This window comes from Tachysurus fulvidraco, chromosome 17 (genome assembly GCF_022655615.1).
Source record: "Tachysurus fulvidraco isolate hzauxx_2018 chromosome 17, HZAU_PFXX_2.0, whole genome shotgun sequence".
NCBI lineage: Eukaryota > Metazoa > Chordata > Actinopteri > Siluriformes > Bagridae > Tachysurus > Tachysurus fulvidraco.
In genome coordinates this window covers 17,478,951-17,551,039 of record NC_062534.1, presented here as the reverse complement: position 1 = coordinate 17,551,039, position 72,089 = coordinate 17,478,951, and the positions used below count along the sequence as shown (strand labels likewise).

General features: G+C 36.3%; 1 protein-coding gene across 2 annotated transcripts; it reads left to right on the top strand.

Annotated features, from left to right (window-relative positions):
- The first annotated feature begins 23,557 nt into the window (after positions 1-23,557).
- Positions 23,558-69,561, top strand: glra1 (glycine receptor, alpha 1). Of its 2 annotated transcripts, XM_027135870.2 has the most exons (10): positions 23,558-24,434; positions 31,147-31,271; positions 38,426-38,464; positions 45,108-45,175; positions 48,136-48,359; positions 51,619-51,701; positions 52,024-52,161; positions 55,683-55,897; positions 57,753-57,899; positions 68,533-69,561. In XM_027135870.2, the coding sequence occupies exons 1-10, from the start codon at positions 24,379-24,381 to the stop codon at positions 68,815-68,817; spliced, it is 1,380 nt and encodes a 459-aa protein (XP_026991671.1). In that variant the 5' UTR covers positions 23,558-24,378; the 3' UTR covers positions 68,818-69,561. The 2 variants fall into 2 exon arrangements, with proteins under 2 accessions (XP_026991671.1, XP_026991672.1); XM_027135871.2 differs by lacking the exon at positions 38,426-38,464 and having other exon boundaries at positions 23,560-24,434.
- The last annotated feature ends 2,528 nt before the right edge of the window (positions 69,562-72,089 follow it).

Sequence of the window (72,089 nt, the reverse complement as noted above, 5' to 3'; positions counted from 1 at the left end):
GAAAAACAGTGAGGAGGCAGCTGAAGGCTTCAGCGTGTGCAAATCTCCACAATCATCGATGTGCACTGCAGTACCTTCACTCATATCAGAAAATATAGATGTAATACCTGTCATTTCTATGTGCACAGTAGGCAGACCTACACACACACACACACAGTCACATATACACATAGCTCAATGTATGCATAAAAGAGAATGTGCCTGTTAGCCTTCTTTAATAAGTGGATTTTTTTAGACTTTAATGGACTAAAATAGCAAAACATCAATTTTATGTGAATTATTTGAATTAATGTAAATTCATATTACTTTTTAATTACTGTAGACAATAAGTAAATAAGGCAACTAAGTAAATAAAAATAAATAAAAAATAAAAGAAAATAAAAGAATGAAAGTTAATTCCCTTCAAGTGGCAATATGTAATGTGCTTAGAGAAATTATTATATACTTGTATCAAAATATTTGTTTGGTTGAGTAATACTGTTTTTACTACACAAGTTTCTATGTTTACATTATCCAGACAGCACATAGGCAGGTCTTTTTAATAACACCTTGCAGTTTGATACATACTATGGTAATTGGTGGCGTGTCCTTCTTTGTTAATTATGTACAACAACAAAAATATCTCCCCAATAAAAACCTCATTGGTAATCAGCTCCATTAAATGTAATTTATTGTAATTTATTGCTTAAATAGAATTAAATAGATGTTTATTTATTATCAAATTGGGCAAATTATCTATGGTGCAGTTAAGGCTGTAGGCTGTTGATCGGAGGACCGGGGTTCAAGCCAAGGTATATGTAACAAAATAAAGGCTTCTTCTTCTAAACTGGTTCATGAGAGAAACTCACAATCTCCTTTTTTGTTTCATTCATTTATTTATTAATAAAATAAGAAATACTGACTAAGAAATAGATTATTTGTGCTAATATTTTAAAACATTACTGGGCGTCAAATTCAGACAAGTCACATTAAAATAAATAAGATATGTGCTATTTTAGTCTTTTACCCGGATACACTGTACTTGCATAGTTCTGCAAAATGGCAAAAAATCCTCCTCGGCTAAATTTAGCATTGTGTCTCGAATGACACACTAATGTACTATTGCAGTTCGTAAGGTAGTAATAATAAGCACCAGCTTTCCTATAACCGCATAACAGTCTCTGTTTGAATTTTAAAAATCTGTTTTGTCTGTTTTGCATACCTGTCTTATATTACTAAATGCTTTTGAATGTACAGTCACGGTTTTCGATTTGAGACACAGCTCATGAGAGTAATAACGATGGTGGCAGAAAGTTTACAAGAGAGACAAAGCTCACCAGTGTGTTTAACATCACTGTGCATGAAATTGCTAAACATTTTACAGATGGATTTGAAAACTTGATGGACAGGGGTGCTTTGGCTCCGACATGCCATCGAGTGAATGTCACATTTAATCCTATGTGAACAATGCTGCTCATGTTGCTGCGGCTTCAGTAAATGCACACAAAGTCAAGTCTCAAGTATAAACCAGACGACACTGCTTCACATCAGGTCAGAATAATTACAAAACAATAATAGTAATAGTAGAGTATAATAATAGTACAACAATAATACAATAATCAGGTCAGATTATTTTCCTTGTAATAACATAACTTTTTTCATTAGTAACCAATATAATAATAATAATAATAATAATAATAATAATAATAATAATAATAATAATAATAATAATAATAATAATAAATCAGTCCAACATTCTGATTCCATGTAGACTAATCAAAGCTTGGGGTCACTGAAAAGGCCTAATATTTATTTGGGTACATTTGCTTAAAATAAAAAGAGAATCCCTGCTTTCAACAGTTTGAATTGAGTCTTTCGGTGTTACTCTGAAATCATACAATATCACACTTTTGTTGTGGTTTTCCATCTTTCCATCTAAAGAAAGCTAATTAGCTTAAGAACACATCATGTTAGTCATGCATTTACAAAGAAATTAGAAGAACCATACCATCTTCTGTCTTTGTCGATGATAGAATTTATTAGCAAATACAACTGAAGATACAGTGCTGTGTAAAGCCATGAAAAAAAATCTACTTTATTTCAATAAATAAAACAAGTAACAACTGACAGGATCTCAGGCTTTACTTGATGTTTTATCTTTGTTTTTCCTGCCCATAAAAAGAAAGGCTGCACTCAAAATCAAAAAATCAAAAGGCTCTGGTATCCCACTTTTTGAGGATTGGATGAACCCAAAGTCATGCATAAGATTCAGTTACTGTCACAGCCAATCAAATTATTTCTTGTCTTCTACCTGGCAAAGAATCCTATTTGTTCCAAACAGAGATTGATGTCCTGCACTTCATACTTACTACAGTATGTGCAGAAGTGTGTGTATTGTATCAGTGTGTACACATGTAAATGAGTGGGAATGTATGTAGTTGTGTACAGCTATAAACTTATAGATCTGGTCATGTAGGGCTGAGAAATCATAAAGAAAATGCTTTCTGTTGCATTTACCACCCGGAGAGGAAGGGTACATTGCACATATGTGTTAAGAAATTAAATAAAAATAAGAACCTATAGCATCTTACTAAGGTGTCAGAACAACTTTAGTGTATCCTTGACATACAGTAGAGTCTAGAAATATTTGGAACTGTAAAAAAGAAGTAAAAAAGATATTCCCTCAGTTGCTGTTTCAATGATGAACAAGAGAACTATCTAAAAGAATGTTCGGCTGGGTTGAGAGTTTACAGCATTTTTGGGGACACTGTCATCCTGAAAGACACCAGTCCCATTAAGATTGGAATGTTCCAGTGTAGGACATGGAAGGTGATCAATCAGAAGAACTGTTTGCAAAGACCTTTTTTTAATTCTAAATAAAAATTAAAATGTATAAAACAGTCACTGAATTTTCCTCAAATGTCTCACCCATCTTGTATGTATACACAAATCTTACAGTGATGCAGGTCTTTGGAAAAAATTTGAAATTCAGTTAAAAAAATATATGGTATGTTCTGAAATGCAGACAAATATCCAGAGGCAGAAACGGCTTCTGTTTGAGCTTGTGTATTTTTCCGGGGTGTATAAAAGAGATCCTGTTGGGATTTTTCCCTGCTGTAGATAGAACTTATGCTTATGCTTATACTGAAGCATTCGGGCCCTCACGACCAGACTGTCTAACAGTTTCTTTCCACAAGCCATCAGACTTCTCAATAACTGAAACTGAACTGTACTGAGCACAACATACACATGCACATCACCTGTATGGAGTGCACAGACCTACACTAAATACACACACTTCCAATATACATCCATCAACCTGTTTACATGCTGTTTTCATCCATCAAAGTGTTTACATGCTGTTTTTGCACACTTTTTTGCTTTTTGTACATACTGTCTCACATTTCAGTAATTTGCTGTTTTGTATGATTCTTTACATTATCTCAGGGACCTACTGCAATGAAACTGTGTTCATTATACTGTAGTATTACTGCAGGCAATATTGTTTGAACATACAGTATTTACATTGGTCGGTGCTGTTTCTGTTTATTGTCTTTTGTGTATTGTCTTTTTTGTATTGTCTTGTAGTTTTTTGTTTGCACTGTCTTTTGTCCTGCACTGTCTTGCCTGCCTTGAATGTCCTGTCCTGCACTGTTTGCACCAGGTTGCACAGTTGCACTCTATGTGGCTAGAACTACTTACTAAGTCCTAAGCCCTTTCTTTGTTTTATGTAGCACCATGGTCCTGGAGAAACGTTGACTCATTTCACTGTGTACTGCATCAGTTACATATGGTTGAAATGACATTAAAAAGCTTCTTGACTTGACTTGAACTTCTGGACCACTAGGTATTGCCTCATTGTATACGACTCATCTAAGCATGGGGTTCTCTTTAAGAGGCTACAAAATTTTTGAACATTTGACTTGGATGAGCAAGGAAATAAATAAATAGCTAATTATTACTAATAGGATTTTGACATGCTTCCTAATCATTGTCTCTAATCAAGGTTACAGTATGAGGACTCAAGCAAGTAAATTGTCTTGATGTTCTTACAGTCCCTTGTAGATGGTACCAGTGCAAATTAAAATTCAGGAGGTGTTTCTGTTCATCTGAACTCTGGCCACAGGCCACTAGCCACAAACTGCCTTAGTAAGAAATCTTCATGTATCTTAATGAGAAATATGTATAGCCTAATATGCCTATACAGTATTACACCTTGAGTAGTTGTTTTGCTTTGGAGAATTCTCCCTTAATTTAGCTATTTACATCTGGGTTAAAGACATGGTTGGGAATGCCCAATGAGTCACCATGGTACTGAGCTCAGGGAAGATTTATATTTAGTTGTGTATGAAGCATAATTGTTCTACACTCCATCATTTAGGGTCTAATTTAACCAAATTGCCATGAGACCAGCCATTTCCACTGTACATGTACCATATAATAAATATTCTCTTATACTCTTCTATATGAGTTCACATCACGTTTTCTTTTTCTTCAGAACAAACATGTATTAACACATTTGAGTATTTTCCCAGCTATATTAACCATCTGCTATTTCTTATTATCAAACTGGAGCCTCCCACGCTGCTGTAGGCAGGAATATAACAATTTCATCTGGTTGGCCATGTGTTTGGGATCCGTTTTAGGTTGTAGCTTTGCCACAATCAAGTATAAAATGTATTCCAACATGGAAAAAGCTTAGAGATTGTGACTGTGTTGATCAAGTAGTGTGACATTGGTAAGACCATTAGCGCTGGTGAGCCAAATGAATGAGCATGCACCGAGCAAATGTGGCTTCAAGCTAATGATGATGATCCTCCCTCAGCCTCAAGGGCAGAATATCACTCTCCTCAAATCCAAATTAAAGGTAGGGTAACAAATATCAGAGGCAAACTAGTGCAAAAAAAAAAAAGAACGTGCAGAAAAAGGAGCCATAATATTCAATGTTCTTCACACAGATTGTTTTGTGAATGTTAAATTCTACAGAAGCAAAGACCAAGGGAGGGGAATTGAATGTGTAGAGATGAAATGGCAGGGGGTAACTTTCCCTTTGGTTATTTTCTTACTTGTTTATATCATCTAAGACAATTTCTTTGGCATGTCTATGTCTACTTTATCAGGGGTCTCGGTTTGACCTCCCTATAGTAGTCTACAGACAAACAGAATCAGCATTGTAGTGAGCTCCTGCTGGCAAATTTACTAGTAGTAGACTTAAGTAGAGCTAAAATTTCAAAGCCATTCTAAATGTTTAGGCATAAATGGCATTCAAATGGCATTTCACTTCGAAAACACAAATGGACACCTGTACGGACAAGTGAAAAGAAATATGCCATATTATTACAGATAATTCCTTTTTTGCTTGATGAAATAGGAATAGTACAGCACCCCAGCTTGTTACAAATCACTTTCAGAAAATCCATGCATTTGAATGGATTTTGGTCCATTTTTTAACTTAGGCATGGTGAATACTGCTGCATTCAGATACCACAAAGACAAACGTTGACGTTTGACAGCACTGCTGTATAAAAAGCTGAATCATGCACAATGACTCCATCACTGAATCTCCAGTAAAGTGACATTGCCTTAAGCTTCCTACATCACTGCAGTCAGGGAAGCAAGGATGTATAGCGGTATGGCAATTCACTACAGCCCCTACCACTGCTTAGTGTTCTCCAACCCCATGGGTGTGATGCCAAAATACTTTGACATCTAATCCAAAGGTGTGCCTTCACTCTCTGCAGGGCATTGTCAAGTGGGATCTTTGTACTGAGACCAAGCTGTTCCCTGCACAGAAATCACCAGGCTGCTCTCATGACATTTTACACATCAACCTGTCTGTATGAGTTCATTAGCAGGGTAATTAACAGGCACTTGCACAGCAGCTGCAGTAACATTTGTCTATCATTGGTGAAATTGTAGGAAGGCAGACATAGATGTGGCCCATGAGAAGAGAGTGAATGTTGGTGAGAGTGAATTGTCTTTCTACGTTTGACTCAGGAGAGCAGAAGTGGAGCGCGGCGTGGAGCAATAAATCATCCCCCCAACCCTGTGCTTTGTGCTCTGTTGTGCTTTTTTTTCTCAGCAGGACCCATGATAAATAACCACCCTCCAAAAAAGGAGCATATAAAAACGGGAAAATGAAAGCAATAAAATAAAACAAGAGGGGTTTCCTGCGATTGCCAGCAGGGACAGAAATATGCCTCCTGAATTGCAGAGCAAAACCAATATGGGAGCCATGGCTGGACTGCAAGTTTACGAGCCATTAGGTGTTTTCAGGAGGCTTCAGCACTCCCGACTCCAACAATGTCTGGGAGATGTGTGGGCTCTCTTTGAGCATTCATCACCCAGCCTTGGGGCTTCACGGGGCACATTCCAATTAAAATCACACTGCTTAAGGCCATATTGGCCCACTCACCCTCCCTCTGATAGTGCTTTCACGATCGCTCTGTTTCTAATTCTCTTCCTTTCACTGTGTAAGAAGAAACAGGACATAAGTTACTACTATCATACAGCAAACAGATGGCCTTAGGGTGTGTTGCAAGTGCAATTTCCTCGTTTACCTTTTACACAAGTGATTGAGTGACACAGAGATACATTGTGAAGTTGTATCACCTGTCCATGCTGAATCTGAAACACAAATAGTGATAAAACGCTTTGTCTAAAAAGCAAACAGAGAGTGCATCCACATTTACAGCCTATATAGACTCAGGTAAACATTGCCTCTGGTAGAATGCACTTAAGTGTGAGCACACACTTCTATACACATGTTCTCTAAAGGATACTGTACTGTATGCACACTGTTGACTAAGACTGCTCTGAATCTATACCTGGGGAATATGCTGATGCCTTGTTTGAGCCTTGAGTGTGTACAGCTTGAATGGGTTTGTGCCAGCCTAAACAGAGGTATGAGTGATAGCACAGCATGCACCACTCTCTTTCCGATGGGGTGCTGTGCTGTGGCAGTACTCCCATTGGGACATTAGCCTGTAATACTTTACATTACAGAACACCTTTATAATAAAAAATGACTTTCATGCTTTTACCATTAGTAGAGCCACACCGTGTTTGAGTTATAGCTGGCAGTGTCCTGTTTGCTTTATGGCCAAAAGAACAGAGTCTTTCAATCGCAGCTTGTGTAGCCGAAACATCTTCATCCTATAATGAAGCCATTAAAAATGCTTGGCTGCTGCCAGATGGCTTGTCGGTGAGGAGTGGGAGAGCAAGCCAGTCAGGCTGCATTTGAGGCCTGTGCACCAGTGATGCCTTTAAAGGTTGTTGTTATGCTATTTTGAAAGCAATATACCAGGGAGATTTGGAGCGATACATGAATGGTACCTTTTTGGCACGCTTGTTCTCACTCCATTTTCTTTGTTCATTCTCTCACATGGGAATAAAGAAGAATATGTGACTGGGTCGATCTGGTGATACTGTGCCTGGATTTACTTATGGCAAACACTCACAAACAAACATGCACTTGTTTGATGGTGATGGACCATCAGACCATTAATCTAAAAGAAGACCTTTTTAAAGAGCGTAGTTTGGTGGATCACCAAATTCACTGACGTTAGTTTGTAGGTGGAAATGACGTCAACATTAAAAGTTCTTGCATTTACAGGAAATTTTTAATTCTCTCTCATTTGTCACCTGCTTGCTGAGTCTCTCTCACTGCATGTCAGCACTGATCATACTGTATAGACCCATATGTCTTCTCACCATACCTAGTGAGCAGGGCCAATTATTCTATCTTGGATACCTGTCACCATATGGCTATATCAGAGCTCAAATTTGAGATTTTCTGACAACAAGGTGGACACTCATATCTTGTGTCATTTTGAGCCTGCAGAAATATTTTGTGTATGCTATATCGTGTAATGGAATTAAAAGCCATGTTTTGCGTTGACTCCTTCAAATTAAGGCAATTTGAAATGTCTTGTACTGTCTAGTGCTGGAATTAAATCGAGGGAGCGCTAGAAATTTATGTGCCCTATAAATGTCAGTTAAATGTTACACTGGCTATTATTATGTGGGTCACACTTTGGCCCAATCACTGCTCATCTATTAGCAGAGCTCATTGATGCTTCAATGTTGGCAAATTAAAAATGATTCCTTGCTGTAGCCAAATGAAAGGCATGATTCCATTTCTGTTACTGAACCTCCAACTCCAAATATTGGTCATAAGTGAGGCATTTTAACTGAAATGAAATAAATTGTGTTAATAGAAAAATAATGTGGAAAGTAGAGCACTCATTTGTCCATATTCCAGTATAAAGTTCTGTTCTCATGGGATAGAGAGAGACCTAGTGTTTAACCTTCAGTTTAACATTGCCCCTGTCTGTGCTTTTTTCCACTCATAGAACGCCTGAATTTATTTACTGCACTCTGTCTGTAAGGGAACTTGAAAATTGTGGTTATTGATTTTAGACGATTTATACTTACTGCCTGAGGGCAAGTGTAGGATATATGAAAATCTTTGGTGTGGGCAATAATCCAAGGTATAATCACAGATTTATGTGTGCATAAAGCTTGATTCTTGGATTTCTGTTAACTGGTATTTCACAGAATGTCCACCATAAAATCCATAAAACATTTTCATCACTTTTTTGGACATTTCTGTGGGTGTTAGATACTCCCACTATATTCACACAAAATGAAGAGAGCAAGAAGGCTTCAAGATTAATCCTATTTTGAAAATATCAAGATGTTTTGTTTCCTTAATTAATAAAAAAATTATTAGCTGCAATTGTGCAATAACTGATTGTTTCATTTTCATTCAAGAATAAATATTAATATTCCATCACAAAGTATAATGTCTATTCTTTGGGAGTGACAAGATTGGACAGGATCAGGAACGAGTACAACAGAGGGACAGCTCATGTTGGATGTTTTGGGGACAAAGTTAGTGAGGACAGATTAAGATGGTTTGCAGAAAATAAGCAGCAAAATAGCAGCAAAGATTTTTTTTGCTAATCTTCTAATTTGGTAGAATCAGTATACTACTACTACTACTCCTACTACTATATACGATATTGAGCAAAGTCTTCTTGATGTATATTTTAGCCATCATCATGCAGCTAAACTTCTATTCTACCTTAATTAATAAATGACTTAAGAAATTACTCCTACCAAAAAAGCCCAAACCCTTCTAATGCATTGGGCATCACACTCTTCAGCATTTCACATAAGAGTCCACAGAATAATGGGAAAAAACAGCTTCATAAGGCTGTATTAACAAGAAGGAATTGTAGCACCTACAGTATAATCACTGGGTCATGATGAAAAACATTTTCCAATTCAAATATGACCCACCATGTCACTGCATGTTGGAATAGATATCCTGTACTTCAGAGTGACATCTCTGGGATGAAGCTGTCACTGCAACTCCAGATTCATATGCAGGCAAATTGCATTAAAAAGTGTGAAGCCTTAGCTCGGTCTCTAGTGGCTGTGGGGTCACATTATACTGAGCCATTGCGCTATTAAAGATGAGAGAGTGAAAGAGAGAGAGAGAGAGAGAGAGAGAGAGAGAGAGAGAGAGAGAGAGAGAGAGAGAGAGAGAGAGAGAGAGAGGAATAGATACAGTATATTAGGCAGAGACAGTGTTGTAGCGGCACTGAGACTGAATTAGTAATTTACTCCAGGCATATTGTCAGGGTTTCACATAAGGACATGACCTCCACTGTTACCAGAATTGAGTAATTTCTTTTGCCCAGCCACTGTATGGAATTCCCCACGAACATGTGCCATCCAGAACTGCTTCCCTTGGGACTTGGCAGCATGTAAATAATTACACCCAACCTATAGCTTTAGGAGCCCTTTTACACACCTCTCTAACAGCGTTGCAGAAGCTGAGCAAGAAATCCCCACTAAATATATGCCTTTAGATACAACAGTGTAGAAACACAAGGCTTGGTTATTTGACAGGATGATTAATTACCCAGGTGGGTGCAGCACAGAAGTCTGTGCACTGATAAAATGATTAATATGGAGCACTGTGGGAACTCACACCAACTATGATAAATATGATAAATTTTGTAAAGAAATTTACTAAGAACATTCAAATGTAAATGTGCAAAAATGTGTCTGTGTTTCAGTAAACTATATGAGAGAAAGATTTTGGAGATTGTGTGAACAGAGAATAGTGACTAGATTTGCTGTGAAAGGTGTGAAAAGCCACCAGAATAAAAAAAAAAAACATCTATCAAACACTTGTGTAACCCAAAAAGGAAATAGGAATAAGGAATATGAACCCTGATGAATAAGTAAAACTTCACAAAATTGTTTTATTTTCATCATGAAAAAATGTTTTCATATGGAGTATAGCTGTTCATGCAGTTTTCCATGGGTCAGTGGATAGATTTTTTGGAACAACACTTTTTATCACTCCAGAAAAGACAGAGCTCCTCCACAACCTTATGCTTAGTCAGCAACCATATGCTGCCTTAGCTTCCAAACTGACACACACACACACACACACACACACACACACACACACACACACACACACACACACACACACACACACACATATATATATATATATATATATATATATATATATATATATATATATATATAGATATATAGATATAGATAGATAGATAGATAGATAGATAGATAGATAGATAGATAGATAGATAGATAGACTGAAACAGTTAGAACTGGAAACTCTCTGTATTTATTATTTATTATTATTTACTATTGCTCACTCTAACTTCAATGGCACATGCATGTTTAATTTCACTGATTTGCACTGTTGCTTTTAAATCAAGTCTTTGTTTGAATATTCAAGTTATTTAATGTTACATGGTGTAAGATGTATTAGAAAAAGGAAAAGGAAAGAAAAGTGGTTGCTGCATTGCCCATACATTGATGTGATTGTAGGGTCTTTCCCTGGGGGCTGATAGCTATAGACTTCTAAGTCCAGTTAACTAGGTGAAATATTGTGCAGTGAAAAACTGTATTTTGTGTTCCAGTCTGGCAAAAACCACACTAGCTACAAGCCACACCAGAAGATGAAAAGACACCCATCACGCATGTCCCTCTCTCTTGCTCTATATTATCAAGTTCAACAACATTTAACTAAACTATGATATACAGTACATTTCATCATGAATATGACTAGTCTAGTCACTTCCTAGAAAATTATGTTTCTGCAAGAATAAAACCTGAAACTCCACAATCATTTTTCAGCTCATAGTCTTGCAGTCAGTCTCATTCAAACAGATTCACATTGGTTTACACTCTTTCACTCCCTTTACTGATTGGCTGCAGCTTCTTCCAAACACAGTGCCACTTGTTCCATTCATGAAATATGTTAAATCAAATGAGACAGTCCTGATTGTGAATTATTATTATTATTAGATTAGCAGAACTATTTTTCTCCTGACTCTAAACTAAAATAAATGCATATTAAAATAATTTTTTTATTCAATGACTCTATTTCTGGTTTGTCTACCAACAGAAAATGGTGTTGAGGCTGTAAGTCACTTAAACTGTTAATTGAAACGATGTTTTCTCTAAATTGATCTTGATTACAGCATATTTAAATGAAAGAAAATATATAGTGTTACAGACAGATTTAGTCTGATCTATAGCCAAGAGATAAGCCAGACTATTTGTGTATTCTGACCACTATAATCAGTAACCTGCAAAAAGAAACACATTGTTGCTTTAAGGTATGACCTGAAAAAGACCTGTGTTATATTTGACCAAAATATGCAAGCTGCAGGGTAGCATTTCTATGTCTGACAAACTTGTGGAATTATATTTCTTTTGTTTATTGATTTCTACAACATCCAGAGCAAAGCTGTGCTCATGGTAGTAGTGCTGACTAAATTGCAGAGTACATCCTGACTGCATCATGGAGAAGATGTAAAATAAACATATATCATAAAGTTTGACTTACGTTTACTTTGCGACACATGACTAATAAATGTCTTCAGACACCCCCAAGTTACTACAGCATGAACATTATCGATTAAATGCTATCAAATCAGATGAGCATAAATATGACTAATAACTAGATAACTTCATCTGAAAAAAAAAATGCAAAAATGGCCTTTTGTATGTTTAATAATCTTTGATAGCTCATATAAAGCTATTCAAAATAGACTGCCACCGCAGATTGGTATATGTTGTTTATGTTTTTATCTTCACAAATATCTAACCACAAATAAAACCTATTAACATGGATCCAAATATGGATAAGTGTCTGACTACTCTAAAATTGCATTAGATTGGTTACCAGTGACTACAGATACTGGTGCCCTAAAAGACCTGCTAATTTCAAGTACTTTCTTTAAGCAGAGCACTTTAAACAGGCTTCTGAGTGTTACAAACTTGTTAGACATGCGAATCAGAGAGAGGTGCTGTTTCCTTTGGTAAGGCTTAGCATTAGCCTCGGTTTTTGTAATGTTTGAGTCGTCACACATGTGCACCACTGTGAGGGCTCTACTGCCAGACTTTGACGTGGCTAACACAAACAGCCCCAAAGCATGCCGTAATCCAGTACTTCTGCTCTTCATTGTATACATTCATCTTACATAGCCAATTTTAATGAAGCGCTTGTCAAAAAACATTTTTGGTCACATCTAAAGTTCAGGGGAGGCAAACGGTTTGTTGTCAAGAAGTAGCAACAATAACAGTGCACACCATCATCTTTAGTATTTGTTGTATTGTATGTGAATAGAAGTTGGCTTATATAAAACAAAAACTGCTATAGGACTGTTAAATAACGATTTCACTTCCTTAATATTATTTTTCTTATTTAACAGCTTAGCTTTCTATGGCATAAACATCTTTGAATGAATGATTACACGCTCAATTGTGATCATGCTACGATTTTATTACTTGTAATTAGTGGTGCAAATATTAAATGTCAAATATTAAAATGTATCTTTTTTCCAATAATTTGAAAATGATATTTGTCCTGAGGTAAGAATATAGACCGAGTGGGCAGAAAAGAGGTCAAATAAGTGGTAAAAGTCTGGGAAAAAATAAGTAAGAATATTCCTCATTCAGGTTTTTACATGTCATTGCCTACTCAAACTAAGACAATGAATATTGTAGATTTTTAAAAGAAATTTCTAAAAAGACTGAAAAATTAAAAGACCCACGTTTTACTTTTTTGATTGTGTATGGCACATTACCACATTAAATAGAGATAAGTACAGTTGTTATTATTATTATTATTATTATTAGTAGTAGTAGTGGTAGTAGTAGTAGTAGTAGTAGTAGTAGTAGTAGTAGTAGTAGTAGTAGTAGTAGTAGCAGTAGTAGTAGTAGTAGTAGTAGTAGTAGTAGTAGTAGTAGTAGTAGTAGTAGTAGTAGTAGTAGTAGCAGTAGTAGTAGTAGTAGTAGTAGTAGTAGTAGTAGTAGTAGTAGTAGTAGTAGTAGCAGTAGTAGTAGTAGTAGTAGTAGTAGTAGTAGTAGTAGTAGTAGTAGTAGTAGTAGTAGTAGTAGTAGTAGTAGTAGTAGTAGTAGTAGTAGTAGTAGTAGTGGTAGTAGATTACTATAAAGTTGACATGGGCAAACTGTGCTTTTCTTTAAATCTGAAAATCAATATTCAGAGGTACAGTAGTAGATAACATTATTATAAAGTGCTGTTGTATGGTACTGGGAAACCTGCCATTTGTTTTCTAAAGCCACAGTGATCTAATGTAATGTCATTCAAATGCATATGGCAGTTTTTGCTCACTGGGGCATCATTAGCACACAAATGTTCCTAAAAGCTCTCCACAGCGATGTAGAATCATTAATGCCTTAGCCAAGAGGAAATACAATGTAGGCCTACGCATTTTTTGCCTAAATGCAATTTAATAGACTCTGATATGTAACCTACACACACATTAGTTTTAAGAGAGCCACGTTTCATATTTGAAAATAGAGATCCTTTTACGGGCAAATAAAGATTAAAATATCTTATAGAAATTCCACCAAAATTCTAGAGCAATTTGTTACTGTATCATCATGTAATTTGAATAATGATGGGTTTATTATTAAACTACTATGTAATTACATACGTAATTCAGAAAACCTACATGGAGTTTGCTGGATTTTGCATAAATTTCTGCGATTGCAAAAGTGGAAAATATTGGAGGGACTGAACAACTGAAACAATTTGCATTGACAATAATAGATAAATAAACAAAACATGAAATATATAGAGTGCACATGTAGCCTACAGGACATGTTAAATACTACACAACTTAAATGTGCAATTTTTTAAAATTTTACACCAGATACAGGGAATAGATGTAGGGAGGTAATCAGTACAGGTAATAGTGTAACACAGAGCTTTATAGAATTCACACTGCAGTACAGCAGTCTTTACAAATCTTTACAGCTATGAACCATTACTTTGTATTGCTTTCCAAACTTTAGTAATATATATCCTTCAACTCTTAGTTACAGCAGCTGTACGCACTAGCATCCTTCACATTGACAATATCTTGTACACCTTTTTTTCAGCATTCTAGCCTTGGTTGCAAAACTAATGTGGGCATAGTAGATGCCCAAGATGATAAAGGAATAATTCAGGCTAGGTCCTTGATATTGATAAGAGGCTCTACAGCAAAAAGCTGTTGAGCAAATTGCATTAATCTTGCCTCGCAATATATCACTGCTCATCATGATCAGACACAGGATACGGCCAGCAAGACAAGCCTGTCCCTGAAGAAATGAAACCATAAAATACACGTCTCTGTGTTCCAAGAGCCTTGCTCATGCCCTCCCCCATCCACCGTCTTCTTAAAGGCACTGGCTTCCCAGAAAATCTTTAAGCCGAGTGCTGCTATTTTTCTAGTCAATTCCTGGTATTCCCAAATGTCACACACTTAAACATAATAAGCTTTTAATAAGACACTGTGCCATTCAGAACTTTTTCTTCTGCCTAGGAGAAGAAAGAAATGATTGATAACAACATCTCACTAATAAAAGATTATTCATTGTGCCTCCGAGCAGTGTTCTTCTGAACTCGAAGAATAATGCTGTCATCCAATTGCTCAAAATACAGGTGATCAAACCCTATACATTCTCGTGCTTCTATCTGATCTTTGGCCCATACCACTTGCATCACCGGATGTGTCGAATTTGTAATCAAGATGCGTTCTGTGTTGCTGGCACCGAAAATCCATCATTCTCAAACTGCTATTGATGTGAATGTCAAGATCACCGAGAAACTGTCTCACAGTCCAGTGCAGAATGCACAACACAGCACTCACTATAATTAGCAGAGAAACTCCAGACTGCATCGTGTGAGATCACCATTATGGGACTGGACAGAGCTGTGAATCTTTTCATGGTGCAGTGATCTTGAGAACTGATCAAGCACAAAATGAATACATTAATTAGCACGGAATATAAGAGGCATTTTTGAGATATTGTTTACATGTGGATTCATTGCAGGTGGGCAGCTGCAGTTTACATTTACAATTATTGCATTTAGCAGATGTCCTTAACCAGAGCAACTTACATTTCTCTCATTATATAACTGCGCAGCTGAGGGTTAAAGGCATTGCTCAAGATTCCAACAGTTGCAGCTTGGTGATCCTGAGATTTGAACTGACAACCTTCCGACTGAGATTCCAGTTCCCTAGTTTGAAAATTTGATCTAAATCATCTCAGTAGTCTTAATGTCAGAGCAATGCAGCACAAAATTGAGTCTATCATTGTATTGGGAAAAAAATACCTTTCTCATTTACTGTTACCATTATAAATCAGACTGTTTACCAGCCTGTAGAATTAATCTAAAATTAAGAAATATTCTGACTCTCATTAGAGGCCTTACTGAGACATAAACACTGCAAAAGTGGAAAATGAGAGTACACCTATCAGAATTTGCGGGGCTTACATATGATTCTCAGGCTTTCTGAATGATATTTATCTCAAAACTGTCATTGAAGAAATAATAATATAAAGACTAATTTTAGATATACCCTACAGCAATGCATTGTGCTCTTTGCCAACCCTTCAGGAAGCTTAGTTTTTAATCTTTCAGTGATTTCACAGTAGGTATCCTAATAAAGTTCTTAATTCATAATAGGATGGCTGCAAAAATCAAAGAGCAAGAAAAACAGGGAGTATGTCTTTCAGCTGTAAAGATGGGCTAGGTGTTGTGTTATCACCACACACGTCCTGGTAATAGGAAGAAAGCTTACCTGCTGTTGTCAAACAGAGGTAGCTGGAGCTGTCAAAACAAAACCCCATGACCTACCTTATGATTCAGTGTTTTTTCTTTCCCTCAGAAATCAACAGTTGCCAGAAGCGCACATTTCACCATTGTATTAAGATGCATGTATAGGAACAGCCTTTTTTTACTTAGCTTTTGGCTAAATCTTGCTAGCTAACTAACTGTTTGTGACTAGCTACCTATTCATTTTAATTAATTGCAATATTGCGGATTCTGAATGAAGCTAGCATGTTGGAGAAGATCATGTTTTTTTTTTTACTGTAGGTCTACAAACCACAGCCTTTCCATTTATAAGAGGTTTCACTATCTATTTGGTTGCATACTGTGGCATGTTTATTTAAATGTTTGATTCTTGCAGAATTTTTAAGCATGGTAGTGTAGACTGAATTAAATAGAGGCTTATACAAAACAATATATTGACTTATACAATATGGAATAAAATTAATCGAATTAAGTGCTGTTTTTTGTTTTCATTGCATGAGTAATTGTGATAATTATGTAATAATTTTTACTATTTTTGTCCTTTTTGCTTCCTGTTAGTACCATGACAGTTAGATATATATAATAAAATATATACATAGGCAGCATGATTATTATAGGTACATGTGTGACATTTTAGTGGGTGTTTTATTGATAAACAGAGTATTTGTTAGAAGGTATATCTGAGCCAGTTTAACAGTAAAATTACGAATGCTCACTGTTTAGTTATTCGTGTTTAGGTTAACATGATAAAGAGAACTGTTTGGCAGAGGAGTAAATTTACATATAAAGATGTGGTATTTGGTGTTTTTATTTGATGACTCATCGAGTTCTGTATGGATTTTTGGACTCTCCTTTTTGCAGAACACAGCATTTTTCTTGTTCTGACTTTCTGTCTTTTACATCTGCTCTTAATGGCCTTTGGGGGATGCAGCTGGGCCGTGGCCTACATGGAACAATATAGATGAAGGGTGAGTAGAAAATAATATATATGGCATCGTTCTATGAAAAGTAAATAGGTCAGATTTGATTTTTTGTTTGTCTGTCAAATAAGGAAAAATACAAGACATGAATTCACCCTAAAAAAATTATAGAATATAAAAGGCTCTGTTAAGAAACAAGATCAAGACATAGGTACATTGTGAGACAGCATCCTAAACAAAACTTTAGACATCTTTCAGAAATGTCCTCTAAATGCTGCTGACATGCAGGGAGAAACGGCAGAAAGAGTACCGTAACTAATCTGTATAACTGCAAGAGTGCAATATTGCTTTTATACAACAGATCTACAAGCAATATATTTATATTAAGTAAGCATCATTTTGGACAAAAATTGGCCAAATGTTCTGGTTATATTTACTCTGCTAGCAAAGATACAGCCCAAAGAAGCTACACTCACTTTATCACCTGTTGGCTAGCTGGCTTGGTGTCCTTTCTTACTTTTCATCTTCATCTAATGAGCCTTCATATATTAAGAGAAACGTTGAATTCCTGAAAAGTATCCTTTGCAATGTCCACTAATGATATCACTAGGGTTGCAAAGGGGCGGAAAGTTTCCGGTAAATCTTCCGAAACTTTCCACGGGAACTTAATCTGGGGAATTTTGGAAATTTACGAGAATTGATGAAAACCTACAAGAATTTATGGGAATTTATGGGAATGATTTGGAAATATAGGGAAATTTATATAAACTATATCATATACAAACATAAATAAACATTTAGTTTGGTCATAAGCAGGCATGCCTGCAAGGTAATACAATGTTTAAAAATGATGTCTTGACTGATTTAATTGTAAGTAGAACTTTAATTGATTATTTCATTGAGTAACACAAAAGCATAATAAACATATGCTTGTAATAAACATAATAAATGTAATAATTGTAATAAACATATTTCCCAATGATTGCTGTAAAATAACAGCATCCCCCACCCTTGCCCTTCTATAATAAGTCCCAATCAAAATGTAATATGAAGCATTTTTTCAAGTGAGTGTGTGGGAGAGGGTCATCAAATTAACTGTGCATGTGGTAACACTCCTAATTTACTGCTTATGAAGAGTTAGTAAGGTAGTTATTAAGTTTAGGTATTGGGTACAATTAAGAATGTAGAATAAGGTAATGCAGAATAAGGCATTAATATGTGCTTAATGAGTACTAATAAATAGCCAATATTCTATTAATATCCATGCTAATAAGCAACTAGTTAAATGACCCTAAAATAAAGTGTTACTGTGCATGTTATGGAAGAATGCAAGTACATGCAGGGGGTTTGGCCTCAATGGCCCTCCAGTAAGCAGTGTGCTGTGTGCAAGTGACCGAGGAATACAGGGTATAAATTCAACTTAAATTGCATTAAATCTTGTCGTTTTAAACAAAATTATGCTGCAAGTTTTTTTTTAACTACATTTAAGGTCCTTGTTATAGGCAACTCTGCATTTTTTTTTTAAATTCCCAGTTTATTTCCATATGTTCCCGTTAATTCCCATATATTCCCGTTAATTCCCATATATTCCCGTTAATTCCCATGGAAAGTTTCCAGCCATGAAAATTCCCGGAATTTTGCAACCCTAGATGTCACTAGCACTAATGTAGTAACTGTTTTGAACTAGGAAGTTGAAACTTAGTGACAAACAGAAACAAGCAGAGTGATACAAACAGTGAAAGATTCCAGTCTGGTTATACTAAACACTGCTCAACCATTCAGGTTAGTGGACCGGAACTAACAGTAGTATCAAGAACTTGATAGTGACACAATTTAATGGGGAAAGCACTTTAGTTTGTGTAAATGGTTGTAATAAGCTGCAATAAGAATACAGTACAGCAGATTTTGTTTACATTTTATAGTGTATATTCCCTTGCTACAGGGCTTAAAAGTAAGTATCTTCTTATCTTATACTGTTTGATAGTATTTAGCAGGAAAAGCTAATGTCAGCTGCATCTGACCTTGCCAATTATCACCCTGACAGGGAGCTGATGACAGAATTCCTGTTCACTGCCTCTGAGGAAGCTGAAGGTTGGGGCAGTGTCCTTTTATCCTTGCCTGGAAGCTTTATCCATCTTCCTCACGTCATATCAAATAAGTCTAGCCGAGAATCAAAACCCTCTTGTGTAGCAGGCGCAGTATTGATCGTAATTATAATTATGTAAAGGTTTACTACTGGCAGCAATATTCACTAACAATAACTGCAAACTAACCATAAAAGTCCAAGGTCAAGTACATGAAAGTAGACATTCTCCTCTACATGGTTATAGAAGTTCTATAACCAGATCTTTCAATGGTACTTACCTTCTTTACCATTAAATTAATCACCTGATGAATTTATTACACAATAAACCTTTGTAGCTTGAATGGGACCCATGAATGGGACTGCTATAACACATATATGAGAGACTTACAATACAAAAACAATTTTAAAAAAAGTGTGTTTAGTTGTGTTTAATAAAGACTAGAAAGACTATCACAGTGTGTTTCTGAGATATTGGTAGCCCTACTGTATATGCTCGTTGTTGGATTCCTAGAAATCCAGATGCAGATTTATATTCTAATGAGCAACCCAGAGGTGACAGTGGCAACAGGAAACTCCTGATGACATGAGGAAGAAACCTTGAGAGGAACGCGTATAAATCTACTTCTAAAACTACATATTTCTACATGTATAAAATCAAATAATTTGTTGAAATAGTGTGTTGAAAGAGTGATCAGTATGAGTATATTGTGTATATGTGTCCTCGGATGTCAATGCAGATGGTCATGTTTATGTCTTTACACTCTGTGCATCTTTAAATGAGTGTCGTCTCAAATTATTTACACAAGCAGACTAGTTTTATAGATTATTCTTCATCATTCTCCATGGTCTAGCACAAATTAAAGGTCATTTTTGACAGATGAAGAGGTGGGTTCATGCTGGCTTAAGGTGGGAAAGACTAGGACAACAATAAAACTTCCATGTTAAAAAGTCAGATTCATTGTTATTACCATATACTGTAACAGTTTCCATAATTAACGACAGAATTATGACTATACTGGACTTGTCTGGTCAGTTGGTTCTTCTAATGCAACGAAAGTTCAAACAATTATTCAAAATAAGTAGTCTCTGTGCCCTGTCAGAGCGATTTTGGGCACTTTCTTTTTACGTTATATCTATATAACTATAACTTTCTAGTTATCCTTATTTGAATTTCAACACCGACATAGTGATATAGAAAATAAAATATCTCAAGGACAGTGTATGCTAGAGTCAGGACAACCTGAGGCAACCTGCCGACCAGCACTACAACCGATCAACGTGACTGAATTAAAGAGATTGCAAAATATGGCTCCCTTGTGTGAATGCGAAGAAAGGTCACTTTTAATGTGATTGCCATTGTCAGTTGTGTCGTCACTCAAGGTTAAGTTTAAGGAAGTCATGCGCTGTATTGTGTCAAAACATGTGATTCCTAGCGGTTTGAGCTGGTCTTAAAAGTAACTGTGTAACGTTATAAGACTGACGTTCACCTACCATTCTTTTCATTTAAGAGATACACTAAATTTAGTATGTGCCAGAACAAGTACTTAACGGATTAGAAAAACTGCCATTAGTGTGTGTAGGTCTGGCAATGTTAAATGATAAATTTACCTTAATTTAACTGCTTATCTTTTACATGGCTTCTTTTTAATTATTAAGAAAATAAACTTTCACATTTAAGGCTCTCAGAGCAAAATGTCCCTCTTAGTCTACTGCTGTAGACATACCATTGAAGTAACAACTAAAGCCTGATTCATACATGACATAAACTGACACATTTTAACAACAACATCTAGAAATGTGTATATTCTGGCCTTGAGTATTGACAGCCACTTGTAACTTAAATCACCTACCAGAGGCTTCATAGTGGCTTCAAAGATATTTGTAGAGAAAGCTATAATCTCATACTGTCTATGTGATGTGTTTCTCAGCAGGACCTTTGTGTCCTCTCTCTAAACATACTGTGCCATTATGAAAAGCAGCTTTTCACTCTGAGACAAGATTGTTTGTGAAAACTGTATTCTATACTGTATCCATTCTTTAACTCATTTATTTATCTTCAGTAACTGCTTTAAACAATCTGGATAGGATGCCACAAACACACAATCACACCTAAGCACCAGGTGTTGTCCCAAGTGCAACCCCGATGTGTAGCACCGAGTAGCCATCCCAGTTCTGCTGGCATGTTTCTTTTCGGGGATGAAATCCAGAAAACCATGCAAAACTGTGCACAGACAGTAAATTGCCCCTAGGTATAAATAAGCATGCGAACGCATGAGTGCATGATGCCTTGGAATGTTCTGAAGTGATAGATATATAAAAAAAAATCTACAGTTTAATTTGCTTGCAACAGTACTGTATAGGGGCAGACTCTGGAGAAAGTAGCCAAAAATCTGATGAGCTCTGACAGCTGCTGCTTAGAATCAGAGGGTATAAACTGCTGGAGTTGCTCTCCCATGTGTTCTTCCTCATGCATACCCAGTTGCAGGTGTGCCCATTCAGCGTGCATCATAGCTTGCTTGACAATTACTGTAATCCTACCATACCTTGGGCAAAGATTTAATTTTCCAGTATTTTTAAGCAGTTACTAGTACTGTATTTTGTTCTGCTAAAGCAATTAAATTAGCTATGTCTCAGATGCAATATTAATATTATATCCATTCATCCGTTTTCTGTACTGGTTATCTTAAACAGTTTCACAGGGAACCTGGATCCTTGGGGCATAAGGCAGGGGTCACCCTAGATAGGATGCCAACCCATCACAGGGAAAGTCTCACACACGCAATCAGCCTCCAAACTCGACTATTATTATTATTATTATTATTATTATTATTATTATTATTATTATTATTATTATTATTATTATTATTTATATTAATAATTCATTAATTTAAAAAGAAAATTGACCAACACAGCAATTACATGTCATTGAGCTAGGTTTTGTTTTTTGTCTCCTTGTTTAGCAAGATTTACACATGTGAAAAGTGATTTTTTTTTAATGCACTGGCACTTTGTATTCAGGTGAGCTTTATATCAAAGAGACACACATTTGGTTACCTGATTTGGGTCTTCGAAATCATTTTCTGCTCTGCATTCTCACTTTTTTCATAAACTACTTGATATGGCTAACAGCAAACTCATGGCCAGACAGGCACCATCTGAGAAAACATAAAACTATCTCATAAAGTGCATGCAGGCAAAGCCTCTGTGGCTGACATTCAAAATTGCTTGGCTCCCCTGTGGTGTTTTTCATTTGTTGCAATCAATGACAGTGGTTTATTTAAAAAAATCAGCTTTGTTTTCGCTTTAAATTAGATAATTCTGTCATTTCATCGGTCTGCTGAATATTTCCTGACGATCATATTTTACATCAAAGAAAAAAGCCAAACGGACCAAATAAATGAATACAGCTCATCAATATTGCCGTTTTTACCACTAAACTTATCTAACAAAACCAATGGTTGGAAATTATAGAAAATTAGTTTGCCTGCTTTCTAATTGGATATAATATAGAATGTATGTTAAATAAGAAGTATAACAATCAAGTTACTATGAAACTGCTACAATATGAATCATCTATTTAAACCATGTTCAAGAAAAGCAGGTAGGCTTCTCTATCTTACAAGAATTGCACTGGGTTGAATGTAGAACATACATTGATGTTTTGATATATAAATTGAAGAAATCCTTTACAGTGGAGGAAATGCAACAACAAAAAAAGACTGATACAATCAGAATCATGAAAACATACAGAATGATCTTAAAGATTAGAATGTTCTTAGAAAATTGAATAGCTATTTCAGTGGTTCCAAGAGCTTCTGAAATCAAGGCTTTTTCCCACTACAGGTTTAATAGGTTGAACAGGGTGAGTAAGTAAATCATGGCTTAGGGGAATAGTCATGTTGGTCATAAAATGGGTGTAATCTTTCTCAAACCTTTATTTTCTGTTCTTAGTTAGTTCCTGATTAAAATCAGCTCCAAAGCCACTATGTGTTATCCACCTTTAAGGCAAAGATGCAAAGTCTCTTCTTATCACCTCTATGTTTTTACATGATTATTTTGTGCAGATGTATAATGGAGGTTAATTAAACCTTCATCAACATGTCATTTGACCTGCATAACAGTGTTTAGGTTGAATAAACACGGAATGCTAATAGGATGACTAGACTCCGTCCTTTGTTTTAGCTAAAAGTCACAATATTTCACCTGACCGTGTGTTCGTGAACCTGCTGCAGTCCCGTTCACACACACACACACACACACACACACACACACACACACACACACACACACACACACACACACACACACACACACACACACACACACACACACACACACACACACACACAACGCGTGAGCGCGCAGAAAAGCATCGAAACGGCAGCGTCGCTGTTCGGACCAATTGCAGTGGCGCGGGGGCGTGCGCGCAAAGGTGAGCTGCTTTTTGAGTTTACTAAATGACTGCAGCAAGAAACACAGCAGCGTTTGCACGGGCTTACGGGTGACAGGAGACGCGCTGAACGTCGCAATTTCATTTTTTCCTATAATTCTGGGTTGCACTGATTGTTGGAATTCTTAAAAAATACAAAAAGGAAAAAAATACATCTCAGTATGAAATCGAAAACGAGTCGCGTCTTCTAAGTGGACCGGACAATGGAAGTGGCTTCTTGCAGCAGTATTGGTTCGCCCTTGGGAAACAAGTACACAGGAAATAAGAGAATCTGTGAAAGCGCGTTGGTTCGCACCGGCCGGGTTCCTGCGAGCGCGCGCGGGTCCGAAGCGACGCAGTGTATCGCGGAACGCGTGTCATTGGATGCGTAAAGATATCAAAAACACTAGCGTATGCATTTATTCCATATAACTTCTTTTGGATTCGCGACTTGGCTAGGAGGTCTAGAGTTGAAATCCGGACGGTTTAAACTCGGCGTGCACGTGTGAAGCCCGGATGAATTCACGGCGCTAGAGTATTTGGCGCGCCGTTATGGATTTGCCCGGAGTGAACGTCTGAAACTGAACTGGATCGCGTCCGATCCGGAGATCCTTCGCTGTGTGCCAGCCGACATCAGGTGTCAGGATCATGATCACCTCGTTTCTATGGTCTTAAAAACGTCCCCTCTCTTACCTTTGGATCTGGTATACTACAAGCCAGCAGACACAATAGCAATCGATCATCATCGCAACTGAGAAATCGTGCAAGCAAGACCTCAAAGCTGACAGACACAATGTGTAGATTAAGCGCACTCGGAATTTATTTGTGGGAAACCTTATTGTTTTTCAGGTGAGTTGCCTATTTCAACTGTTGAAATGAATAACCATTTACTTTATGGTAGGAATTTTGGATGACGATTAAATCTATAAATGCAGCCTACATTGGGCGTCCTCAGCAGGAGAAGAACACTTTAATAGGGCAGGTGATGGGTTCGTGGTAGCGCATGTTAGTACCCAGGGGATCTGACATGTTTTGGTCCTGTGTAACTTAAAGGTATTTGAAAGTGTGTCTAATTGCACAGGCTAATGCCTCTCCGTTGAGGCAAGTGGAGGAAGCCAGGAGATCTGAATGCAGTTCAGTTTTGCAGGACGAACAGCGTAACAGCGACTACTAGCGTCTACCAAGTGCCATAATCCTCAAAGCATCGTGAAGGAATCAGTATGAAAAGGGAAAAACAGACACAATAATAAATACGAATTACATATTTTCATTATGAATTCATTGTTTTAATTATGTTATGTAGATATAGAAATTATTACTAGTCATTTTCCCACAATGATTTCTTCTGAGGAGAGGATAATCCACTCTATTGAGGTCCTTGGTGTAATAATGACAGTCAAATATTTTTTGTCAAAGATCCATATACAGTTTAACACATTGTTTACTTTTGTAATAATAGCAGTATTTTTTTTTCTTTTCACTGAATGAATAAGACTAAATCCAGGCTGGTTAGCACCCATGTTAAAAGCAGAAGCGCTGCATCTGTGTTGTTCATAACCTATTATTAATTTTAGGACATTATCCTTTTTTGCCCTATATGTGTATTTTCATCCTAATAGGAACATTTCTGATTTGAAGTTTTTTTCTCTATAATTCTGTTCAGTTTTAACAGCTCACATGAGAGATGTGTAAATCCATAAAGGAGCTAAATTCTGTAGTCAGCTTTTATCACAAGAAAAATATCAATATTCTGTTTCTCATTCATGTATTATACATTGCCATAAAACAAAAGCAGTTAATTGCACATAAATGTCTTGAATGTTCTGTTTACTGTTGCATCGAGGCTGGTAGCAGTTATTTTGTATTCTGCATGGGCCATTAATTTATGTACTAGAATTATGATATTGCAGCATCAGCTTTCTCTGCTCAACTTTGCAAATTCTCTTAATTGATATCTCATTCTCAGTCTCAACCTGACCACAGATCTCATTCAAAATGCAGACTTTAATTATCACGTCAGTGCTAGTACCACAGATGAATACAAAATGCTCACAAACAACATTCCTTTAGTAATTGCATCTGCCAACTCTAGTGCATGTTGTTTCCACATGATCTGTGCTATAGTTATAATCGAAATAGGAGTCCAGTGTCCAACATGAATAATACTAAAACACTACCCTTAACCTACATGATATTATACAATGACATTCTTATTTCACAAATTTATTTACAAACATTGGGCTCCATGGCCTAAAAACATTACGCACACAAAATACAAGTTGAAAAAACAACAACAAATAAAACACCTGAAGAACCATACTATGAATGGAGTCTTGTAAGCTTACTAGGGATACAGTTATGTTAATAATAATAATTAAAAAAAAAATTCTAGTGAATTTGGTTGTTTTTCACCCTGTTCTGTGTTTGCATAATGTATGCTTTAGTGCTGAATATAAGAATGATACATAGCATGTGCAAGGATTCCTGAAGTCCCCAGGCCAGTGTAAGTAGTTGGAAAATGAATTTTAAAATGAATCTGTTGAACCTTATACAAACTGCACTTCTTTTATGTGGATTGTAGAGTACAAAAAAACAGTGTGACCTTGAGCCAGCCTTGAAAATACAATTGCACGGCGAGGTTAGTATTGGAAAGCAATCTCATTTCTGAGAGAAGAAAGCAATTTAAAAAATTGCACTGTTGTGTCTAAGCAGCATTGTGTATAATAAGAATGGGATTTATAATGTGTGGCTCGATCACATGAAACCCTGTGTGGTAATTATCCAAGCGCAGCTGGTCGTGGTGGCCCAATAATCTGTTTCGGTTTCTGTATTTTTCTTTTTTTTACCTCTTTGTTACTGGTGCATGAAGAATGGGCAGTTAGAAATCGAAATCCTTGGACCAGAAGAAAATACGTTGCTTGGCTCAGGGGAGTTTTGTCTTATTCCTGTTCATATTGGTTTTGGGCAAGTTCACATGCATTACAATACGTTATTGATTTTCACTGCTCATGACTGATTGCACTTCAAATGACTTATCAACAAACTATCACTCTCACACACAAAAAAATGTTAATCAGCAATGCTGTGCACTCCAATCAGCAATAACTCATTTTAATTTTAGGATTCAACTGCCATTGTAGTACTGTGTGAAAGTAGTGGGAAAGATAAAATCAAAAAAGTATAAGTACTTTACTCTAGAGGTTGTTAAGGTGTCTGCAGGTCTCGGGGCTGGCTGAATGGCTTGAGGAAGCAATGTTTAAAGAATGTGCAGTATTGGAACTGAACATGGCATGATTGTTTTATTTTTAATGCACAGATGAAATCAATTTGAAATACATTTTTCGTCACAAAAGCTTCAAGAACACGTAATGTTATGGTTTAAACACTCTACTTTAAAGCATGGAAGTCTCTGAGATGTTTGCATATCGTTTTCAGGATTGAGGCTCAGCCATGTTTTTTTGGTGCTGCATCAGCATCAAGCATAAAGACCTCACAAGTGCCTCAGCCTTCATCGATCCAAATTAATTAGAACAGCATCACTCTGATCTGTACAATCTTTAATCATTAGACCTAGTTTATTAGTATGCTAAAAATGAGTAGGACTAAGCAGCGTACGCATGTTCATAAAATGGAATAGAGTAGATAGCAGAAAATCAAAATAGATAACTTGAAAAGAGAGAAGAGAAACAGATTTCACACCGTCACATAGATTTCATCAACAGTATAGGCTTGTGTAAGGAAACTGTAATGGATATAAATCTGTGAATGGGACACAACACAACAATCAGGCAAACCATGACTAATCTTGTCAGGGTTACACTGCAAGACCATATCTTCAGAAGAAAAAGAAGCAGCTTTTTGCCTGTATTATTAATGCTGAATGCTTTGTGTCTACGTACCAGGAAGACTTGTAATGTGGCTTTTATATTCTTAAATTTTACACAGCTGAATAAGCAAGTCATCAGATTACAACCACCTACACGAGCAAAATCTGCCTCTTTGTACACAATTCTAAGACACTTCTATGTCATCTTTTTGAGTCATTTTTGTACAGCTTTTATCTAATAATGTGTAGGCTACAACTACTCTCATTTCTTTTTATAAGCAAACGATCACAGTACAGTTAAAGTATCTTTCAGCTATTTCAGCGTATGCTCTGAGTTATTTTAAAGCAAGTATATTATTTAGCAAATTATCATTTTGCTGTGTTGATATTAAATAATTCGTATTTAAAAATGAACAAATGTTTATTTTGGTCTTTTTATCCAGAATAAAAAAAAAACAAATTGCATATTATAAATACACTCACATAGCCTTTTTGAAGATGTCAATCAGATGTGTTATTTTCTATGAGAAATACTGTACACCCCTGTGTAAAAGCTAGAAAACTGTCTGAACAATCAGTCAAGGAGACTGCAGTGGTAAATGTTAATGAGCTAAAAGCTTAATGATGTGTGAAGCAGGATGAGGCTGACTGCTGGTTAGTTAACTTTGAATGGGGGAGTGTCTACCACAAATTAACAGAAATGCAAGAAAAGCTGGATGAAGTAAGTAGATGTTTCGGGGACAGAAGTGCTGTCAATACACTCAGAGCTATGCGATGATAATTGATCCCGTTTTCAGACATTGATTCTGTGATCAATAAACTGGTCCTTAGGGTAGATACATTTTAATGATTATCTTGCAGTGTGTGTGTGTGTGTGTGTGTGTGTGTGTGTGTGTGTGTGTGTGTGTGTGTGTGTGTGTGCAGTGGCAGTGAACATGAACATCGACTAGGGAGAAAGTCTGTTTGAAATCAGCAGGTGTTTAAACAGGATTACTGACCTTTAGACTGAACATACGAGAAAGCCCATGATCAATCTAATTCTTAAGCTTGTGTAGATTTAAAAGTGAATTTTAATGATTGCCCCTTTTATGATTGCTTTTTTATCCAGTTAGAGTTATATTGTCTAGTCATCACTGTGTGGTATCGCAATGCCATATCCAATTTCAGTATCTGTTTCAGAAGTATCTCTATCTTAGTGACAGAATAAAAGTGAGGAGTACATTTCCTGTTTGCTAATTTAATATCACTATTATTTATAAATTATGCATTCATTTGTACTCATTAAATTAAACATACAAAATATGGGATTGATTAATAGTAATGTAGAAGTGAATCATAGGTTTGTGTTGAGATAAATACAAAAAAAAAACATGTTTAAACAGCAGACTATAGCAGGCACAGTGATTTATTTCTATAGTTTGTATATAGTATCACTTCTATTAGTGCGTTGTTACAATTATTCGGCTACTATAAAATATTAAATACTCTATTCCAAATTAAAAACAAATAAATAATGTCAGTCACAACTGAAAACGTTTTACATTGCTTAAGGTTGGAGAGTGGTTGAAGCTCTATTATCTTTTTCTCATGACTCCCTATAGCTTATGATTAAAATAAATGTTACCTAATAATGCTTTTTTGTACTAGCTAATGAAGGACACACACACACACACACACACACACACACACACACACACACACACACACACACACACACACACACACACGCGTGAGATCACACAATGTGGTCTTTATTTTTCATTTTAAATTGTAAATAAACACATTTTTATTGTCTTTTTTTAGATTTTCCAAATAGTTAAAACACAGATAGTAAATATTCAATATCTTGAATATCTTGAATGTTTAATATTTATAACCTTTTTTTTTTTTTTTTTACAAAATTTGAAACAATTAATTACGTCTCATTTCTATTTCCATATTTAAATATAAGCAATGTGAGATATTGTGCATGTTAACTGCTTTGTATAAAAGGGCAGATTTTCCTCATGACTAATCTCTTTTACTGAACGTGTGTTTACAATGTGTGCTGATGGATTTGATCTAAAATAAACTATAAGATTTTACACAGATTTTCATTGGTCCATGCCAACTCTTAATAAACTAGAAAAGAATGTAAAACAGAAGCATTTTCACTAATGTATAATGGCTATAAAACGTCAACACACATCTGTTAAAAAAAATACAAAATGTACAAAAATGGAACCAATATAAATCATGTCATAATTGTTTTATACTCCCTGTGAAATTACAGTGTATCAAAATTAAGTAAAAATTAATCAGACACCTTTTAAGGGAAAAATGATAAAAAATAAAAAACCTAGTTCCATAAGTGTGCACACCCATGGACTAACTTTTACTGAACCTCTTTGTGAATTTATTAGGAATTTGGCAACATTTTCCCGACCTATTTTCAAAACATTCTACATCCATCAAATTGGATGGATCTTCAGGTAACCCCTGATCTTGATATTCTCTTGGTTAAATACATTTTTTAAATTGCATGTATGTTTTGGGTCATTGTTGTGCTGAAAGGTTTAATTCCATTTCATCTTCTGCTTACTTGCAGACACCTAAAGGTTATTCACTAACATTGAATAGTATTTGTAGCTATTCATGATTTCCTCCACATTGATAAAAGCTCCAGTTCAGGCTGAAGAAAAGCAGAACTAAGACATGACGCTGTGCCACCAGGTTACACTATGGGAATGAAGATTTTTTAATGATGTCCTTTTTTTGCCCCAGACTTACATTTTGGAATTATGGAATTTCTATTTCTTTTGAAATTGGTCTCATCAGCCCATAACACATTTTGCCACATGGGCTGTGGTGATGTAGTTGTGCTTAGTTGTTGTTTTGTGCGAAAGGGCTTCTGTTTGTCTACTCAACCCCACAGTCCAGACATGTGAAGAATATACAGTAATAGATTGAGATGCAGAGGGTAATCAGTGCTTGCTAGATATTCCTGCCGCTCTGTTAATATTTCTGTAGGTCTCTCTGCAACCTCCGAGGTAAGTTTGTTTCTTGTCCATTTATACATTTTACACAGACATTCTTTTCTTGGTGATGTCACCTGCCATGCTCCATCTGTTGATGATGGCCTTTAAAGTTTCCCATGGTACATCTAATGTTTTGGTTTTATACCCCTCTCCTGATTGACACCTTTCCAGTCAGGTACAATGCATGCTTTGAAAGCTCCAATGCAGACCATTGCTTCATGACATGACAAAAAGATGTGATCAAAATCTTACAGAAACATCTGAAATTTACTTGGGATTAATAATTTAATTGATGACAGGTGTATAATAATTACTTTTGAAAATAAGATGGAATCTGAAATGCAGAAAACCTGCCATTTTAATAGGGGTTTATTAGTGAGTCTGATTTTCAGGAATCGAAAAAAATCTTAATAAAGATTTCTCAGAAAAATATTAGTTTGATCTGCCACAGTGAAAAATAAAGTGAAATTCTCAGTGTAGAGAGAAGGTTTGTGATCGAGGTCACAGTTGGCCAGATCTTGTTAAATGCGATTGGTTTCTTGATTAAATGTAAAGAATAATGTAGAGTGAAATAGGGTTGACAGCATGCTTTATTTGCAGAGCTTTCTTCACAAAAAATGTAAATGAAAACATGTAAACCAAATACCATCTAGTAGTCCTTTCTGAACAAATGTATTTAATAACATACCTGCCTCTGTTTCTCTGCCTTATTTTTCAGCCTGGCAGCATCCCAGCAAGCTGCAGCACGGAAAGCTGCCTCCCCTATGCCCCCTTCAGAATTCTTGGACAAACTCATGGGGAAAGTGTCTGGGTACGATGCAAGAATCAGACCTAATTTTAAGGGTAGGTGCAGCAACAAGGTCACTGGATAAAAACACAGGAATGTAGCCAAGCAATGCCTTGTATTGAATAGATGGAAATGCTTGGGCATGTGTCTTTTAGAGCTGGGGATTCGTTCCAAATTGCATATTGAAGTAAAGTGCATTTCGACCATTGATCACTGGTCAAGAAAAAGCTACGGAAGCAAGTGATCAATTGTGCTATTGATCCAAAATGTCTCCACCATATGCTGAAATGCTCAAGCTTTACTGGGTTTCCTATAGAAAACAAGGCTAGATTAAAAAAAAAAAACAACAAACAAAAAACAAAAAAATGAAAAATATCTGTGTGTGGTGCCTAGTCAAGTTTGAATTACAATCCCTAAGATTTACTGAAAAATGGCATTTGCATGTGAATGGAACAGCAAAGCTATGTCCGTATTTCAGTGCAGCGAAGCATGACAGAAATTAGCATGTGAAATTGGATTGTCATTTCTATTCATTTTTGGAAATGATCCCTGTGATAATCTTTGTTTAAGACTTTAAGAGGCTGTTCCTTATCAGGCTTTTCCTAGGCTGGCTACATTCCTGTATGGGACCTGTAACTTTACGTCAGTGTCCTAAGAGTGTGTGAGGGTGGTATTTGCCTTCTGATTCAGTGTTTGGTGTGATATGTGTAGTAAGAGTGTTAAAAATGACCTCTAACCCAAACAAGAGGCACTGAAAGATGCATGTCAGAGGTTTCCATATTTGACTGCGGCACATTTAAAAGAAGGTCTTGGCAGTGAATTTATTTATATATACACATATGTATATATAAAAGCAGATACGTTGTATTTAAATATTTTGAAATGAATATGAAACTCGCATCCTAGAATTGACAAAAAACTAAAACTAGCTGTTTGTGCTTTTCCCTGTAACAGCTAAGGTGATGGTAGGTCAAAGAATATTTGTTGTCTATACTGTCTTCACTTTGAAAGGCGCTTAGTAGTAAAGGCTCTTACTGGTTCTGTAATGGTGTGCATCTGAACCTTACTCATACTGTAGCTGAGGATGGTGTTTTTTGTGCTGTGTACAGAAAGGTTCTTCAATACTGACTGATGTTTGTTCAATGTATTTTGATGTTTTAAGCTGTGCTCTTAAATGCTTTAGCTTTGATTGCATTTTTTATAATAATTCTGCTTTAATCTAAAAAAAAATGTAAAAATGTAACGAAGAATACATTTACTTTGTCTAAGATACAGCAAAACCAATGAGCTCTGTAAATCATCCCCTGCGCTAGTCTATACTGGGTAATTCTGCATCAGGCTTTTCTTGTGCAAACTCCATGAATCAGCTTTCATTAGTACGCTAGGAACTATGGTGTTACTTTGCCTCTCAGAATTCAGGAGCACAAACCATTAACCAATTCAATTTGCTCTATTACAAGAAATTGGTGTGCACTCTAATTTCAGATCAAAGGTCATGAACAACGTAGATATTCACAAAAGTAAAAACTGTTAAATAATATACTGTAATGTGGAATGGAAAACTCTATTTTTCTATTGCTACAGTATGTATATTTGCTTTTGTCCCATACCTGCTATTGGATTTTGTTAATTATATGTCATTATGTGAAAGCTGCTTTGCAATAAAGCCCAAAAGTTTTTGTATATATGCCAAACTCCAAAATGATTTTCATTAAATCACTATGACAGAAATCAATCTTGGTGATGGATCTTTAATCCAGGGGATAACTGTCATAGTAATTACCCTCTAGCACTTTAATGCCATGTTTGTATAAAATAATAATCTGCCACAGTAATTAGGAAAGGTGAACATGAGAGGTGTGAATTTAATCTTTACAATTCATTCATGTGAGCTGTCTTAGGCTTTACATGTTAAGAATCAGAATAATAGTGTTTAGTATTTTTTTTTTTTACCTTTTTTAAACATAGTTTCATTTTTTTTGGTAATAAAATAGGAGCATTGTTTCTTTGTGACATAACTTCCTATATCCAGATGGCTATCAATTAAAGAATGAAGGCAGATGTTACACATGGCAAAAACAGCACATTATTCAACCAGGAATTTACGTACAGGACTTTCAAAGCCGCATGTGGGCATTGCACAAACAAAATAGGAAACTGTTCCATACTTCTATATATGACCATTTTGACTGTCAAAATACAAAAATGCAAATCTCAACTGCAAAAATCAACCGCCTTTTTTTTCCTTTATCAGTGACAAATTTAGTGGGCACAATCAATGTATACTATTCTGATGGTTTTTTGTCTTTGGGCAGAGATAATCCTCAGAGTAAAGTTTATGAGCAAGCAGGATACATTTGAGTGTGCGCAAACACACCTTACAAACATAGAGCTTTAAAAGAGTGCTGTGTCATGTTGAACATGCATGTACAATTTACATGACAGCAAATATAATTTGTAAAAATACTGCTTGCAAATTAGTTTTATATTGTGCTATTGAACAGTAAAATGACACAATTATTATTATTATTATTATTATTATTATTATTATTATTATTATTATTATTATTATTATTATTATTATTCCCTAGTAAACAGGCCCACACACAAAGCAGCATTATAATAATCTCAAAAGACATCTAATTTTAATGAACTGCTAAGGATGAATTGGGTAAATTCAATAATATTTGAAGGAATTGCTGGTCCCTTCAGCATGCTTGCATGGCATCTTTTGCCTAAGCTAAGATACACTACACAGTTGGGCAATGGTTATGTTAATTTGAGTATGTTTTAATGTTAGCAGTGCTGTTAAGAATGCTGCAATTGGAAAGAAACTATAAAAAAACACATTAAAAAAAAAAACATTTTCAAGCATTTACTGTGACCTTACAAAACAATGAAATTTACTTCATTGTCTGAGAGCCAGGAGGCAGCAATGGTCACATGAACAGACATTATGGAAGTCAATGGGATGACATGGCTGTCAAGTCAGGAGTGTATGAGCACATTGTGCCGGAAGCGATCACATTCCTGGCCTTTGGCTGCACTGCTGTATAGCACAGTAATGACATTCATTCAGTGAGGGATCTAATACACTGAACTCATGATGGTGTCCTGAGCCAGAGGTTGCTTTTGAACACACACTGTCTATCTTGAGTAGACATTTATTTTTGTCTCTTATTGTGAAGGAGCACTCTACTGTCCTTCCTGCTAATTTGATACAAGAGAATGGCCTAAAGCTACGAATGTGCCAACATAAGAAAAATGGTGATGACTTGGACCATTATAGAAAAATCCATAAAAAAAGATTTAGAGAGTCATATTCATTGTGCCAAATTTAGGACAATTCTTGAAGACATGACCACATCACATTGTTCCAATTCTGTACATTTTAATTTATCTGCACCTTGTCTAAAGAATGATATTGTTTAGTGTGTTTGGTGTGAAAAGTTACTTTCTTCTAATGTGGTTGCAGAGTCAGAAAAGATATGAGGCAGTGAGACTCTTTCACAAACAGGATTTGATGTAATCTTCAGCAGTCTTTGACAACTGGAGTGTAGTGTAGCTATGACCGCAGTCTCCTTGTTCACCTTGTCAGTGGATATGAGGAGCAGTGTAGTCAAGCACTATGAGTTGCAATGAAGCCTAGAAAGTTCTCGCTACTGTTAGTTGCTTTAGGTCTGCTGCTGTTCATTCATATCTTCTGATCATCCAGATTTTTGAAAATGCAGACACAATACATTACATTCTTGACCAGTGTATATATGAACTATGAGATTTTACTTCTGAATGTGTATACAGTTGTACATTACTAAATATAAAGCCTAATTGTTGGTATATTTGCAGTATTTATTATTTGATTTTGTTCTTTTCTGGATATTACTGTTCCTATATGATCTCTATGCAGTTCCACCTTATTTATATCTTAACTTGTAAAAAAATTCTAAGAAGCTTCTGGAGCTTGATGTAAATTTAAATTAGTAAGTAAATAAAATAAGTCCTATCTGCACTAGATAAGTCCTATTTAGACTTCATATAATGCTGGAAATAGAGGACTTGTTTCTGTGTCTTTTAATTTGTTGTAAAGTCTGAGGATGTAATGTTGTGTGCCGACATCATGCACTGGGTGAATCTGTCATTCCAAACGTAAGAATGCCAAAAACCAAGCTTAAACTAAAGTGAAAGTGTATTGTGCTGCTAAAGGTGTCTCTCTGGTGGATTAACACCTGCCAAATTATGTAATGTGGCACTCGCAGTCATACAATAGGAGTAGAAATATTGTTGTTTTCTCATGGACTGTGAAAAGGCCAGAGCACAGCTGCAAAGACACTGCAGGCCAGTAAATATGTAGTGTAATAAAGCAATCATCCAGTACAAAGGGAGCAGGGCAAATTTGATTTTAACATTTTATACACATTTTAAGTTGTTATAAAAGCTCCCACTCTCTCAGGACTGCAGACACTATTGAACCATGGGAATTTAATTCTGTAACTGATATTCCTCAAATTTGAAGTCAGCCTGCATGGCTGCTGCAATTCTGCTATGCTGACTCAAAGGTTTATAAATTGGGACAGAGTATGGAAACTATGCCGGTGTGTATATTAATGGTTGAAGTAATGGTTGCAGTTTAAATATTTAATCTTGGGTAAGTTATCCTTGTGTCTGGTGGAGCTCATATGAAATTCATATGAAAGTATTTAAATAAGAATTTCATATATTTGAATCCTATACACTTAATTTTAAAGAATATTTTCCGTGGTGTATTTAATACATTACTTTTTTTTTTTTTGGAATTGCTGGTGGTAAGATTTCAGATTTTAAAATTTATAGCCCTAAATATAAATCCCTGAAATTCAAATTTCAAAAATAAAAGTTTTATTTAAATTCAATCATTGGTTTCCCAGGGACAAATAGACACTTTCAGACTCATCAAACTCAGCATTTAACCAGTCATAGCCTTCTGGCCACTCTGAAGGTGTTTACTTTTTTGAGATTTCAAGATTACTCTCTTGTAATTTTATTTTCATAAAGTCTCTCTCTCTCTCTCTCTCTCTCTCTCTCTCTCTCTCTCTATATATATATATATATATATATATATATATATATATATATATATATATATATATATATATATATATATATATAATATTTTCCAAATTAAAATTTTTGGAATTTTTATTTGCGATTCTTAATTTTTGGAATCTGAAAAGGAAAGTAAAGAGGAAAAAGCACTACAGAAAAAAAGAATTTTATTTTATGGGGCTTGTATGTATGTATTTCAAATGTAAGTATTTCAAATATCTGAAAATCATTTTCAAATAATTCCAAGCTCCATAAGTTCACAGTACTGCTTGAAGCAATGCTGATTAAAAGTTAGGCAAAGGATGTATGCCATTTAATTGGTACAAGTAGCGTAATTATGAGCAAACAACTAAAAATTTTTAAACACATATGTGTCATTGAAAAGTGGTTGATTAATTTCTGGTTGAATAAGAAATCTAACTGACACAATAAAAGTAAACAATAACACTTTACAAACATAATTATAACTCACTGTTTTTTCATTTTTAGAGATTATTTTACTGCTTTCTATGTACTACCTCTTTTAATAGTCAACTGTTGTTGGTTGACATTTATAAAGGGACGTATTTTTGCAGATAGTAAAATAATAATATGTAGCTTTTATACTGCACAGTCAAACATGGGTCAGAGGTATTGAGTCTTACACAGTTCATACGGATTCCCCTCACAAAGGATAAGCCTCTTTGAATCTACAGGATTATGTTGGCACAGGGGATTGCTGGTCAGGTAGCATGATAGTAGGAAAAATGCCTACCATTACAGAGCTTAAGTCAGCTGTCTACAGCAGTTCATGTTTATGCCAAGTAATTGCAGTTCATTTTACGACTGAGTTCCCTTGCAAGTTACACAGATGGATTACTGCAGTCAACAAGAATCTTTCCTGCAGGCAGATTTCCATTCCTCACCAGGCAGATAATGATAAATTTGCCTTTCATGACAGATGTATGAGATTTTCTGGAGTATAGACATATATATGTGTGTGTGTGTGTGTGTGTGTGTGTGTGTGTGTGTGTGTGTGTGTGTGTGTGTGTGTGTGTGTGTGTGTGTGTGTGTGTGTGTGTGTGTGCAGAAATTGCATATTCTGTTTTCCTATAATATCCAACTTAATTGCTTTTTTTTCAACAATTAGGAAAATATGTCTCTCGCTAGTCCATGTGTTGTCCAAGAAAAACTTGATATTGTCTAACATTATTTTAGTATTTTAGAGTCAGTGTTGTCACTTACATTCAACAAGAAATTCACAGTTGTTTTGCACTTATTAATCAATGTGACAAGTGGGACAATATACCCATCTTGTGTTACTATACTGCAGATATGGTAGCTATGAAAATATCATTAGTGCAAGTTTGTAACAGGCTAATGTGCAAGTGGGAATTTGGAAAGATTTTTGGATTCAAGATACATTTGTTTTTCAAAATAAAAGACAAATGGTTGAGCTTTACCCTTTAATGGTGTCTGCTTGAAATTTGTAAGGGAAAATGGCTTAATTTGATTCATTTAATTTGAAGGGAAGAAGGCTACAGATTGTATTGAGCATTCACTGCAAATTCTTTCTGTACTTCAGAGTAATTTGACTTTGTTTGAAACAGTTTTGTTATCTGATGGGATTATACACTACCAAAGGGGAGAAAAAGAGCTTTAAGGAAAGAATTCAAAGAAATTGGCTTTTTCGCAATTTATCAGCGAAAAAATGAACAAAAAAAAAAAAACCCACAAAGCTCAATGAAGCCGGTTTGACATGTAGTCTTTGCATTTTCCCTTCTCTATAATGTACTTGCATCTCTTAGTGCATTTTGCTAACCTACCTTTGCCTCCTGTAATGAGATCTGCATTGCACACCCCACACCCCTCTTTTCATTTATCTGCATCACCTCTTCTCCTTGCCCGCTGATTTCTTGGACAGATAAGTGCATCCTACCTGCTCTTGCCTTTAGTCTGCTGGCCTTAGTCTTCCCTGCCATACACTTCAAAGCACAAGTGTATGGTAATGTAAACTAGCTGAAGGATTGGGCCATGCTTCTTATGTTTCCTTTTCTCTGTTCTGTTGTTGTTTCTGCAGAGAAAATAACGGCATAAAATTATTGATGTTAGAATATTAAATGTTTAATCCTGATCTTTTTTTCATTAGACCCACATGGCCCCAAATCGGATGGTACTCACAAGAAAGGTACTTCCTTTTTCTTTATCCAGGACTAATCAAGCTTAGTGGTTAATGCACCTGAAGTGACGACCCTATAACATAATAAAAAGCGGTGGCCAGACTGTGAGAGGTTTCTGGCATAAAGTGGTCTATATCAGTTTACGGCGATCTGTGCTTGTGTGTTTCAGGGCCACACATGTATTTTTATTTATGATTGAGTAGTTATGTTGATACAGAGGTTTCTCTGTCTTCAGTGCTCATTTTAATATGCTCATTTTTATTTTAAATTATATATACATAGAATATGGCTCAGTGTTCACAAAACATTTGTTCTAGGCTAGGGACTCAGTTTGCTATTAAGTCTTGAACTTCTGTGGATAATAGTATTTTGGTGTTTGCTCTTGAGGCACCCTGAAAATCTTGCTGCTGTCTAGACGTGGCTAGTTTTGGCTTTATAACTAGCTCTGTTGAATGTTGTATACGCTCAACAGAGCTAGTTATTGCTGCACCAGTGATAGTTTTTGTCCAAGTAGATAATTGTGGAAAGTGAAAAATCACATTGAATTTTGTGTGTGTGTGTGTGTGTGTGTGTGTGTGTGTGTGTGTGTGTGTGTGTGTGTGTGTGTGTGTGTGTGTGTGTGTGTGTGTGTGTAAGGACAATAAAGGAGCAGATTTAGCACTGACTGCAGTCCTAGCCCTGTTGGCTCAGCACTGGCACCGAATCCTTATTACACTCCTTTTATTTAGCATTATCAAGAATGGTTCAGGATTTTGTATACATGGCTTCTTCTCAGACACAACAGTTTGGTGTTGAGTTAATGCAGAGCCTTGCGGATATGTTTCAGTGCGCCAGTGCTATCAAATGGATACCCATTGCATCAGCATTCACAAATCTCCTTTGTGGGCATTATTCTTTATACATCATGCAGTTTTTTAATTATCATTTACTCCCCAAAAGTTTACCCAAGGCCTTACAGAAGCAACTTTTATAAATGCTCCTGGAAATAGCACATATATTTATCATTGATGACATTTCTACACTGGTTTGAAAAGCACTACTTTTGGATGGTTAAGGACACTAAGATATCTGGGTGTTTAAAATTTGAATAGCGGATTTAATTAAAGATGCAATACCTTTTTTGCCTGTCCATTCAGAATCTCAACAAATTAATATGGCCGTGTCAGTGCACTGTGTTGTGCAGAAAAGTGTACAGTTTGCTGGGTTGGTCTGAAAAGTCTGGCTGTTAATAAATTCAGCAAAATATGTTAGAGAAATGTAAAATCTATGAAATATTACGATTCAGTGAGGAAATACTGTCACTGCTCACTGAATTACCATTAGAATTTAGCAAAATTATACCAACAATGATATATCGGTAAAGATAGTGCTATAATCTGCTGACCTCTGGATGAACAGCTTCTGGCTAGTAATTTTACCTCAGTAAGTTCTTTTTTAGCTTCTGGTTAATTTAATTTAGTAAATACTGTTTTGGCTTCTGACATATGTTTTACATCAGTAAATTCTGTTGTAACTATCGGTTACTATTTTTACCTTGAGAAAATTCTGTTTTATCTTATAGCTAAACAATTGTACCTCAGTAAATTCTGTTTTAGCTTCATGGTTTTTTTTTTTAGTTTTGTTTTGTTTTTTTTAACCTCATCCTGTTTCAGCTTATGGCTAATATTTTTTACATCAGTAAATTATCTTCTAGTTTCTCGCTTTTTTTTTTTTTTTTACCTCTGTACATTCTGTTTTAGCTTTTGGCTAAACAGTTTTACCTCAGTACATTCTGTTTTAGCTTTTGGCTAAACAGTTTTACCTCAGTACATTCTGTTTTAGCTTTTGGCTTATAATCTTATCTTAGTACACTCTGTTTTAGCTTTTGGCTAATAATCTTGTATTAATACATTCTGTTTTAGGTTTTGGCTAATAATTTTACCCATGGGCCTTCTGTTTTAGCTTCTGGCTAATTCATTTAATTTAGTAAACACTGTTTTTTGTTTCTGGCTAATGATTTTACCTCAGTAAATTGTGTTTAAGCTTCTGACTTGTATGTTTTGCCTCAGTAAATTCTGTTTTAACTATTGGTTACTATTTTTTACATTGAGTAAATTCTGTCTTATCTTATGGCTAAACACTTGTACCTCAGTACATTCTGTTTTAGCTTTTGGCTAATATTTTTACTTCAGTAAATTCTCTTTTAGTTTATGGCTAAACAGTTTTACCTCAGTACATTCTGTTTTAGCTTTTGGCTAATAATCTTATCTTAGTACATTCTGTTTTAGGTTTTGGCTAATACCTTTACCCCAGGGCCTTCTGTTTTAGCTTCTGGATAATAATTAAGTTCTACATTCTGGCTTACCTTCTGGTTAAATTGACCTCTGTTGATGATTACAGAAGTGTCAGACCCTGAGTAATGTGGACATGAATAACCAAGGCTCTTTATGGAGTGGGAGAGGGGAATATAAGCTGGTTGTGCAAAAGCCTGAAAAATAAAGTTGCTTTTGGTTTGTAAATTTGATACTCACTTTTATTATAGTAATATGACATTTGTAATAATAAGAAAAAAACAAGGAAGTTTTGCTCATATGCCTGTTGTAGTGATTCTTTGTTTTCTATGCCTTATACTTCATTTTAAAATAAATGTCATTGCAGTGCACATCACACTGCGGCATACTTTACATCAAAGTCAAATGCCTTAACGCGTCATGGCATTTTCATTTTGATCGTGATGCACCATTTATCATTTGATAATTAGGATAAATTACACATGAGAGTATCATGACAGTGAAACATTAAGAGAAGCTATATGTCTCTGAGTTATACTGATTGCTTCAGGCTGAATCATTCTGTATTTTCTTCAGATCATATTGTGCTGTGGGGGAACATTTTCTGTTTTATGAGATATACATCTTTTTCTGTGAACTATCAGTGATTTTAAGTGGTCTTTAAGCTCAGAGAAAATCATATTGAGTGATTATGCATTTGCCAAAGGTGACAGACTTTTTTTTTTTTTTTTACAATTATTCTGTTTTTTATATTTGAAATCATTTTTATACTTATATTTGAAATCATCTAGCTATAGTGGAAAAAGATATTTCTTTGCAGTACTTCCCTAAGGTCATGAGGTAAAGTATAATACAGTATAGTGTAAAGCTTCTGCTATATATGTATAATGTATTCTGTAAGACGTCTCCCAAATTTGAAAATTCGAGAATTTAGGGATTGTGAATTTTATTTTAAAGCCAAATTTAAGCCTAAATACAGTTTCTGTATTGAGTATGGACTCAATAAGGTATTAATAAAAATCCTTTTTACTTTAATTATTCATTTATTTATTTATTTATTTTTAAAGAGGCTGCTATAGAAAGTGTGCTGCCCCAGTTTCAAATGGAGAAATGCTGATCTTTTGAAAAGAAAAAGAAAAAACCTTTTTTTTTATTATTTTTTTTTTATTATTATACTTTTACACGACACAGCAGCAATAGAGCAATCAAGTATATTTACCCACCATGAAACCATGAATGAATGCAGTCTTGGCCATCTCCACTACATTGTTGACCACATTGTCCTATCCTTCATCTGATCTGGGGGAAAAACTAGGCTCGTAAGCCAGTATAATCACACTGCAGTCAATTTGTTCTCTATCCCGAACTGCATGCCATAGCCCTCCTATTGATTTATGTCCCTCTCCATGCACAAGGCTGTCATGTCCCCATGTCAGTCAGTGCTAGCCTCAGGGGCAGCAAAGGGACTCTGGTGATTTAGCAACCTGTCGTTACTTGCAGGAGTATGACATTGCAGGCTAAGACTGTTCACTCAGCCTGGCCCACAGCAACCCTGCTTTTATGAATTTTAATACAATCTTTCTAATGGAGGGGGTTGCCTCTAGCTGAATGAAATGTACAATGATGGATGGTCAGGCTACGTCCTAATCTCACTTCTTATCTGGATGCTGTTGTGGTATAAACAGAATCACAAAATAGTCAAATGTGTTAGCATTTCAGGCAGGAAAGTTGAAAATAGGTGTCTACCCGCAGTGATCAGACTTTGCTGTGTTTGTAGAGGAAACCTGTTTAGATTTGAAGACATCCTGCAGTAGATGTATTTCATAGAATGGTAATACAAGATTCTGTTAAGTTCAAACTAGGGAGCCACATACAATGTGATTCAGAATAAATAAAGCTTTAAGAATCTGTGGAAAAATACCTGGTATGGATTTTCCCACATTAACATCAAATCCCTTACTTTCTGATGCAGAAGAAATGAGATTATATGATAAGTTTTTCCTATTTTTGTACCAAACTGGGATTGAATGTGTGCAATTTCTTTTCGTTAGATTGATTTTTTTTCTATATCACAGATGCTGCCTGAAATTAAAAACCACTCTGTGCTCTGAGTCAACTCAGCTACTTATCAACAAAGAACAAAACCTTTGACATTTAACACAGTGTTGACATACAGCAGCATGGAGTTCTAGGTAAGGTGAATGGAGAGCACTCAGCTTTCTCCTCTTCTTCAGAGAAGGCGCAATGAGCTGTGCTCCACTTGTCTATGCATGTGGGCAATATACTGTTTATTAGTTCAATAAAAACTTGCCTTGCCAACACCTTCTAGGTACAGCCTGGGTGATATGAATATTTAATGTGCCATGGGCATTGAGATTCTGCTGAGAGCAGCTGGATTTTTTAACATTAGCAATATCATTAAGATTTCTTTATTTATGTGGCGCATTTTGTTCAGTGGCAATCCACTTATCTGAGAGACATCCTGAGTGCCAGTTTATTGTAATAAATTTCTTTGCTTTGCTTTTAGAGGGCTGTCATTTGGTCACATCAGGCCAGGCATGATATTCTTTCAAACAGATGGAGGCATAGATGGTGTTGGGTGTTTGATATAATTTTTAATGCTTTACTATATGCTTACATTGCTAGTGCCGAGTTGGCTGACGCAGTGGGGTCTGTAAGGAATAGCTATAAAGAAGTCACTGTGTTGCTGGGTTGCAGTGTTGGTTTATAGTGATTGGTCTCTAGGTGGTCTTTTTTCTCCTGTGTATTTGCATCTGTGAGGAACTATGTAATTTGTCTGCAACCCATGAAGGTTGCATTCACCCAGGAGGAGGCTGGGAAAGTGACTGCAGGAATGAATCAGAATAATGAATTCCTGAATTTCTTCATTGTGCTTTTGAGGAACTCAATTGCTTATAGCCTACAGCAACGAAGCTTCCAAAACCAAGCTTTCTCTGATCAGGTCTCTTTAGGATGGGCAAAACCGCTCTTAAAGAGTGAGCGTGTTGTGTTTATTATACTGCAATATGTGGAAGCGCAGTGAAACGTGGGACGCCTCTTAACTACCGTCATTCTGTAAAAAGGGTGTGGAGATATGCCACCGAAATGAGGCTTCTATTCAATGGGACAGAAAGGATGAGGAAAAAAATTCTTCCTTTTATGGCTGCTGTGTGTGTTTGCAGGTTTGCCCAGATCATTTGGCAAAAATGTAGTAAAACAAATCATTCTGGGCGATGAGTCACCCTGCTCTTACAGTTAATGAGCACGGTCTCTCTCTTCTTATTGGAGGAGCTGGGGAATGATCCGCATAGGCGACAAGAACGCTAGCGCTCCCCAGCACTGCGTCACACAACGCAAAGAATGTCAAGAAAAGACAAATTATTCTAAGCAGTGCATTAGCCAGTGAATGTAATGCGCAAACTGCCTTGCAATGCACGTACAGTAGCTCACATATACATGTTGATACGGACTTCTATTAATATGTAATACTGTGTAATGCTTCTATTTTACACTATGAAATTGAGCTACAGTTCATTTTAATGCTGAGCCCCTTTTTCAATCTTTTTGTTTCTTAGGGGAAATTCACAGCCTAATAGAGATATATGCTACTTTCCAGTTATCTAATTATTTAGCACTGTGATAAATTCTATAGCTTTGGACAGCATGTAGAAATTTAGATGATTTTTTTAACTGGATATTTCACCAAGCCTGTGTGTGACTATATCCAAAATCGGGAGCAGGTGGCCAGCATTTATGAGATGTGTCACTCTGAATTTTATATAAAGATGTGAACTTTGTTTCCTTTATTTTGCTGCAAACATATTGAAAGACTTGTGTCTGTCTGGCAAAGATTTTAAAATTTAAATTTTTAATTCTTATAATGCCCCAAAAAAAGAGAGCACCTTGGCAGTCATGCTTTATACAATGGACATGGACGTCACAAGACTTCTAAAGAATATTGGCTTGCTTGTTTACAGCATAGCCCAGGTTTCATTGAAAGTCTGTTCCACTCGTGGTCTAATCTTATTAATGCTTGTACGAGCAAGTATTCAGTCCAGCGAGGGGGGTCACTGCAACATTGGATTATTTTCTCTAACCTTGATATTGTCCTCTCGGTAGAATTTATTTTAGCACATATGGTATTACCTCAGCTGAACTGTCACCTTGGAAAATAATGTTTACAAGGATAGTGTTTTTCATAACACATTATATAAATGGTCTACTGTTTGACTTTTCTTTGGCTTATGCATCAGGTAAGTTACATGCTTGTCATTTTATATTAAACCTTAAATAAAGCTGTGTTATTTGTTGATTCTTATGACCTGCTTGGCAAATATTACACCTTACATTACTGATATATTTTGTTTGCATTTTTTTACAGGTCCACCTGTGAATGTAACATGCAACATTTTTATTAACAGTTTTGGATCCATTGCTGAAACAACAATGGTAAGAAAAACATTGTTTTCACATGAAAATATCGTCACATATTCACAATTTAATTTATAGCAACGTTGCAAGAAAAATGTGCAGTGAATATATTTTATTAATACATTTATTTATGATTAGGAGGAATTGTTTTATGCTTTCAGGAAATAGTTCCAGTCTATGCAAACCTCACTAATACTGTATAATTGTATTATTTTGTGTAACTCTAAAATTCTTTATAATGTTGCTTTTTAAAAAAAAAAAAAAATAAAAAATAAGTGTATCATTTTTGGCAATTGAAGTTTCTGGTTGGCTTAAAAAGGGTTTAATGAGACATGTGCTAATAATTTTGCGTGTGCTATCTGTTCTCTCTGGCTATGGTGTGTTTTGATGCAGAGAGTTTTCTCAGTAGAACCAGAATTTGGCACAAATGCAGAATTAAATGTCAAGAATAATGTTGATTAAAGGCATCGAGAAACACTGACAAATTGTCTAAAATGCATGAATGTAAAATGAAAGCCTGTGTGTGTTTTGTGTGTTGGTGTGTGTGTGTGTGTGTGTGTGTGTGTGTGTGTGTGTGTGTGTGTGTGTGTGTGTGTGTGTGTGTGTGTGTGTGTGTGTTTATGATCCGTATGACTTAATATTTGGATAAACACACAATCCAACATGTTTTCTTTGATGCGTCAACATAGACACTATACAATATGATCCTCAAACAAAGGTATGTGAATAACTCCTATAAACTTTAAATACAATTTTACAATAAAAAAAATGTAGTAAATATGACATTGCAGCTGTACTTTGACTCAGCATCATGTTTGGTGCTGAAACAAGTATGCAGAAAACATTTCACACCCTTTCACAAGCACTTTAGAGCACTGTAAAATGCCTCCAGCAGAGCTACACAAGTAGTTTCATTGCCAAGGCTTGAATGAGCCAAGCTGTAGTTTTCTGCCACTGCTGAACTGACCAAACTGCTGCAGCACACAGGAGTAACTCAAGCAAAACAAGTATGGTATTTTCCACTCCTTTTCTTCCCTACAGTCAGAGGAATTGATCTAAGTCGCTGACAGTGATGTTCAAACGAGCAGGAGGAGCAAGGTGCTGCGAATGAGAATTACATCGATAATCTGATTGGGCTGCTGGGAACGGTGATTTGTGCTGTAATGATCGAACAGTACCTGACCACCATTGGGACCAGCAACTCCCACTGGACTACTGCTAGTCACATTATTTACAAGGTTTAGGATGTCTGAAGCTCAGGGAGGGGTTGACTGGCAATTTAATTAGCTTACTCACTCTTCTTTTTCTGAAATAAAAGGGGGGGGGAGAGAGAGGGAGAGAGAGAGAGAGAGAGAGAGAGAGAGAGAGAGAGAGAGAGAGAGAGAGAGAGAGAGAGAAAATAAATCCAGGAAGTCTCATTTGTTAGTGGTGGAAGTAGAAGTAGATTCATGAAAACAGCCAAACTTTTTTTAATCTGTCACCGTCAGAAAGGGATCTTAGCCTTGAGCTTGAATCACATTATGTGTTGGCTGTTGTCATAAATCAGTCTCCTTAGCCTGGAGAAATCATAGCAGGAAATATGAGGCCCTTTTATGCTTTATGTTGATGAATGTGTGCCCACTCCATACTTGTTTGCTAGATCATTCTGTTGAAAAAAAAAAATCCAGGACTCTAAAGGGTACCCTTTCCTTTAGGCTTTCATACTCTGTCCAGGGTTTGACTGTAATAATGGATAGCCAGATAGCCAGGAGATAGCCAAGAGATAGCTAAGAGAACAATTTATATCTAAATACAAAATGCATGATATCCTAGCATGTTCCCAAACCAGTACAGACCATGAACTTGGCAGTCAGAGAAGCTAACAAATTACCCGAGGTAATAATGTTGTAGGAACGTGTGCACTTCATGCTGGATTTTGATGCATTGCTATTTCACAGTACCCACAGATTGTTTATTATTAAGAAGTTGATTGTTATTTTACAGTTGTCATAGGTTGTTTATTATAAAGGGAAATATTGACATGGTAAAAATCAATGAGGGTTGCTATTCCATCTGCACTGTTCTGATTGTTTTTTTTTTGGAGGCACAAATCTAATAACCTGAAACAGATGATCCTACACTATCGAAAAATTGTTCTTCTTGCTTTAGGATAATTGCTCTCAAATGTTGTGGCTGATTGCTATTGGAAAGGTCACTTGGTATATTTTCATCCACACTTTTAAGTCTTCTTAAGGTTTGTTACTGCCAGAAATGATACAACTGCATGGCTGGTTTTGAGAGCATAACAAAGATTTTTTTTTTTTTGTGCATATTACAGGTTTTTATTGGAGTTCTGTAAACAGTTGTGTGAACAGCTTTTATGCCCAACTAAACGTACAATTTGTCAAATAAATTTCACTCTTCTTTACCATACTTGTAAATTTTTTTCTCAGATGAAGCTATCACCATGGTAACATGGGATATCAAGGACTTTCTGAATGGTTCTGAATGTTGTAAAATTGTTGTTGTTGTTGTTGTTGTTTTTTTTGTGGCCTTTGGGAACCAATATTCTATATTATATGTAGAAAACTCTCAGACCACCATTGCCTTCTGTGTGCAAAGACAGTATTTTTTTAAGTATGTAGCATAAAAATGCTAAACAGCAAAATTAAGTTAACCAGAAATAATAGGTCCAGTATGTGTAGAAGGATGTTGGTGGAATATATGCAGTCCATTTACTGTGGGCAACACAATATATAATGGCTAATCAATCATGATCTGTATGGTTCCTTAAGAAATAAAAGCTAGTTTTCCGAAATCCAAAAGAAGTCACTGAAACAATCAAATAGTATGGTCATTTTTATTCATTCAAAAACCAAAAATTGTTTTTTTTTTGTAGATTGTGTGAGATTCAAAGTATTAAGGATAGTAGCTAGGTATGCAAGGGCTGTCTTTTCGCTCACCTTTGGTCTGCTGACATAGCTGTTGTTGTCTTACAGGATTACAGGGTGAATATTTTCCTGAGACAGCAGTGGAATGACCCTCGACTGGCTTACAGTGAATACCCTGATGACTCCCTCGACCTTGACCCCTCTATGTTGGACTCCATTTGGAAACCAGATTTGTTCTTTGCCAATGAGAAGGGGGCTAATTTCCATGAAGTTACCACTGACAACAAGCTGCTGAGGATCTCCAAAAATGGGAATGTGTTATATAGCATAAGGTGACAAGTCTTTATAATAATTTTTTTTTATCAAAATCTAAATTGTTACTGCTGGATCCATTCAGAATTCAGTGTATGAGATTGCATATTTTGGCTATTTAGTTTGATTAATTGCTTATTTTTGAACCATAATTTTCATGTTTTATGACAGGACAAGCTAATAATAATAATTTTGAAGTAGGCTTTTATTATTCATGTATTTACTTGAATTTGGAGAGTATTGAAGTTTTTGTGAACTTTATTTGAGGCAGAATTCAATCCCCTGACAAAAACAACAAAGCTACAGGTGTTCTGCCCTTCATATCCTTCAAATCTGCAGATCCTGTTTCCATTCAACATTAGGGTGTTTATTTTCTGATATCACACGTGCTATTTAAAAACACTACAGAGCATCCTGGTGTCAGCTAGCCTTATTTTGCATTTAGACCTGGCTGTTGTTTGTATTTCAGAGGGTTACTGCTAGCAGGTTCCAAGTATTTGAACTTTCCTGTAATCATGGGAACATTGAGTTGGTTCTCACTGTGTTTACGTTTAAGTGCATTGTTTGCCAGACTGTTGGTTGTTTTCTCTCTTAAGCATTCTGTATTCTGCCAGGCGTACTAATTAACTAGATGACGTTTGTGTCTAACATGTGCAGTTAAGCAGCTTAGAGTTTCTATTCCCTCTTCATACAATGTACTGTTTACTGCTGAGTCTGTTGTTCTCAATTGGGATTCCTGAAAATACACAGCTCCTTTTTTTTTTATGATTTTTATGATGAAAAATGATTATTTTTTCAATGTTGGAATCGCTTGAAACACAATAATGGGAATCAGCTATGTAGCCACCTCCTTAACACTGACAATCTTCTGACGTCATCTCCTACGTTGACTGCAGGGTAATACACATGCCTTGCAATGTTCTGGATATCCCTCCATATATAAAGTCCTCACCATGTTCAGTTGTACTAGTCTTCTTAGACATCTGCTCTACTCCCTCACTCACATAAAGCAAACCTCAGAAAGCATATTTCTTCTGGGGCAATATGAACATGAAAATATTCATTGTGTGGGTCCACCATTGTGAACTAGTTTTAAGGTTGCTCAGTTTGAACTACATATGACCACCTTAACATGCATAGGAAAATGTCTTTTAACCAGATTAACACACAAAATCTTGAATTGGACAAACTTACTTTTGAAAAAGGTAAAGTAAAATACTTGTTTTGAACTGTTATGTCTACTTTTATGAGCGCAGCTCTGCCCAGCTGTCCAAGTTGTCCATTCGGAGCAATAACTTATCACCAATGATTGGAAGTAGTCTGCCAGTTGTCACTGCCGCATCACAGCATATCCTGGCCTAGGTGTCTCACGACTAGGAGCAAGATGTTGATGAGCTTCCTTTCAAGGAAATCTTCTCTAGATAAGAGAGTAATACTGTTAATGTGTTACAAGGTCATGCCACACACAGTGCAGTATTGTAAGCTCTTACTAAAGCACAAATCTGGCTATAGTGCTTCATTTAGTGACAAACCAGCAATGACTTACAGGCATCAATAACAGACCTGTGGCCCAACCTGACCTGCTCAGGATCTATTATATTAGCTAGAACTTGTGGCATGGAGGTCAGACATGGATGAGCTGGGTGTCCTAATACTTCTCAATAAAATTATTGTTATCTGTGGCATAGTAAATTCTGCTTTAACAAGTGTTTGAAAGATAGCATTCAGTGCTGTTGGTTACATACTAACATGCTAACATTGTCATTGTTGCTGAGATCTAAGTCAGACCCTCTGAATTGAATGGTCTTATCTTCTGAGTCACTGATTTAAGCTGAGCCATATCTTCCAAATTTGAATTTGTTTTCAAATAAATTCAGCTTCCAGATGTGAAAAACTAGCCAAGAATTTTGTCTAGAATCAGATTGGATTTGAATCAGGGTCTAAATCTGGCAGCTTAGCATGTTTATATTCTCATTGCAGCTCAGTGCACTGGAGACTTGCTGTGTAGTGGATTAGGAGAACCACTCAATGTCAATAAAAAAACAAAAGGGGGGGTCTGTGTTTTTGAAGGGGAAACCAACTCAAGCCTGAGAATTAGCAAGTAAGCAGCTAAATTAACAGAATTTGCAATGAACAACATATGGTATGGAAAGAGGAAACAGTTACAAAACGTTGTAGAAAACAGAATGCTAAGTGATAGCTAATAAATTAGAAAGACTGATATGAGAAGCTAACTCAAAGCTAATGGTGTTCTATAGTATACTTTGAAAATACACTCACTAAGGATGATGAAATAAGATGAGATGAAATAAGATGAAATGAGATCAGATGAGATCAGATGTGATTAGAGGACAGAAAACCTGTAGTGCTAACTGTAATCACAAACTGCCAAGCAGATCACACCATATGGTGTACATGTGGACCGAAGAAATGTAAAAGATGGTTTTATGACAGCCCTATTTATTGCTTTAGACATCACTAAATAACAGTGGCTTAGCTTGTCTCATAAAGTGAGGAAAAATCAGTACAAATGATAATTTAATGGCAAGTACTATTATTAAAAAATGCCATTTACTGTATGTAATTATATGAATTATATGAGCATATTTTAGAGAGAAAAAAACAAAGCTGTAATAATTTTAATAAAAGGTTCTTTTTCCCCTAGTTTAGTCTGAAGGAAGTGTAGAACAAGTACATGGACAGTACTGCATTTATAGTAGTAAACTCCAATATATTATAAAATATGTACCTTATTGCATTCTTATGTACTCATTTTGAAGGTTTGTAGTTCATTGTGTAGAATGTTAGCCTGGCCTCTATGTACTAGAGGGGTTAAATCATGCTTTGTGGGCAGGAAGGTAATGTGTATGATCTTGACTTTCATCGTTCCTTAACTTGACATCATCGAATGTACACTTCAAATCAGACTGCTTTCGGCTACAAATACCCTCTAAATTGCATCAGGGCTGGTGCACACTTCGATTGCATGCTGGAAAATAGCTGTTGTAGTGATGCTGTCACAGACCCTGCGAGAGTAGAAAGTGTGTGAAGTTCACAAAAGTTCATCTTTACACTAAATTAAGTTCAAAAGAAATAACTTCAGCTGCATGTTTAGAAATGTCTTCTGAGCACTTTTGAATCACTTGTGTATCACTGGTTACATGCAATGCATTTGTTTGTAGGTTCTGACCTCTAAAAGTGGCAGATAAGAGAGGGAATGGTTGAAATTGTGTTTAGAATATAATGTTTGCTTGCAACGCCTGATTTGATTTTTAACAGGATAACACTCATTCTGGCCTGTCCCATGGACCTGAAGAATTTCCCGATGGACGTGCAGACTTGCATAATGCAGCTGGAGAGTTGTAAGTATGCCCTGCTCATCACAATGTTGGGGAAGATTTATTCACTGACTCAGAGATGGATGTTTTGCGGGCTCGTAGAGGGAAATAAGGAGCACAGTAATTTACGTGCACCTTAAAGTTGAGTGTGTAGAGAGATGCTGCAAGCTCAGGTTTTTGCCTGCTACTTGTTTTGCTCTTATTTTAATTATTGTACTTAGGGATGCAGCAGATTCAAGGGGTTGAGCACTTAGCAAAATATACTTCTTGTTATCTTAACAATCTCTTTATGAGATTGTTCCACACAAGTGTTAATTCACTACTTGTTTAACCCTCTCTTTTTCAGTTGGCTATACTATGAACGATCTGATATTTGAGTGGGATGAAAAAGGTGCTGTGCAGGTGGCTGATGGACTGACGTTACCCCAGTTTATCCTGAAGGAGGAGAAAGATTTACGCTACTGCACCAAACACTACAACACAGGTTAGCACCCTGCCAGCTCTTGCTGAGGCTGGGAAATATTGTGCACGTGAAGCTCTCTTGCTATTTCTGGAGTGCCAAACCAGCAAAGATGTACATGTATACAGTATATGCAGACCCTCAGCATTTTGCTGTGACCATCTCAATCTCTGGATTTGAACCATATGGGAAGCCTGAGATGTGAGTTTCTAGCAGGATGTTTACATACAAAATATACAAGAATATACAAGCAATTACAAGAACAAGATACCTCTATACCGTCCTCCACCTTAATTAAACATTACAGGATGAAACTCAGTGCTGTCATCTTAAAATCTGATACCATTCATGTGTAATCCATTTTACACATCAATTTTTTTAGATCCCAAACATTTTCTTTGGTGGTGGGGGGCTGAGGCAGTATGATTCCTTTTTTTTCTTTTCAGGGCAGTGCTGAAAACAGATAATAGTCTCTGGCGGCAGAAGACGCATCATGGCCATGCTCTGTTTCTCCTTCATTGTCTTTCAGTTGGCTAAAAACCATCTGTCTGGTCATTCTCACCAGTCAGGATTTGTTACCCTCAAGATAAAGTGGGAATTACAGTTGAAGGACAATCTACTTGGGATCTAATAAAAAAAAAAACAGAGCAAAACAGAAGGGACAAAGTGTGTATGTCTCCTTCAGGAATGCTCTTTTAAGAGGAGTAGAATTTGTGCAGAAATAAAGGTCAGAGGAGTGATTTGATCTGTGTGCTGTCTTGAGAAATCGGTAGGCTCATATATGGTCTATAGAGATTTTCACCACTGCCACAATTGTGACATTATGTTGTCATATGTATATCGATAGTTGAACACTGAAGCATCAAATTCGGCAGATTTACATTCCCTAAATAAAATGACCTATTTTGGCTCTGCTGGAGAGAGAGAACTAGAAATGTGTCGGAAACGAGTGTCAACTGCCAGCTTGTCTATGAAGAGCTCAGCGATGTCACTTTGTGAGCTTCATCTATAGTGTAATGGAAGAGTTTAGAATAAGCTTGATTAGAGTAAGAACTCTCTCTCTCTCTCTTTCTCCATCTTTTTCTTTGTCTTTTGCTGACTTACTCCTTGTATGTGGTTGACAAGCAGATTGCTGAAATATGCTGTCTCTGTCTCCCCTTCTCACCTTTCCATTTAAGCTCAGTGGCAAAACACCAGGGCAAACACTGAGGATGCTTCCCTTCTATATATACTTCATCTCCAATCCTCACCCCCTCACCTCTCTTCTCTTATTCCACCATTGTTAATGCACTCTTCAAGGGCAAACACTGACCCTGAAGTTTCATCATTCCAGCTGTATCACTGCTCCTCGATTCTATATAAACTACTGGTATTGATATGTCTTCATTCTGATTTATTAGCTGCAGTCTTGTTTGATTTGCTGAGCACATAATTTGTCTCTGGCATCTGTATATTTTTCTTCCTTCTATCCCATCTTCCATAGGTATCAGTGACAAAGACAGATCTTAGATATCATTTTCATCGTTGTGCTGGCACCATGTAGTGCCACAATGAATTTAAATGAATAGGTAAGCATCAGTGTGATAACGAGTATTGACACTGGTCCCATATTGGCCTGAAATACTAAACTGCTGTTAGAATATGTTTGATATATTTTCCTATCCAATCCACTGCTGTTGTTTTATTACATGCCATGAAAGTTTGTGAAGAAAGCTAAATAACAGCCGTGTTGTTTTTGTTTTAATTTGGGAAATGATTTAGACGCTAAATGTTTCCACAGGGCAGTTATGTTACCTTATCCTTAGGCGTTCAAAGCATTTTTGTACGATAAAGGCCTGGAATTGTCTTGTTGAAGAAACAAGTTCTCAGTGGGAAACCACACTGTGTGTCGAATTATTTTCAAATTACTCTGAATGCTGGCATTTCCACTGTGCTGAAATGTAGCATACCTTGAGCTAAGAAGTATTTTATGGAGTCAGTTAATGTTTTCCAGCTCATGCTGCCTGTACTGTATGTGGTGTATCTGTACCTTCCTCAGAAACAGTAATTTGACACATCTCTCTGCTTGTCGAGGCTGCTGGGAGCAGGTATATTGGTGAAGATATTGTGGGTGATTATGTTTTAAGTGGTGTCTCAGCTTCAATATGTTCCTATATTTCGCTGTCACTTTTTTTTTTTTTTTAAATAATGCAGCAAAACTGCTGTATGCTATTTTAGCTTGACACACATCACCCCCACTCCCCCAGCAGCCCCTCTATAGGTACATGGAACAGGTGCATTTATTGTACTTGTGTGTGTACGTATGAGGATATGTGCAGAGAGTATAACCTTACTGCACTGTAGCTAACAGTTATGCAAAGGAACTTTTTTCCTGCTTAAACAATTTCCAAAAATGTAAACTTACATGGACACAGAAAGAACAAAAATGTTTGCATTTCAAGTCAAGTCAAGAATCTTTTTTTTGTCATTTTACCCATATATAGCTGTTGCAGTACACAGTGAAATGAGACAACATTTCTCCAGGATCATGGTGCTACATAAAACAAAGACAGAGCTAAGGACTTAAGACAAAGCTAAGGACTTATGTAAGTTAGTCCTAGCCACAACCTGGTGCAAACAGTGCAGGACAAGACAAACAAGACGGTGCAGGACAAAAGACAGTGCAAACAAAACATACAAGACAATACACAAAAGACAATAAACAGAAACAGAACCAACCAATGTAAATACTGTATGTTCAAACAATATTGCTTGTGCAGAAATACTGGAATGAACACAGTATTATAGCAGCAAGTCCCTGAGATAATGTAAAGGACCGTGCAAAACAGCATTTCTCATTGTGAATGTTATATTCAATCACTGTGCAGTTTATTGGAACTCTTGTACAGCTTGTTCATTCATACAATTATCTGATAATCCCATCCTAATGCTGTGCATAAATTGATGTAGACATGGCTCAAATATGTCACTTAATATTAAAATCAAACATGAGATTGGGGCAAAAAGTGATCTCAGTGACCTTGATCATAGTATGGTTGTTGTTGCCAGACAGGCTGGGTTTGAACATTTCAGAAACTGCTGATACTCTGGATGATTTTCACAGATAACTGTCTAAATCAACAACAGCATCTCTAAATTTACAATAGAATGGAGATCATAATCATTTACAATAAGTAGAAATACAGTAAAGAAACTATTTCTTTTTTAAATATATTTATTACCAAATATTTTTTCTGTATTCTAAAACCACAGCAATACAAACATTTGCAGTCTGTATAAATAAAAGAAAAAATGTAATAAAGTTTAAAGAAACAGAATTGTTTAAAAATGTGTAGAATTGGTAGAATTTATGTAGAATGTTGTCGGATAGGATGTAGATCGGATGTTATTTGATTGCTCTTCATTCATGATATCATAATACATTCGATTTACATTCAACATGTGTGAAGCTTAATTCATTCAAACATCTTAAGGTTTTCTGCCATGTATGAGGGGAGTTGATGATGATCAGTAATGATAAACATATTTGTCTGGTATTTGTTCAGGGAAGTTCACATGCATTGAGGCCCGCTTCCATCTGGAGAGGCAGATGGGCTACTACCTGATTCAGATGTATATCCCCAGTCTGCTAATCGTCATCCTGTCCTGGGTGTCCTTCTGGATCAACATGGATGCTGCTCCTGCTCGTGTGGGCCTGGGCATCACCACGGTGCTCACCATGACAACACAGAGCTCAGGCTCCAGAGCCTCTCTGCCAAAGGTCAGTCAAGACAAACTCCATCAGAACTCCACTCGATTAACCTCTCACTTTTCCTCCCTATCTCTCTCTCTCTCTCTCTCTCTCTCTCTCTCTCTCTCTCTCTCTCTCTCTCTCTCTCTCTCTCTCTTTCTCTCTCTCTCTCTCTCTCTTTCTCTCTTATTATCATAATATAGAGTAAAGACTGCATTCATATGCTTTCCTGTAGCTTGTGTTGAAACAGTAGCAGTTCACACCACTTAGTGTGTCTTTGATAAGACTGCTTAGACTGATTAGATATTGACCTGGACTGCATAAAGGAGTAAGTCAAGGCGACTCGACTTTTGAAGATGATTTGCCAGTTATTTAGGAGACTTTATCAGTTTCATGATAACAACTTGCTAATTGACCATGTATTGATTTACTAATAGATATATAAATTTACTTGGGAGAGTCGATTTAGAATTTTCTTTGTTTTATGATAGACAGATAGAATACATGACTGTACCAGAAACGAACCAACCGATGATTCTAATCAGTAAATCTGCCTAATTGTGAGTCTCTGTCCAGTTGTGACAGCATGTAAAATTACATGTGACCATTTACTGTATGTCATCGTGTTTCTTAGCCACTTATTATAATCAATATAAAATGTGTAGGATTACGACTTAACTCCTATGTTGTACAATGATTCAGTCTACAGTAAAGTTAATTTTGTTTACTATTTTGTTTATTAGAATGGTTAAATTGTTGTTTCTATTTGTGAGGAATTTAGCCTTATCGTTCTTTCTCTTTCGCTCTTTGTTGGCTGTGAATTTGAATTGGTCTCCTCAACCTCCTTCTCCTCAGCTCTTCAAAGAATCTCTTCCATACAATTCTGGTCATGCTAATCATGATTACAGCAGAGCCGCATCTGCATGCACCCACTGAACACACAGCACACTCCAGTGCATGAAATTGCTCCCTTAGTGATGGTCATGGATAAAAATGCCACCATTCAGCCCGATTCCTGCCACATACTTTCACTTCATCAAGATTCTGCTCTCTTTCAGTCTTGTTTGACAACCTTGACCCAAGCAGTGATGCACATTAATAATTCAGTTTCACCAGAAGAGTAATACAGGCCGATATTTTACTGCCATATGAATGAAGGAGCAATGACGAGAAATGCTGGCCCTCGTAATTTAAGGATATGATTATGACCTAATTAAGGATAAGGCTGTTTGATAGAAATTGGTATTTTCTAAGTGCAATTAACACTTAAATATATTCTACATGATTCAAACATACTATTTTTTTAGATATTAAAATAAATAATATATTTTTAGATTTATTTTTAAATAATAATCATTCTCACATCTACAGTAGGGTAATTCATAAATAAGAGTTCATCGGTAACTTTCTTGCTAAAAATTTTAAGCTTTGCTATTATTTTTTTTATACAATGACAAACTAAAAAGTATAAAGAGCACAAATGTCCTCATGCTCCATGCATCATTTGAATCAAGACATACTGTAGCTTAATTGTTTTCCAAACTGGGCTTAAGGCTTAGTCATTGTCTGGTGATAAATCATGCTTTAAGAGGCAGACTTGTGAAGAGTTAGGAGTAATAACACCTTAAAATTTAACCTTGCTGTGTTTTATTCAATGACGCTTCAATTTGGGGCAGAATATAATAGGAAACTGCTTTCTAACTCCCTGCTTTATGGCCTTATTGAAATTGTTTAATAAAATTGTTCCATTTTATGACACATGGTACCATTTTAAAAGAGCAATTGCTTCAGTTGTGAATTGTGTCTAAGGAAATGACTTAAGATGACTCTACAGTGACAAGCTAACTTTACTGGACCTCATTGCTAACACGTGTCTTTGCTGCAGGTCTCCTATGTGAAGGCCATTGACATCTGGATGGCTGTGTGCCTGCTGTTTGTCTTCTCGGCTCTGCTGGAATATGCTGCTGTCAACTTCATCGCTCGCCAGCACAAAGAGCTGCTGCGCTTCCAGAGGAGGAGGCGACACCTAAAGGTGACCGAACACACACACACACACACACACACACACACACACACACACACACACACACACACACACACACAGAAGTGAATGGGATCTCACAGTGAACTTGACACAGATCAGAAAATTTATAATAAAAAAGATAGGGCAAGGTAAAGGTCTGTCTTTGAGAGACATTAAATACCTACATTGAAGAAACAAAAATGAACAAACACACAAACACTCAGACACAATTTCCTTTACATATCTTTGTTGTCATTATTGTTGTCCTTTTGGGCTGCTCCATGTTCAGTGTTACCACAGCAGACCATACAATACGAACCTTCATGATTTTGGCCCAGGTTTTTACGCCGGATGCAATTCCTTTAAATAACTCTGCCCAGTGACGGCTTGTGGGATAGGACAGCTGTCCGTGTAACATACAGTATGTGTGTGCATTTGATTTGATCTGTTTCATCTGTTGGTGAAGTCTCCTGTTTAACTCAGGGTTAGTTCAATTTCTCCTCAAGGAAAGGAAAGTATCAAAAAGCCTTTATAAATAAAAAAAGCTAGCAAAATGAGTAGTGTCTGTCTGCTAAGCTGCTAATTAACTTGCTCACTTTCACAGAGAATTGCAGTGACAGTGGAATATCTAGACTAATCAAAAAAAAGGAGAAACACCTTTATACAATATAATACTACAGCACTGTGTGAGTATGACTGGCACTAAAACGTTTGAGATGTTAGTCCTGTTTATTGGTCATTTATTTTCACTGATTGGTAGTAGGTTGTGAGGTTCCACCTCTTTAAGAGTACACACCAGTCATCATATGGAGACAGGACCTCTAGACAGGACAAGAAAAAGCACACTGTCCCATAATAGTTGAGTTATTTATTTTTTCATAAACATTTTTCATAAGCATTGTCCCCTGGAAATAGTTGCATTAAATGAACAATGCATTTGTGTTGCCAAATTATTGAATTTCACCAAGAATAATAAATACACACCTCCAGGGTTGGGGGTTCGATTCCCGCCTCCACCTTGTGTGTGTGGAGTTTGCATGTTCTCCCCGTGCCTCAGGAGTTTCCTCCTTTCCTTTCACTCCAGTTTCCTCTCCTGGTCCAAATACATGCATGGTAGGTTGATTGGCATCTCTGGAAAATTGTCCGTAGTGTGTGATTGCGTGAGTGAATGAGGGTGTGTGTGTGTGTGTGTGTGTGTGTGTGCCCTGCAATGGGTTAGCACTCCGTCCAGGGTGTATCCTGCCTTGATGCCCGATGACGCCTGAGATAGGCACAGGCTCCCCGTGACCCGAGAAGGTCATTTAACATATAGGCATTTCAGTGCAACATTGCAATGAAATGTTGGGGTAGTCTGAGCTTCCCTTGTAGCATTAAAGCAATTGCCTTTTTCAGGAATTTACCCATTTTGAAGCTTTGAAATTGACAGCAAATTTGCCATTATGTAAATAGCCAGTTAGGGCTGGTGCTTGGTGGTTAAAATGCCATTATAACCATTAACACAAACACTTTTTGTTTTTATTAGGCTATATTTGAATTTCCCCACTCTATAGGATATACGAGCAGGGAGGGTTAAGGGGCTTGCTCAAAAGCCCAACAGTGGCAGCTTAGCAGTGCTGGGGCTTGAACCCCAACCCAGAGCCTTATCCACATGAGCCATCACTGGCTTAGCTGCAATAATATTGTTTACAGGAACTAACATATTTTATGGATGTGCCCCAGAATTAAATAGAATTATATACAGGTAAACGGTGTTCATTAATAAATCAGAATTTGAAATGTGCGATGCAATTATTGAGGGAAAAAAAACGTTTCAATATGTGGTTTTACAGGAAAATAATTGTAATAAATGTAAAGGTGGCAACAGTAAAAGCATGCCCCATTAATTTTATTACTTACATATTACTTACTGTAAACATAAACATGGTAGAATAAACTGAGCAGTAATAGTCATATATTAACATAACAGAGAAATACACTGTTTTTAACCTCCAACTGAAGACTTACTCACTCTTATCCTGAGCACAACATACGGTCCAAGCAATAATAATAATTACTATGAGCCTAATGTGAAACTTCCTTATAGCTAGAACTACTGTCAGAGCTGTTAGCTTGAAAAAAAAAACTTAATTTAAGAAGCTTAGTTACTTGGAGTGTAGCTTTCTACCTTCTTTCAATCCTGTCAGGACAATCAATTGTTGATCAGTGGTGTCCGGTATTATCTGGAAAGAGCGGGGTAATTGCAGGTTTCATTCAGTCAAGCAGGAGCCACCCCTGTTTCCTTTTGTTTCATCAGTTCATCCTGGCCTTTCAATAATTATCAGGTGGATGAAAGCCTGCAGCCACAACTGTACTTTTTAGATAAGATTGGTAATTATTTTTGCTGGACATCTACCTCTAATTACCCATATTACAATGAATTCATCTAATTAATGGACCTAATTAATTACAGACATACTCAAGGCGTTTTCTTGCTATAAGCAGTATAAGCAATCGCTTAGGGTCTCCTAATATCTAAATAAAAACAACAATCATTTGGCAAAAAACTTTAAGGATCAGCACAAAGAAGCAGCAATCACAAAGTGTTTAATCATCATAAAAAATGGATACATATGGATATATATGAAATATATGGATTTTGTCGTTTTTTTTCTATTTTCCTGCTTCCAGTTTACTGATGTAATTGAAATGGAGAAAATTAGCGGCAAACTATCCAGCTAGTATCTAGAGGAAGAATTGTTAGGCTAACGCGTTAACTTGCTAGATTGTTACTACTAGCTATAACAACAGTGTGCCGATGACCTTTTATTTATTTTATTCACATAATTTACTTGTTTATGGATTTATTTCCCTGTGAATATATTTCTTTTTTGGTTGTTTTAAGTTGATTGGTTTAAAATGTTTCTCGAAATGCTTCCTCTATAGTGTAGTGTAGGTGAGGAGCCCTCAAATATTGCTTAGGGCCCTCAAATATCCAGAACTTGTCCTGCAAATACTGTCTCAGGTCTTAATTGTGCCAAATGCATATGATTGCCCAGAAATAAAAATCTGTTTTATTGGGCAAAACTGCAGGGACAAAAACCCATACACAATACTGTATGGTTATGACTATACCACTAAATATAGGACATTAGATCACTCTAATCCTGTTATATTTTATCACATATAGCCAAGATTCTTTTTATAGAACTAATGGAATCTTTAAACCCCCTGTAGCTTATTGTAGCAACAGTATTATAATATTAATTTAAAATACTATTAATACAAATCCTTAAGCTGTATATTGCTAAATCCGATGAAGTGTAAAGAGTCTCATTAGAAAACTGGTGGAAAGCTGAAAGATAGCTGCTCCTTAAGCTCGCACGTCTCTGTGCTTTGCAATGTAAGGGTTTACAACGATTCCCAGAGCATCGAAAAGCTCCACCTAAACCTTGAATCCTACAGTGATCCATAACCGGATATGTTAAGATAACAACAATGTACTCTTCTCCAAGCTCTCTCCAGGGAAATCCATCGCAGAGAAAGTACACAATTGGTGTTGATTTCACCCTGCATTATTCACCAGTTACCTGCTAAAAGCACACACTGCAAATCCTGCAAATGTTGCATATCCACTACAGAATGCAATCTTTTGCACAAGGTTGTGGAAATCTAAGTGATGTTTCTAGAAATATGATGTTTGCATTTTAGAAGAATTAGGAACTAGAATTGTTAGTTGTTAGGAATGTGCAGAGGATATAAAATACTAGATACAAAACATAATAAAAGAACAAAACATTCAGTTAGAGAAATAATTCTATAATTGATATTCTGGCATACTATTTAAAACATTCTTAAAATATAAAATATGCACGTCTGTTATGTTATCTTATGCATGGCACTTGCTTATATAGAGTTATTTTTTTTACCTACAACTCACTGCTAACAACGGGCCTCATTTTTCAAGCTTGATACGAACGCATGTATTTCAAGTTGTTCATGTTTTCATGAAAATCTCCTAAATTTGGAGGTGAAAAACATTCTTATCCTACTTGTGTGTTTGTAAGTATACACATAAGAAGACCAGCTAATATAAACCACGACTGATCAACTTGATCGACAAGTCATAGAATTTGGGTAGATTAGTGCACTTTTATATATTTAATATACTGTCATGGATTATTTGCTTGTCTTATAATGTTTACACTGTCTAGCAGACCCTTTTATACAAAAAAGACATCCTCATGCCACTCCATTAGATTAGCGACTAAGAAAACAAATATCAAGCCCCGTCTTTTTTTATGATTGGCTTAAATAAAAGAATATGAAAAATAAACCAAGCGATAACACAAGCTAATTTAAGACAAATAAATAAATTTATGATAAAAGACACAGCCTTGAATAAATGGAGGACTGATGAGCCGTAAACCGTAAAAAAAAATGCCTCAGCAAACAGAAGTTTTAGTGCTTATTTTAGTGGCAGTAGTAGTACTAGTAGTAGTATTAACATTAAATATTCTTACGTTTATTTTAGTCACATAGAAGTGAGTCAAAACAACATCCATTTCAGCTTGCCATTTTTTACCATGATGGTTCATTTGATTGTTTATTCCCTAATTAAAGATTTGTGGGGTTCATTACATGCAAATGCGCTGTATTTGGGTACTGTATGTTCATTTCACTTAACCAAACTATGCACACATGAAGACAAAACTATGAAGAAAATCTGCCTTCCTGTAGGTTTTGTAGAACTGGTATAATATGTACTAAAATGTATTATACTTAATGTATTATATTATATATTATACTCTCTCTCTCTCTCTCTCTCTCTCTCTCTCTCTCTCTTTCTCTCTCTCTCTCTCTCTCTCTCTATCTCTCTGTCTCACTCTCTCTCTCTCTGATTTTGCTGGGTAATTTGATCAGTTCCTGTTTTGTGGGTGTGTTGTGGGGAATTTATAGAGAATAGCTTGATGTAATTTGAAATGTAGAGAAGGAAACAAATGAGGGTTCTTGTGATTTCAGTGTTTAAACAGATGTGTATGGATTTATACACATCAAGGATAGATGATGTCTTGGAAAAACTCAATTCAAAATACAATGTGAATGCATACTGTAGTGAAATAATATAGACATGAGTATGCCCTGTTTAAAGTACTGACAAAAGTACATTTAAGTAAAAGTATTGATCATGTGTCAAAATCTCAATTAGTGTCTCTAGCAAAAGTAAAAGATTTGATACTTTTAAATGCACTCAAGTATTAAAAAGTAATTATGGATTTTTTTTAAACATTGTTAGTTACACTATTGTAAGTTGTACTGTTCTACCATTAGGTAGAAATTTTACTTGCTGCTTAGCCAGTATTATTAACTTCTGGAACCGATGCTAGTCTAACCTTACAGTCTGACAAATACAGGCTAATGTAGTGATTTTATAGACAGATATTGTTAGCACTTAATTGCTTACTCCATCATATTGAAACATTTTAATGAGCTAGTGGCAGGGTGGCTAGTCACTGATAGCCAGCGCCCTAACTACATTGTGTAGCATGACAAGGTCAAGGTCTAATTTTCATGATACACGATTTTTGATTCTTTTTTTTTTCTACATCCATAAACTTGATTGGCTTTTAAACTGAAATGACTGGATGCTAAACTGAGCCACTGTATTGGTGATGAGCTGGATTATAACAGCAGAGATCTTTAATTAAGAATACAAGTAGTTTATTAGAGGAAAAAATCAATTAATAGTAAATATAGAAAAATAATACTTAAGTATAGTATACCATTGATCAAAGATTGTCTACTCCTCTTCACGAATTTGAATAAATAGATTTGCAAACCTTTGATGAACATCTACTTTGCTAATTTTAAGTATTATCTCATTATTTCAAGAAATACGAATACAGTTTTGGTTTTAATCTCTTCAAACACTGGTAAAAATCTTGCAAAATGTTAATTATTAATTTTGCACACACAGTCATTCCCAACGCAACTTTGAGGCAGCAGTAAATCATCATCTTAGTGCTAAATTCGTCTCTCTGCATAGAGGCCACAGTGCGTCCTGTTATTTTAGTATAAAACTCCCCAAATTACGCTTAACACAAAAAAAACATGGATGTTACGTGACCGTTTTTTACTTTTGGTGTTAAACATGTTGCAATTAGGACCAGCATTGAAATATAATTTTTTGTAGCATTCAAATAGATTTTTTGTTATTGTGTATTTTATATAATTCTATAAAAATTAAAAAATGAAACACCTTTCTTGCCCATTCTCTTTTGCCTTTTGTTCAATATAAAAAAATAATAATGATACTACATATAACATAATTAACATATAATGTGTGTTACTAGTAAGTGTTCGCTAATAAAAATACTCCAGTTGTGTGCTACAGCCATTTGGATATTCTGTACAAGAGTGTAGAACTTATAGCATCCGAGGCACAAAATGGCTGTGTATGTTGTCGGTGTAGTGTCCCAGTCGTCCGGTGGGGCGCAGTGACATGATCAATGTGGAGCAGACTGAGCGGTAGCAGCAGGGTTGCTACACTTTCACCACCTCCCTTAATGAAGTTCCCTGGCAGAGGTGATCCACAGCTGGGCTCAAGCTTTCCATTGCACCTTGCAGGGGTCATCATTCACACTGGCTGTTGCAGCTCAGTGCTGTTATGAGAGCTCACTCTACTCCTTTTGACTTGCTGCCTTACAGAGTAGACGCAGGATTCCCCCTGCTGGACACACACTAGTGGAGTACAAGCATTTCCGGGTGGAAACGTTGAAACAGCTTTAGAAGAGGTTTTTAGATAAGTGAAGCCGCATTGCACAAAAAGTAGCTCCAAAATGTCCACAGTGTTTATTACAAGTCACATACAATACAGGTGTGCACACAAACACACAAACCTATGTTTACATTTAATTTCATCTTATAGATAAGAACGCTCAGTGCATTTCTAGAATTTCTTTTGTGATGGCCATAAAGAAAGTACAATTTGTAGTAAAATAACCCCAAAAATAGATCCCTGCAGATGTATAATTTTAGCACACATTCTGGTTTAACCATCAAGCTCAGACTATCGGAACAGTGAGCTCTGTAGTCACACAAGGGACACGACAGGGTACACGAGACTTTCACTTGTCCCCAGCTGCTCCACATTATGCTCATCCAGAGCGTTAATAACTAACTGAAAGGCTTTTGTCTGAAGCCTATGCCTTGCTAAGTGAGGATTAGGGAGTATCTAACTGATGGTGATCAATCACCTTGTTAGTGTTGATTGCTGCTCAAATGGAGCACTCAATCTGAATATTCTTCTTTCTTCTACCCCAGGCTTGTCTGTTTACCCATCCTGAGCACATACACGGCTGAGGAGCGTTTATGTAAATAAGAATGGAGAGATCACTAAGCCACTGTTTTAGGTTGCAGTGTCCTCAGATGGAGAGCACTGTAGTGAGTAGAATTTATGACTTGTGGTTCCGATCATTATAGTGGGATTAGGTGAAGTGTGTAATGTGTGCTGAAGGGATGAATAAGTAGCAGCACGTTGCATGATGGAGTGAGATTGATTTGCGCACTGAGGAACCCAAGAGTAAAGTGCCTGTTTGTTTGGATATTTTGCTTCTTTCCAGCATAACTGAAATAATTAATTTGAGTTATTGGCTTCAAATGGATTTCAAACCAGTAACAATAACTAATTTTGGAAACATATATTCACAACAGAATCATAATTGTAACGTAGATTTGAATAATCCATGCTTATTTTATTCCATTTCATTTGTTGTAAATGCAGTGCAATCATATGCAGAAGCACACAATAACCGATAGAAATCTCAGAGGTTCGAGACGTTACGCCGAGGCTGAGAGTGCAGATATAAACAGAATTTATTATGCATAGTCCCAGTCTTCAAATTGCTTACTAAAAAGCTTTCCTAGGAGGATTGTGACGTGCAAAATATATTAAAACGCATATGCAATAAAAGCCCTGACTTGACTGTCACATAGTCGGATGTTTTATACGTGATATTAATGACGTGCGCTCAGTCGAGGCTTTACACGCCTCAGTCCCAAGAAAAATGATGGATGGTGGCTGAAAGACCCAAGAGGTACATGGCACCAGATGCTCATGCCTCTGAAATGCAGAGGTAAGCTGCATTCTAACGGTTGGTGAGGAAATTGTATTTGAGAAGGAGCTCTTAAGGATATGTATAGCTTTCTCGTCCTGTTGTCAGCCAGCGAGGTTGGGAGGAAGACTTGGCATATTGCGTTGTTTGTTATTGGCGGGTTTTTAATTACGGAGGGAGCTAATGAATCCGGCAAAACTGCGAAGGACAAAGCACGGGAGTGATGCAGCACCGCAGCCCTGCACCTCTTTATGGCACCATGTCACGTCTCCATGCCAGCACATTAATCATATGGCAGCAGGAATAAAGAAAGCATCAGTAATGGGTACAAATGGTGCGGCACTCAAGGACGATGCAAGGTCGAAGCACCCGGCATCACAGAGAAACCTGTGCACTAAACTGGGGGCAAAGGAAATGCCATGATACACACACAGGGACACACACACACACACACGCACACACAGACACACACAGATAAATACATCTGGCAATGCTCTTCCATTTTCTCCTACACACATTTCATGATAGAAATGGAATAGCAAGAAGGCAAGGACAAAAAGAGGGTGAAAAAGAGGCAACTAAAAATGGAGCCCTGAAGAAAAAAAAAATTGGCTGGTCGCTCACTAAAGGGAAACAGACTCCACCACACCATATCTCGGTTCTCAGTGTTACATGTTTATATCTGGGCACCAAGCATCACCCAAAGATAAGTACTCTGCTTTGCATTACCAATTTGTGCTTTAGCAAGTCGATGCGTACCGAAATATAATTAATCTTGGCGCTTGCTATGGGTTTGCATATATTAAGCATCTGCTCAGTCTCGAATAAGCCTGAGCAAAGGTAGTGTAGTTGTTCCATTAATTCACGTAAAAATGACTGCCATCTATCACACCTTTTGCTCTCTTAGAACTACCTGTTATGTCAATAATTAATACCCATGAACACAACTAGTCTCACAAATTGGCAGGTACAGCATAAGATCAACCATATAGGATTAAAGTCAGTAACAGGACACTTGTCAGTGTATTGAAGCTGTATATCTCTGTCTAAATGTATAGATCAGTAGCATGTGTTTTTACATGGTTTTTGAATTATAATAATGTACACTAGATGGTTTGTCTTTTTCATTATTAAACTGTTTATGGCTCAGTTTTTTAATAAATAATCATATTTCTAACACAGTGCTTTAACATTTATAACATCGTTTATAACACATTTACAAGTAAGACTAATAAGATTAAAAAGTGAAATGTTTTAGCATGACTAATCCCTGTCACATTTATTTTTACACTCTCACTTGCAATATGTATCCCCTTATAAATCTGAAATGCTTTACTTAAATATTCTTTGTAAATATTCAATGTTGTGACGAATATGTTTGGTAGAAGAAAATATGTTTAAAAAAAGAGATCGCTCTCTGTAACAAACATGGAATATGTCTAAGACCCAGGACGTCAGAATATATGGTTGATGTGAGTATAAATAAAAACACTGCATTAAATTACATCTTAGCAAGTGAATATAGCTTAAATACAGCCAAATTGAACTTGAACCTGTCTGGACACAACACCTACAGTACAACAACATATTGCACATCTGTACTTTATTCATATTAACCATACTGTTCTGCCTCCACTCTGTAGGTGTTCTATTTAAATATTTTCTGTATATTTTACATTTCCTACATATATACTGTTGGTAAATTCTATTTTTACTGTAATTTAATTACTATTCTAATTTTTCCTTTTTGTATTTGTATGACTGTCAAAAAAGCATTTCACTGCATGTTGTACTGTGTTTGGTCGTCAATGTGTTTTTAGACATTTTACTCATTTTCAAACTTTAGAACTTTACATTTTCTTATTCTATTTTTGCTTTGTTCTAGAACTAAATGCTTAAAATGATCTGTCAATGGAACAAGCTTGAAATTTCGGGAAACTGACTTTAACTGTTTTTACCAGAGGCTGAAAAATGAAAAGTTTTGGTTGTGCCCATATTCAGCATTGAATTTTGAGCATGTCACACTCCACAGTGGTGGTTAATGTCTCGTGAGAGAGAGTAGAATTTGTTGTTTTTCATGAGTATTTCTGTTTTTGCTTAGTCTAGTAGGGGCAATATATTTATAGAAAAGTTCCTAAAAAACAAAAACAGGGTTTTTTTTTCACACAAATGTTTCTATCTTTAAAATAAATGATGATATCAACCCCATTGCTGATCTCTGAGATGCCCCAGTTGTTGTTCATAAGCATCTAGAATCTTAAGGTGTTATCTTCGACGAATAAATTTGACACTGAAAGCCCAGAGAGTCTTGGCTAATTTTATAGTGTCTTGATGCCATAAAATAATTCATTTGTTTATACTAATTGAAAATGTCCAATAACTTTCAACCGGCGGAATGAAACACCGGTGTACTGGTAAAAAAGGTTAAGTACTGTAGGTTTGCTAGTCAAATAATTGGCTTATTTTAATACTTTAAGAGGAATTCGTAACATTTAATATTTGATGAAACTTGCATTTGGACTGCTGCCATAAGGGGTATGTGTGTGTTGCAGGAGGACGAGGCAGGTGAAGGGCGCTTCAGCTTTGCAGCCTATGGCATGGGCCCTGCATGTCTGCAGGCCAAAGATGGCATGGCCATCAAGGGCAACAATAATGCACCTGCCTCCAGCATGCCACCTGAGAAGACCGTGGAGGAGATGCGCAAGCTCTTCATCGGCCGCGCCAAGCGCATCGACACGGTGTCGCGAGTCGCCTTCCCACTCGTCTTCCTCATTTTTAACATTTTCTACTGGATCATTTACAAGATCATCCGCAGCGAGGATATTCACAAGCAGTAAATATAAAGGGTGAGATCCGAGCTGAAAAACCTGCCGCTGTCGCTGCCCACCGCCCCCCCACCTCTCCCCCGTGCCCACATCCTCTCCTCAGCACTCACTTGCTTTCAGTGCCGAGTCATTGGCAGAGGTATTTCTCAATATTCAATATATTTTTTCTTTCATCTGTCCTTTTTCCTCCGGTTCTCCTAAATAATCTGGACCTGTGCAATAGCAATGCAGTAAAATGCATGATATGAATGTGGCAATATATTTACTAAAAAATTGAAAAAAAATAATAATAAAAATGGCAACATAAATATTAGACTTTCACAGATACATCAGAGAACCTCTGAGCAAACTGAAATTCAAGGGCCTGTTGCTCATGTGAGACTTTCTTTTTTCTTTTTTTTTTTTGCAACTTGAAGACATGCTACATTATGGGAATATGAAGGAGATTACATGCAGCACTGTAATATATCAAATGTTTAAAAGCAAAACTCAAATTATTTCAAGAGAGCTTACTGGAAAACGGAAAGGTTTTAAAAGAACGCCACGCGGATGGTTTGGTGCTTCCATAATTAAGTAATGCAAGAGGCGCTGGAATATATCTATATCTATGTCTAGATTTGCTTCAATATATGTATTGCAAGCACTTGTCAATGCCCAGAAAAACAGGATGTCATGATGATGACGTCCTGATGTCATGATGTCACTTTAACAGTGGAAGCTTGACGAGTGACCGTCAGAAATATATTGTTTATACCAGCTGTGGTCAGTGTGAATTTTTTTGTCCAGATTATGTCATTTACTCACGTGCCAAGTGAACAGCATGTTGCTGTACCATTTTCCTCAGCTTTTGTGAACAACAACAACAAAAAAAAAAGATAAAAAAACAAACAAAAATATCTTTGGGCTATAAACCTTTATTGCTTTATTTATTCAGACAACAGACATATTTACAAGCTATGTATTATGACATGACTGAAACTAGAGGAAAACGTATGAGAAGTGTTTTATCTCTCAGCTCCATCGGTTTGCATTTTCAAAGCATAGACATCATGAAAAAAAGTGATCATTTTCTTCCCTGTAACAGCATCGTGTTGTTTTACGCATCGCCATCAGCTCCAGCAGAAAGTGTTATTTTTATAAGCAGCCAGCGCCACCATACACTTAAATATAAATATCTAACAACCAAATGTGTATTACTGTGACTTTTAAATCAAAGTATGTATTGTGCAGCAGAGTTAATCATTTGCATTGTATTTAAATTATGATTTTTGGTTACAACATGCTTCCATGGATTACGTCCTCATCTGGCTTCTCTATGCAATATGAATATATGCAATTTATTTATTTATTTATTTATTTATTTATTTATTTATTTACTTCTTACTTACTTACTTACTTATTTATTTACATTTCCTCAAGTGTCCTAGTCTTGTTGTGGCTTTATCTATCTATCTATCTATCTATCTATCTATCTATCTATCTATCTATCTATCTATCTATCTATTTATTTATTCTTAACGAAGCACTCTGTCCACTATGCATGACAAAGATACCTTTTTTTTTTTACACATACACATTATTTTTTTCCCCATTTTCATTTTCCCAGTTTTGCTAATGTTTTATTTTCTTGAAAGAAATGAAACTGCATTCTCGCCATGCAAGGTCCTGGAGGCAGTGTGAATTATGATTCATTACCATTCATGAGATTGGTGCAGTGTTTCTCTCCACACCTCATTCTGTTTATCCACTTGATTTGTTTTCTTGGCCAAAGAGTAATCTCCTTAAAGCGTCACCACTGCCTTTCAGCTGTGCAAGCGAGTACCCGATGTAAAGGGTTCATCTTTTTATCTGAAATATTATATCATATTTATGTTTTTGTAGCATTACCTGGAGAAAATGTGATGGAATTAATAAGAGGTGTAATTATCGCACAAGGCCCATATTTATTCATGTATTTGTTTAAGTAGAATTCAAATATCGGTTTGTACGTCTGAAATGTGAAATGTACATTAGATTTTCATTAGAGTGGGACTGGCATGGTCTGTCGGAGTGCAATCATCACAAAACCTCTTGGTTTAACACTTTTCTCGCCCCAGGACAGATGATTCAGCTTGTGCAAGGCCTGAAAATTGTGTGTGAAAAATGGAATCATGGGAGAGGAAATTGGGGAAAAATCCTAAACCGTGTTGTTTTGTGCTCCTCCTCTGAGCCACTATGTCATGTTAAGTTCTTGAGAAATCTCATTTATTTATTTGAATTTCTTATGAATGACAGTCTCTCTCTCTCTCTCTCTCTCTCTCTCTCTCTCTCTCTCTCTCCCTCTCTCTCTCTCTCTTTCTGTCTCTCTTCTCACTCTCTCAATTTCTGTCTCTTTCTTTCTCTCTGTCTCTTTTCTCTTTCTGTCTCTCTTTTCTCTCTCTCTCTCTCTCTTTCTCTCTCTTTTTTCTCTCTCTTTCTCTCTCTCTCTTTTCTCACTCTCTCTCTCTCTCTCTCTCTCTCTCTCTCTCTCTCTCTCTCTCTCTCTCTCTCTGTATGCATACAGTATGTGTGTACTATAAATGCTCAGAACACAAGTAAACGCTTGCGAATTCTGACCCACTTTCAATCAGTAGTAGCCATCTTTGTGTTCAGTTAGTTTCAGACTCCGTATCACTGCATCCATGCAGCTACTCAACTGATCAGCAATTCATTCTCAAAACGATTGAATGGCTAGATTTTATTTTGGATTCGTAGCTTTTAAGTTAGGAATAATGAATATTTCCTTTCTTCATTGCGATCCTCTCATACATTAATTGTTTTGTACAATTAACATTTTGGCTTCATCCATTTCTGTCAGCTGTGAAATCAAATCCAATCCAACATCTTCCACACTGTTTTAACACATTTGTAAAACTTATGCTTAGCTAAATGTTGCTTTTTCCCCAAACACCCTTGATGATAAACGCTGCTTCAAAGCCACTTATCGTACTCACGCTGCTGTTTCGTCCTTTGTGTATAAGACTGCACTCACAATCGGATCTTCTCTTTTAACTGCAAGCTGCGGTTCTAGAGACTGGACAGTCACAGAGGACTCGTAGTGTTTTGGAAATGACTAACGGAGCAATGTGAAACATCTGCTATGTGCAACCCCGCCTTTACAAGGCAAAACTATCATGCAAAAATTCAATTAAAAATTTGCATTGGTTCTTTAAAATTGTCAGTTTATGAGGCATGATGCTATTCGTTTATGATTTCTTCACTTCTATTGATACCTTTTTTATGCTAACTCTTTAAGGGTGATCACT

Bases quoted from the DNA above. Each gene is read 5' to 3' on its own strand.
- glra1 (XM_027135870.2), top strand. From the start codon at position 24,379: ATGTGTAGATTAAGCGCACTCGGAATTTATTTGTGGGAAACCTTATTG. The intron at 24,435-31,146 runs GTGAGTTGCCTA...CTTATTTTTCAG, and splicing joins GAAACCTTATTGTTTTTCAG to CCTGGCAGCATCCCAGCAAG. The intron at 45,176-48,135 runs GTAAGAAAAACA...GTTGTCTTACAG, and splicing joins CCATTGCTGAAACAACAATG to GATTACAGGGTGAATATTTT.